Source organism: Acipenser ruthenus, chromosome 30 (genome assembly GCF_902713425.1).
Source record: "Acipenser ruthenus chromosome 30, fAciRut3.2 maternal haplotype, whole genome shotgun sequence".
Taxonomy (NCBI): Eukaryota; Metazoa; Chordata; class Actinopteri; order Acipenseriformes; family Acipenseridae; genus Acipenser; species Acipenser ruthenus.
Window position 1 is genome coordinate 264,139 of NC_081218.1, and position 72,089 is coordinate 336,227.

Below are 72,089 nucleotides of genomic sequence, written 5' to 3' on the forward strand. Positions count from 1 at the left end.
GGGATTAGACTGGTTTCTATTCATGGTACTCTAAGCCCCTTTTGATAATGTGGTGACCAGAATTGTGTTATACAATCTTATCATAACCATTCATGATTTGCATCCCACACTTTTCATTACACAATCAAGCATTCTGTTTGCATTTTGAATAACATGAAAGAAACAGTATGGTGAGAAGTCATTTGAAATGGATTTACAGTGGAAATGCATCTCTTTAATTGAACCCAATCAGAAGGTAAATGATTCAGCTGTCGTTGCTTTTCAGAGTAGCATCCTGAACCTCTTTTGGATTTCATTTTGAATAAAAGTCTTCCTCTGCGTATTATCATGTGACCTTTAAGGCTTTTCAACATATCGAGGGAAGACAGCCACAAGCCTAAAGGGTGTTCAATAACACTTTAAGATAGAAATCAGAATTTGGCTGCTCTATAACCCCATCTTCTGAAGCGTTTTCATTTGTGTTTCAACTATAGGCTAAATAAATGCAGCATGTTTGATGCACAATACAAAACCTTAACAGTTGAGTCATAATTATGTGGAATGAACATGTATTAATTGTTTCTGACTAGCCCACTATTTAGAACATCTGTTTTTTCATATTGCAGGATATGTGTGGGTGATGTACCATACATCAATAGCCAGCTCTTAAGTATAAAATCACTTCACTGTTTTTGTTGGCAAATTGAATCAAAACATTTTAACGTGTGTGGGGGAACCACAGAAGTTTAAGTAGGAAGTGTTTGGAAAGATATGTATTGATTTCCGTGTAGGATAAACAGAACACAAGGGTTCTGTGCAACAGGCGGTGTTGTGTGGTGCTTACACTTCAGGAGCATAACATGCGCACATTAAACTACTGTTATGTTACTGTAGCAGACTAAATTTTACTGGACATGTATGATTACTGTACAGCAGGATAGTACACTTTAAAAAGGCAATGCTGTCAGAACATCTGAAGTGTGACGTTTTGCAATGGTATAATAGTTTTTTATAATAGTTTGTTATAGACAATATTGCTGTATTAATCAAAGCTACCACATTTTCCACTGTATTGTCATAAGCTAATGGTTAATACATTAATTTCTAAGCACACTCTGTAATTACGCTCTACGACAGGACCTCATGTAATGTTGTATATTTTAGTATTGTTAATTCATATTGTAAATATTTGTTTTAGAGGGAACTGAATTTATGTAACCTAGAATAAAGAACAGTTATGGGGGACTTTTTCATTAGAGTCAATACTTCAAGTACAGCACAGGAAGCAGGACCAGAAGATACAGTTGGGAATGAAATTGATAAGAAATTCAGACAGAAGGTAGGAGACACACAGAGCGTGGTGAGGGGGGTGGAATGGGTTACCCTGCTGTGTTTTTAATGACGATGAGTCCTTTAAGTTCTTCAACAAAGTTTTGAGATCAATCAGCTACTAGGAACCAGATGAGCATTGATGGAAAAATCAACTTCCTCCATACCCTCAATATTACTATAGCAGAATTACATTCCTTTACAATTCCCAGCTGTGAGCTGAGAGAGAGGATCACTTGGGCCACTCTTTGTTTCCAATGGGTGTGTTGAGAAGGGTTAATCAGACCACTGAATTGTTGAAGTCTAGTAGTAAGTAGTCACTTATTTATATCCCATTCAATAGATTGATTACAATGAGATCGGGTTGGCAGGTAGTGAGATCGTAAGGAGTCTTATTTATAGATCTGTTTGAACAGGTGGACAGGCAAGGATGGCATTGTAGTGATGGCGGGCAAAACAATCACGTCAGTTAGCAGAGAGAAGGGAACACTCTGACTCAACTGCAGATGGGCCCAGCATCAAGTGAACAGTAAAAAGACATCTGTAGCCATGAGCTGCATTACACTTCAGATCATTTTCTTTCTACAGTTTTGAGAAGTGCTGCCAATTAGGCAATTTCTCTGATTAGATATACTTCTGGGGCCAGCGTTCCACGTTCTTTCTTCTAGATTTGAATTCCCTTATGGAATGAGCATATGTTCTTTTATGAAACTATTTCCTTGTCTCTGAAAAGCCTCATAAAAAAAACCAGCAAAAAAAAACCAAAACACAAACTTAAAAACATGACCAAATAAGACGCTCGCTTGCTGTGTACAGGGTCACCGGTTCAGGCCCAGCCTCTGCCCTGTTAGACTGACAGTGGGTGTTACCTGCTTAATTCAATTTCTGCTTGACTTTTAGTGATGGTTGTAAAGATTTACATGCTGATCAAAAGGCTTTTGAGGTCTTGAGAGCGAGTAATTTTATATCTGTTATTATGATGAACAGTATGAAATCTTGAAAGCTGTCAATCGAATGATCATCTCAAACTGCATTGCTTTACATTCAATTTGAATTTCTTGGTCGGTAGTACATATTACCAGAGGTTCTTGTGTGTTTTTTTTTTTTTATTCAAATCATTGTGCAAGTTTTCTAGCCAGTAACATTAACATGTATGGAAAATGGAATTTAAGAAAAAGAATATTTATTTTTAAAGAAAGGATGGTTTTTAAGTGATGTTGATTACAGATATGAGGGGAAGACTAACCATAACTGGAACAATCTAAAAGAAAAATGAAAAATTCATGAGCATTAATAATTACCGTATAGCCAGGCTGGTGTGTGATGCATAATGTAGTGTTTCTTAGAAGATGAATACGGCTGTCTTGTCTAGCTTTATTTTTCAAGGACATGAATTAGGAATTTATTCAAAAACACTGTGAAATGTACTGTGATCCTTAGAAAAGTGTATATGAATGTAAAGCACTATTGGCGTCGCATTATAATCCTGGTCCTCTTTAAGAGACTCCTTGCAGACCCATTAGCAGACCGCAGTATTAACAACAATGGCAACACAATGGTTTTGAAACAAATATAATATGGTCCCATTATACTAATCCATCAGTGGCTTAGCAATGTTAATTGACTCACAAGGTTTGTATTTAGTGGTACTGTATTTGAAAACATGTGGTGATATATAGTACCCAATTATTTTACTGCCTCGTTTAGAATGCCCAGTTATGCTCCCTCATCATAGCAATGACCCTCTGAAGGCCTTGGGGCGTACAGTCTAGCCAACTGCCTCTTCACACCCAGGAGCTAGAGTTAGGATGTCAACAAGCATCTGGCCTCTGCGTGTGTCCGCTTGAGCTTACTGCGCGCCTGGCCAGTAGGGTCTGCTGTAGCGCAATGAGGAGAAGCAGACCCTGTCAATTACTTCAACCTACAAAGGGGTTATAGTGAGATACACTACTGAGAGATTTATAAATATGTCATTGAATTTAACAATAAGAGGGTTGGTCAGTGTAAAGCTAGCTGCATCAGCGAAATATTTACAACTGTTTACATAAATTTAAATAAAATCTTAATATTGATATGGTCCCTGGTTGCTGATTGATCCCAATTTAATTTCAATCTTAAATTAACTGAATTCATAAATGATTGATTCGTAAAACAACAAAGGAGCACTGAATAATTCATACATCCTGTATGTTTAAATTGGGAGGGACTTTTTTTTCGTCCAGAACGGAAATGAAAACGTCCTCGAGTCGTGACTTTACAGATTGCTCACCACAGCTCTTGCGCGTACTTTAGTCCATTTCAGGGAATGACAAAATCACATCTTGATTGTTATCTACATTTTCAAGTGCAATTTCTTTTTCTTTCTTTCTTATTCGTACTTTTCGCATGAGTGTGAAGCGGCTAGTCTTGATTACAGGTCAAACCACTGTGATAACCCTCTCCGTATTGCAATCAGAATTTAAAGCACAGCCTGTACCAGTAACCAGTTACTGTACATGCCAACGACATTTCAGAAACAGAACCAGCTAATACTAGTTGAGATGAGCAGGACCACATCTCTCGAACTGCTGTTCAGTTAATCCACTACAGGGGTGTACATTTATTATGAATTTTACCACAGTTTTTCTACCCAATTTGAACTGGAGCAGACAACTTCACAACTGAAGAACAAGCAACTTCTGTTCTTGCTGTCACGCCAATTGTAATGCTCACCACAAAAATAATACGTTCTTGTAATAAAACCTTAAAACTGCCTTAGTCAACTGAACCACACATGTTATTCAACTGGATCAATTCCAGCTGTCAGCTCAGGGCATTGCAGCTCTGGCCACCATTACACTTAACCGAAAGTTTAGCATCACCTAGAATTTTAGGATTGAGATATCATTGTGCCCAGGAGGAGATGAATAACCTTGGGATCAAATGGAACATGGGCAGGGGGGCAGGACAAGCAGGTCCTGTTAGGAACAAAAAAAAAATGGAACATGGGCAGGGGGGCAGGACAAGCAGGTCCTGTTAGGAACAAATAACATTGAGTAGGGCAACCCCAACCCTTACTGTAAGCAAGGGTTGGGGTTGCCCTACTCCCAGTTGTGTGTCATTCTCTACTTCAAAGACACCCAGCCACCGTGCCAGAACTGTGTGTGAATAGGATTAACCTGAACAATGCATGTGTCATCACGATCCTCTGCCTCTCCAGCTGCATGAAGTACCAGCGACTGAATGGATCCCGCGAGACTCCATCCAGCATCTGCATGAAGTACCAGCGACTGAATGGATCCCGCAAAACTCCATCCAGCACCTGCATGAAGTACCAGCGACTGAATGGATCCCGGGAGACTCCATCCAGCACCTGCATGAAGTACCAGCAACTGAATGGATCCCGCGAGACTCCATCCAGCACCTGGAGGAGTTGATGCCACTTTGTGACAAGGCTGTGATAAAGACGAACAGGTCCTAATAAAGTGACCAGGCATGTGCATCAAGGAACACAAAGCATCTCCTGAATGCTAATTATCTCATTTGGAAGGGGAATGAAATAGTTCCACTTGGGACCAAAGCAGTTTCTTCAATGGCTGCTACGCCCATGGTCTAATTGAAAGGGATTAGATATCATTTGTACACAAGGACTTCCATATGAAAGTTAATTTCTCACATAAAAGAAATTAAGGAGCAGAGAGAGGCAGAGAGAGAGAGAGAGAGAGAGAGAGAGAGAGAGAGAGAGAGAGGGGGGGGGGGGGTACAGAATTGGGTACACTTCAGACAAGGGTTACAGTGCTGACAACAGAGAGTACAGATTTTATTTAACCAGCAACAAGTTTTCTGAATCAGCACAACCAGATGGAAACCAGCAACCCACTAATACTGACCAGCATGCTGACCAGTATTCATCATTGCTGGAATTTACATGAGGGAATGAGTTGTGAATTACAGCTTCAGGACCAGGTTCTTGAGTTTGAACCAGATTCATAGGGCCATGCCATAAATATGGTTTTTGATAACTGAACACTGATTGTCGGAAAGTATTGCGCCATTATTATTATTATTATTATTTGTTTATTTAGCAGACGCCTTTATCCAAGGCGACTTAGAGAGACTAGGCTGTGTGAACTATGCATCAGCTACAGAGTCACTTACAACAACGTCTGATATACAGTACTGTGCCTTTAAGAAACGTGCTTTCCTTTTGTAAGGTATGGTTAAGCTATTTTATAAACATTTTATAAATTACATTTGAAGGATTTGGATTGTTTCAAATTGTATGACCAATCCATTTTTTAAGTTTGTATTTTCTGTTATGTGCAAAAAAAAAAAGAAAATCCATATATTGGATCGTTTAAGCTTTACTTCACCACAGGATAAAAACGTACATTACAGTGTACTAAGGTAATAACCTGTCTTGAACAACTCAAATTGAAATAGGCATTGCTCTCTTGTTGTCTGATTTTGTTGGGATTTGAAGCCCCACCCTGTATGAAACGATAGGTGTTCCGCTCCTCCAACTCCTCAGAGATGTCAGAAACAGCAGTTGCATTGATGAACGTAACAGACAGTTCGGTGAGGATGCTTGTGTTTTCCCTCGCTCTGACGGCGCATTGAGGCCAATGGGGGAAATAACTCTTCAAAAGGGGTATGTCACAGCATTTTAATGCAAATAATAATAATAATAATAATAATAATAATAATAATAATAATAATAATAATAATAATAAAAGGTTTCTCCAGTAATAGGTATACAGTGTGTGTGCTTTGTATAACTTATTGTTATCTATTTCCAAAACTCGTTCAGCAAACATACATACATAAATGAATAAATAAATAAATAAAATTTGATTTAGCGTTTTATTTAACAATAGTCGAACAAGTCTGTCTTTTATTTTATTTTTTTTACCTTGTAATATGTATTTGTCAAACAGCTGTATGAAGAGTAACCAGTGTGACACCGCGTCTATCGCTACAGGTTCGCTGCTAACGGGAGAGCAGTTATTGCCTTATCTAGATGCAAGATGATTGATATGTATATGTATATATGTAGGTAAGATGCATATTCACAAGATAGAAGCAAACTTTACAATATTTTATTGGTGCCCCGTTTTGTTGAAACTCGACACATTACATTATTGCAACAGTATACTGTAAGTTAAAGTGTGAAAACATACAATGAACCAGTGTTGCGTTGAATACTTAACATTAATTCGACAAATAAATAACTTAACACAGTCCCTACCTAAGCCTACCTAAAGCGTTCTCTTAGCAACCGTCTAAATGTATTCAAATTCTAATTATGATCAAAATGCCCTTAGTGGACTGAAGACTTAACATATCTTTCAAATAAATATGCACAGGAAATCATAGCCCCTAGGTTCTACCATACATTACATTAATAATTTCTGAATGTGCAAAAAGACTTCTATATAAGCTTCTATAACCACTACTGCAAATAGCGCTGAATATTAAAGTAGAGGGATCTGTAACGCACAATGTTTGTCTTGAGCTGTCCTTGTTTATTATACTACTGCTAATAAAATAATAATAATAATAATAATAATAATAATAATAATAATAATAATAATAATAATAATAATAATAATAATAGTGGGTTCACAAAATGAAGGTAGGAAGTAAAACAACATGAATTCCTTTCAGCCATTTTAGCAAGTAAAAATGTATAATAATAATAATAATAATAATAATAATAACAATAATAATAATAATAATAATAATTCTAAAAGTGTACCTTTTTTATTCTGTCACCATTGGATTACTGAAGGATAAACATGCATTGCTTCAAACACAATTTCAATTCTAATCATAATAATTAAACTATGAGAACCATATTTCACTGCTGGAAGGCCACATTGTATTCCCATTTCTAGCAGCACAGTAAATATGTTTTCAATGTGAAGTGCTTATCAAACTGAGTTTTAACAACATTTTTTGTACATGATTCTTGCATTATATCAAGCAGGCAAGTGTTTCGGCTTGTGCCTTCATCAGGTTTGCAGCTTCTTCAGTAATATTAAACAGCAACATATCTTATGATTGTTTATAATCACATCTTTACAATGTAATTACATTGGAACTGACTCAGTACAATGGGCATACAAGTGACACGAATGTAGTCATGAATAAAATCCCTCATTGGCTCAATGACTTCTAAATCATGAACGAAACAGTTGAGTGATATCAGGGTCTCTTATAAGCTGTCAAGTGGTTTGTTTTTCAGTTTTGTAAAATTAGCGTGAAATTGTCTTCTTTAAAAAAAAAATGGGAGTTAATTAAAGACTGGAATTAACCCTTTCTTTTCTATGTTGAAACAGATTGAGGATGACATAGCCTAATACACATGCTGGTCTGTGTAGTAATTGAATTAATTGTTTTAGTCTTTAGATAGCTATATAGAGCTGTCTAATTAATAAATCAATACATTCAATTAATCCTGATGCTACTTAAGATCCAATTCATAAAGCTGTTCTGGACTGCTGTTAAAGAAAATATCATGCTCTAGAAAAGTTTCAGGAATCTCAGAATGTATTCATAGCACTAATGTGGTTCTAGATTTCCATTAGTTAATTGTATATTATGGCATGGAAGTTTAGCGTTTTGAAAGATACATGGTATTCTTAGCAATAGAATTGATTTGCATTGCAATATGTCACAATAAAAAAAATAAAACTTAACCGAAAGTTTAGCATCACCTAGAATTTTAGGATTGAGATATCACTGAAAAAAAAAAAACTATATGTACATAATTTAGATCTTTTATTGAACATCATGTAATCAAAGAAACTACCAAATGATATCGCAAAAGTCTACCGGAAGCCATAACAGTAGTACAGTATTATTAGATAGATTTCAAAATGTCACATTTTTTAATTTTGTCAGTTTTTCGTTAAGTATATGAAAAACTACAAAGTGGTATGCAATTCAATACTTCAATATGTTAACGTAACATTATTCAGCAGGTTTCTTTCGACTTTATGAAGCAAAACAAGTTCATTCTATAGGGTGATGAAAAGCTTTTGGCCGTAGCTGTGCACCACGTAGCATCAAGGCTGCGATCAGGGCAAACGGGTGTCCAACCCAATATTAGACAGGTCAAGTAGTGTGCAGACAGACAGACGTGTAGACAGATAATCAGGTGATACAAAATTGTATTCACAGACACTCATGTAAGCATGATAAATTCCAGGATTAGCTGCATCAAGGTTAATTACTGTCAAATTGTACTCTGGAGGATCACCGATGTAAGCAGGCACTTGTGCTTTTAATTTCTATGGAAACCATCAATGGTATTAATGATATGACTCGTTCACAGGTGCTCTTAACGTGAAGGACCCAGGGATGATGATCCTAGCTGACCAACAATATCTGTGTCTCTGTTCAGCAGATACAATACTAGGAACAGGGTGCTAATGGAACAATCCAGTACTGCAAGAACTGGAACAGAGGGCTTGGATAATCTCTTCATATCCCAGTTCCGAAGCTGGCCCAAGCATCTATCTGTAAGGACTGTACTGTCTAAAGAGCCCCGTGAACTGGATTTATTGCAGTTTAGATTTGCGTTGCACACGACAAAGGAATACCTCTCCAGCTGTATTATCAACTCCACATGGGAAAAGAAACAGCGTTCTTATATTGTATTAAAAAAAACACTAGAAAAGCTGAAACGAAACATCTCAAGATTCCTGGAGACACATAATCTTATAAAGGATTCAATGCAGTAACCAGTTAAGATAAATAATGTCTCCACTAGCAGAGCTGAATGGGATGCATGTTTTCATCTTTTGAAACATTTTATTTGCTTATATGTACATCTCTGTTTATTTATTTCCTCTTTCTCCTGCCAATAGCTTTCTGGATTTCAGTTTGGTTCATATATGTTACTCTCAATAGTGTTTTGCTAATGATTTGCAGAACTGTTTTCCAATGACTATAAACCCATAAACCACCTCTAATAGACTAGCATACAAATTGCTTTTCTTCTTTATTGTTTGAGATCCGCAGAGGTCTTTTGGCTCTTGCTCTTGGAGTTTACTGACACAACAGAAGCTGTTGAACATCACTGATCTTTCCACGTCAAATTACCAAAAGCACAAGAGGTATTACACGCTTCAGCTGAGAGCTGTCTGCCTCTGCTGTTTAACACTGGCAGATATCATGCTGGGGTCGCCCTTTTCTACACATTGTTGGATACAATACAAGCAGATGGGAATTGATGTGGCTTTCAAATAGATGTGGCATTACTTTGCAAGTCCATTCCTCTATTGACATTGCAACAAGAAGCCCAGCAGAATTGCACATTGAAAGTGAGATTTCCAAAAGCTATCACTTGCATATTAAAAGAGCAGCTGTGTTTGCATAGATTACAATATTGCCTTTTATAGTATAACCGTACAAGAAATAAGACTCCAGTCCTATTGTTATGTAGTAAAAATACCAGCAGTGATGGGTATTGATTAAATAGTTTTCTTGAAGGACGTTTGGACAGACTTGCAGGGAAGTACGCATTCTCTGCAACACTGGGGATAGCTTTCCTTGAAGCCTACCACCTGGGGGATACAATTAATAGTTGATTAATCAAATTTAGAAATGTTCTTCTACAGTACTACAGACTAGGGTTGGTGTTACTTTGTTCGTCTTGGTCCAGCAGCAGTTTTTTTTTAGCAGCAAGACTACTTCTCACATTGCAGTCCCTCCTGGAGCATGGCGCGAAGGGCGGATGAAGGCTGCTGCGCGGTCCTGCGTCTGAATGAAGACAACGCTCGCTTCGGCCTGCTGGCGACGCTCATCCTGCTGTACCTGCTGTGCGGGGCGGCTGTCTTTTCTGCAATTGAGCACCCAACAGAGCTGAGGGCAAAGAAGCTGTGGACCCAGCATCTGCACAACTTCACAGAGACTCACGGCATCAGCGGGGAGGACCTGAAGGCCTTTCTCAGGACCTACGAGGAGGCCAATGTGTATGGGATCCGCGTCGACGCGCTCAGACCACGCTGGGATTTCCCTGGGGCTTTCTACTTCGTGGGAACAGTGGTGTCCACTATAGGTAAGTTGTTTTTTTTTTTGCATTGTCCTCACCATCTGAAGAATATGTGCAAGATACAAATGCTCTTGGCCTTTGACCTAATATGGCTGCACTATTATAAAGACTAAATGCTTTGAGGTGTCCTCTAACCCTGCCTGGGCTTTGCAATGGTTACCTGTGCTTTACCAGGCTTTCACTATGTTTTTTTTTATATTATTACTTTATTATATATTACTTATTATTTTGCAATGGGTTTGCTATGGCAAACTGTTAAAAGTGGTAATGGGTTATTTGCTTATTTATTTTTGTTGGTGTGAAATTGTCATTGTAGTCCACTGAAAGAGTTTTGAGAGCAGGGCTGGAGAGTCTGTGTGAAACATTTCATCAGTAAGCTGTGGTTTTAAAGAACACATGCCTTTAATTAGTCTCATCTGTCAACCATGCTTCATGTGCTGTGCATTACTGAGTAATATAAGAACAGTTGACCTCCATAGAAAACATTGGTGTCAGGTTGTTGTATTTCTGGATAATGGAGTTCTATAAGTGTGTGTTGGTGTATATTCTCAAGTAAAAATGACTTCCTATCCACTGAGAATTCTCTGTTTTGCCTCAGAAAACACTAATATCTAGTTTTTTATCTGCTGTAAATATTAGTTGTTTTAGAATAAGGATGGCATCCCCAGGCTGTTCAATGCTGCAGCTCAGTAGGTAACTTTCTCAATTAGAAATACAGAAATCTATTTCTGTAGTCAACCATGCAGCAAACACCTGGTACAGAACAAAGCAGAGAGCTGTATTAAAAGACTGGGAACGCGGAGAGATTAGCTGGGCTAGGGAAGCTATTGTAGGGTATTTATAAGCCTTTTTAAATGGTTTCTATACCAAGAACACACCAGGACTTTTGTTAAGAAAGCACTGCATGAAGTAACGGGCAAGGGCATATCCACATATCCAGTTTACTCAAGGTGGATACAAGGAAGTACTAAGATGTAATCACCTAGTTATTTTTCTGTATGAAATTAAACAGGACACTGTAGTTAAATACATGTTTAAAATGATTCACGTGCACCTGTTAAAAACACAGCCATGTGGTGTGCAGTGTCCTGGCTGTGCAAATCCACCAGTCACTGTTGGGGATTCCAGAGGGACCATTGCTTTGGCTCTGGCGCTTTAGTGGACTGTACTGGCTGAGCTCAAGCAGACAGCTCCAGGACTGGTCCTTTTCCACCAGAGGCAAGCTCTACCGCTTGTGCTCTCAAGATCCTGGGTGGAAAGAGGCAATCGGCTTGGTCATCAGACCCGAGGACGCCCCCCGACACTGACCTGTTCTCCAGAGCTGTTGTGTGGAATTGCTTTGGTGAGGGAACGCAATTGGGCATTCCAAACGGGAGAAAACAGGAAAATGAAAACAAAAACAAAAATCATTCACATGTTTTGAGACATCATTTGTTGAATAATTATAAGGGAGGGAACTGGGTTACTAAGTGTAGAATGCATCATGAAGAGTATTCTGTAAACCTTGTGGTCACTCAATGTGCCTAAATACACAGAATAGAAACATAAATGTGATGCCACCTCCAGTCATGATAAAGAAAAACAATCAGTAAATGAACATGAAGGACCACAGCAGGACAAAGTGTGCCTTTTAGTTCAGACATCATTGGTTTCCTCATCATCTTTTTGATCCAGTCATTAATACATTCTATTATACAGTATGAACGAATATGAACATGATGCTCGTTTGAATGTTTCAATATTTGCTACAGCGATTGAATATTTACATATTTGCAATAAAAAGAAAAAGTCAAAAGTAATGACTGGAAAGTTTTGATAAATAGGTGATAATGCTCTGCAAAGCCTAACACAGTACTGTATACTAAGTAATTGAAGGAAAGGGTTAATGTCTATTATATTTTGATGGATTATATTAATCTATAAAATATAATATACACTAATCCTTTCTGTTAAACGCCCTGTCTCTCCCACCTGCGATAACGCCTGTTACCAGGATTGATCATTGTGGGAATTACTGCATCTGACCAACATTAATGATGGCAATAAACTCTAATTACTGTTTTATCAGACCTAGGCAAACACTTCACATCCTGTGATACTGTCTTCAGCCACATGTATCCTAATGAGCAAACACAAGCAAACATAATACAGTTAAATGTAATTCAGGCATTTTAAATATGAATTAACAATTTTGATCAGCACACCTTCCTTATCACATGCCCTAAAGTTGCCTTTTCGATGCAGCTGGTTTTCATAGCTGCAATCTGCCATATGATTGTTTTCTAATGAAGACTATACTGCAGAATCTGGTGTGGTGCGCTACTGATCGATCTCTGTATTTCATACCTTGATGCAAGACATTTATACAGCATACAAAGTCTTCCAAATGCATTTCTATTATTTTAATCCAACTAGGATGATGATACGGCACCCGTTTTACCAGTTTAGGTTTTTTAATTTCTTGTAATCCTGCATCTTTTAAAGAACAGAGACAGGTGCAAGGAACCTCAATGTCATGGGGTGTAAGTTAAAAAACAGAACTATCCTGGTGCTATTCGTATGACCATAAAATTAACAAATTTTGATTCATAAAGTCAAAAGAAACCTGCAGAATAATGTTACGTTAACATATTGAATTGCATACTGCTTTGTAGTTTTCCATATACTTAACGAAAAACTGACAAATTGAAAACTCATAAGGAAATACTGTACATCTATTGTGGCTTCCGGTAGACTTTTGTGATATCATTTTGTAGTTTCTTTGATTACATGATGTTGAATAAAAGATCTCAAAACAATTCATATAGTTTTTTTTGTAATTATGTCTCAATCCTAAAATTCTAGGTGATGCTAAACTTTTGGCCACAGCCGTAGAAGTTTTTTGCTTTTCTCCTGATGATTCCACTATTTGTCTTTCCAGGTTTTGGCATGACGACTCCGGCCACCATTGGGGGAAAGATCTTCCTCATCTTCTATGGGCTGATTGGCTGCGCGGCCACCATCCTCTTCTTCAACCTCTTCCTGGAGCGCATCATCACCATGCTGGCCTACATCATGAGATGGTTCCACGAGAGGCAGCTGAGACGCACTGGGGTCCTCATGCCCTCGGACCACCGGCGCGACTCGGGCACGTCAGGGGGGGAGTCGGACAGTCTGGAGGGCTGGAAGCCCTCGGTCTACTACGTCATGTTGATTCTGGGGGTGGCTGCCTTGTTGATAGCCTGCTGTGCCTCTGCCATGTACACTGTCATGGAGGAATGGGGTTACTTTGAATCGCTCTACTTCTGCTTCGTAGCATTCAGTACCATTGGCTTTGGGGACCTAGTCAGCGGGCAGAAAGAGTACTATGTGAATCAGGGAGCCTACCGCTTCGGCAACTGCCTGTTCATCCTGATGGGTGTCTGTTGCATCTACTCCCTCTTTAATGTGATTTCCATTATCATCAAGCAAACCCTGAACTGGATCCTGAAAAAGCTGGACTGCCGCTGTTGCCGTCACTGCAGGCGGAAGCACCTGCGTCACCACCGCAATGCGGTGAATCCGGTGCAGATCAAGAGCCGTCGGAATGACGTCTCCGTGGATACCGTCTGCGACAGTGAGACAGACGGTCGCCGCATGTCTGGGGAGATGATATCCGTCAAGGACTTTATAGCATCCAATAAGGTCTCCCTGGCTATCATGCAGAAGCAGCTTTATGAGACAGCCAATGGTGGCCCCCGGCAGAGTTACGCACGGCACAACGGCTTCTCCGGGGGAATTGGGGCCCTGGCAATCATGAATAACCGGTTGGCCGAGACCAGTGTGGATAGATAAGCCTGGAGATATCTGAGAAGTCATAGGATAGGCAACTGAGGTTCTTTTAAAAGTTCAGGAAGGTGAAAGAAAACCTGCCATGGAAACGGAGTAACAGCCTGCACAGTGGCTTGTCCAAAGGCCTTGGCTGTCATGAATAGCCAACTGGATGGGAATGACATGGATAGATAAGCTCAAAGACAAGGATAGGGAGATAAGAGTCAATGACAAGACTTATGGGACAGTCCATGAATGTGACAGAAAGTCTGCCAAAATAGTAGAGAGCCCCAGTTTCTCCAGATGCCCTGAATCCATGGCTATTGTGAATATCCAACCAACCAAAAGTAGCGCGGTTAAGACATAAGAAAATGAACGAATGAGAAGAGACCACTCAGTCCGTCACTTGATCTCAAAACGTTGTCAAGTCTTAAAGGATCCCAATGATTCAGTATTAATAACATAGCCAGGCAACCCATGGATAGATAACCCTAAAGATTAGAAAAGGATTGATGGGTTACTGCCAAGGGTTCAAACACTGTACAAACTCAAGGCTGTCATTGGAAGAGCAGTGATTGATGCACAATGGCTTCTCCAGAAGCGGCTGTCATGAATAACAAACTGTCCGAGACTAGCGAGGATAGATCAGGGAAGGGTTGATAACAGGCTGAGGTTGCAGATCTATGAGGTGAAGTGCTTCACTGGAGCCAGAGCAATTGTCTATCCTTGATTCCATTAAGAGAAAATAGTCTTAATTTATTTTTCTTGCACAGTGGTCCTGATATGGTAGCACAAAAGTACTGATGGTACCATGGTTCTAGAGTGGATTACATATGGAAATGTTACCACTGTACCATGCTACCAGTGGTATACACTTCTACCTACTCTAGTCTACTTCTGCCCGTAGTACAGAACTATTGCAATTGTGGTTCTTTGCCTTGCCATTGAAGACCATTGGGTAAATTAGTCTGATTTCAGGAGCTTTGAGCTACCTTCAGGCACCTGTGTTCAGTCGTAACTGCATTTCTCTCTTCCTTTCATGTAGACTTGCCATAGAGATCAGTAAGAGTCAAGGCCATCTTGCTCACCTGTCTTTCTGAATATGTATTTTGTGCTGAACCATTATTGCAATAATATAGAAGAAGATCAAATGTAATTAGATGCTATTGAGTCTGTAACATAGTCACTCTTCAAAATGTGCAAAGATTTATTATTTAAATATGGTTATACTAATTCCCAAGGTCACTGATATGCCAAGACAGATAGTGCCAAGCAACGATCAAGGCCAAAGAAAGACCCATTGATTTGAAACACTATTTTGAACAGTGAAAGCCATTGAAACAGGAGGCAACTTTTCAAGCAACTAGTAGGATGGTTCATTCGTAACTAAAAAGCACCAAAAAATTGTGGAAATTCTTTGACAAACATTTTAGACTACATGCATTCTCAGAGTTGGGGGGTAATGCAATACACAATAGAAAACATTTTAACAACGGGAACTGTTCAGCTGCATTTTGATGGTAAATCTTGGGAGGAAGTGTGAAAAATGTGCTATAATATTCATAGTCATCACCGTAGCTTTAAGAATGAGATTATGGAATCTTGAGTCTCCTTAAGGTTGCTAGGAGACAGAATGCCAATGGAGCCCTACCCCAATTACTGCTTCTGTTGGACCAGGGTAGGGGTCTGCTCGTGTGGAGGGCAGTGATTGTCTTTGTGAATTGAGATACGTGTCTACGGAGCCTGCATAATCTTTCTTATTCACGGTGTTAAGAAGCAAACAATTGCATTGGGCTAAAAAAAAAAAAAAGAGTTGTTTTTTTAGTGTTTCCAACCCAGCCCCGAACTAAAGCGCTGTCTCCTCAACAGCAATAAATCGAAATGATAAAAAGCACATGTTTGGGTTTGTCTGTCGCTGTTATTAAAGACTTTTAACTCTGAAACACACATTTTTTGACATTTTAGTACTGCTAGAAAATCAATCATGTTTTTAAAATCCTTTCATTATGACTGAGGCACTTTGTTTATATATATATATATATATATATATATATATATATATATATATATATATATATATTATAAATAATTTTCTTTGAAATTGTTTTTTTAAAAAAATTATAAGATGTACAAAAAAAAGCTTGTTAAATATCAGGGAGATTATAACAGAAAGACTGGATATTTTTTATTAAGTTCTCTGTCATTCTACTGGGTTCTGTTTCATAAATTACCAGGATAACTAATCTTAGTCAGCAACTAAAAACTCGGAAATTCTCAAGTGACGTAGTTCTAGAAATGACCAGTAGGGGTGTGCAACTTTGTTACAGCTCTGGCATTTGTAAGCTAGTAATTATTTTTTATACCACTCATGTTGATAAAAGTCAGTAACATGTTACTGCAGCACAGGTCAATTATATTACTAAGCAAAAAAAAAAGGTAACACTTTACATTGTGTCTCTAATTACTGTGTATTTACTTAGTAGTTACTTAGTAAGTACATGTGTATTTACATCATTACAATGTTATTATGCATCGTTACAACATATTTCGTGCAAAAAGAAATGACACATTGCATTTTGTAACTATGCATAATAACATTGTAATTAAGTTAGAAGTAAACTTTGATTTTCATTTTGACACTTTGAGAAGGATTTTTATCGAAGGTTGTGAAGAATGCTCTTCAGTACATCCAGCCCTCTGTCGAAAGGGACAAGCACTGTACTGCCTTGTGAAAGGTACCTTCTCATGAGATGGAGTAAGTGAACCATTTTCTTATTGCTATCTTATTTATAGCAAATGCAAACGCACACCCCCAGTGGTCAATTCTTAACCTGCTCTCTTCTGTAAGGAAGCCTTTAGAATAAATTAGTTAACCTGTTATTGAGAACGATAGAGGATGCACATAATACGATATTAAACAGTTAAGAAGAAATGAAATATTTTGTCTACAATATCATTTTCAAGCTATTTCAGACATGGAGACATTGTCATTCATGTCCCTTGGAAATGATATGGGGGCTAGAGGGATCCTATTTCCTGTAACACAGAAAGTGAAAATTCACCTCAAAGACAAACAGCAAAAACACTAAAGGAAAGGATGGGACACTGTTAACCAGTAAGGGAATTGAAGGGACACTGTTAAGCACTTCCTGGATCATTTTGCTTCAGCAGTGTCCTCTAGGTCAAAGCATGTTACTGGCTGGAAGCATGGCAGTCAACAGGGGAAGCAGCTGATTGGTTATTGACAGGGAAGAAGCCATCAAAGGGGTGGGGACATGTTCACCCTCCAGGTGAAATGACCAAGCAAGTGATACACTTACTGAAAGCATGGCTTGCAAACAGATTTATTTAACCAAGTGTAGTACCAGATACCAGGTTTTATAATAAAAATACATGTTTACTATAATAACGTGTTTTGTGTTTGTTTTTCAAAACTGGACACTTGAGACCTATATAACCAATGGGAGTGCACAACAGATAAGGTGTATGTATTTATTTAAGCTACTGGCTATTTATTTGAATGATCTAAACCATGGCAGATCTTAATACCACCACGTACACCGAGTTAAAGAGTGGCAGTATTTAGATCCATCACTGCATAAATCGTATGTGTCGTGGTCTTCAATTTATTATCAAGGTCTCAAATGTGAAGATTTGGAAGATGTCTATCTATCTATATTATTATTATTATTATTATTATTATTATTATTATTATTATTATTATTATTTACTTATATAACACTATTTAAATTACAGTATTAAATTGAAAAAGAAAATAGAAAAAAAGAAAAATCGGAGAGAAATGGCAGATGCAAAGACATAGTAGACATATAAAAGCAAATAAAGAATTAGAAATATTTAAATTACACAACTAACTAACTCATAAAATAACATAACATAACAACACCGAAACATCCCAGAACAGCCAATGTCCTTTCCCGATGTCCTTACACGATCGCCGCACACACCACAACTCACACCGGCAGGGAAGATGAATCCATAGCGATCCTGAATCGGAGGCAGCAGAAACAGCTGTGTGATGAATGCAGATGAAAACAACAAAGTCCAGTGATGCGCTGTGACGCACAGAGAACACTTGCAATTATGTTGTTATTGTTTGAATGAGAATTGAAACTAAACCAAACAAAAGAAAACAATAAACAAAAGAACAGCCCCTTTGCCACCTGTTACCAGAGCCCCAAACAGCCAGTTTTAGAAAATGTGTTTTCATTTGAAAAGAGGAAGTCAGTTAAAGAGGTTTGTAGGCCTTCCTTTCTGTTGGTCTTGCACTTTTATGGCCATTTCTCTCTTGTAAGTAACCAACCAGCTTCTTCTGCTAATGACTGACATGCTTTTCAGCCCTTATAAAAACTCCTCATAGTAAAAGAAAAGCACATTTTAATAAAGCACAGTGAAAGCATGGTGAAGCATAGGTAAGCATTGTAAAAAAAAGAGAGTTATGCTAAAGCAAACTGCAAAGTTACCATGGTGAACTTTTACAAGGAGATGCTTGACCCCCAGGAACTGCAAGTGTAACAGATTTCGAAGGGAGGCGATCTGAAAATGAAAATACATGTTGAGATATCATGTGTTTCTTTCAAAACTGCACACTTGAGACCAATATGAATGGAAGTAGCTAAAAAACTTGAAAAGCCTTGGTTACTGAGTTCATGCCAGAGAGTGTGTTTTCTGTTTATCGGATGTATTCAATATATTACAATCTTCCTCATCAAGTTAAACTGAGCTGGGGATATTTTGTTTTTTAAGAATGTCATTACCTATATTTGTCAAAGTGTGTGCATATTTCGGATCTTGAAAAAAACATTTTACATCTGTAAAAAAAAAAAAGTGTACATTACAAATGTTTATTATAAATAATAATGATAATAAAAAGATAATGTATCAACTGTTTTTGTATCTGATAAAATTGTTGCACTTTGTTGTAAAAGTAATCGCAGGGATTCAGAAAGCCTAACAGGATCCATTTCACATTGCAGCATCACAAGCAATGACAGCACAATGGCTATGGAGCAAATATTGTACACAGGAACTTATATAGTACCTGTAGCCAGCTTGTAGCAATGTGACATCACAATAGTGACATCACAATAGCTTCAGCAAGCTTCCAATTCAGAGTCACCCACGGCAATGGCCCTCTTCACGTGATTGTAGTCAACTACATTCGTCTCAAATGTACAGTTTTGAAAGAAACACATTATACTGTACATGTGCTTTCATTTCAGTGAAATGTACCCATTGCAGTGTAATACGTAGTTCCCCAGTGAAAATTCCTATATCTGAAAGAATAGTGTAAACGTCTCAAATGAAAAAACACAGCAGCTGCAGCAAAGATTGGAAATATTTCTGCTAAAGATCACTCTGTCCAGAACAAGAAGGGGACATTTCACGTGTCCGCTGTTGTTACATTTCTTTCTGTTTTTATTTTGTTTGATAATTCAGTGATGGTGAAAATAGAATGTCTTTAAAAGATGGACATAAAAAATGAAAAATTCTACAATTTAGCATTTACTGTTTTTCAGGTCAGCATTTCAATATTAAGGAACATTTGTTGTATAATAATTCTAGAGGAAATGATCATAACCCAAACCCTAATCCTAATTCTAACACTAACCCATTTTTGATACAATTGTGTACTTACAGGGCACATTGCAAGGTGCCTGCAAAGCTGTGAGGCACTGGCCACTGTCCCTCATCTAATTCTTTGTAGTACAATTTTCAAGTTAAACAGATTAGAATGAAGCACATCTGTCAATTATATATATATATATATATATATATATATATATATATATATATATATACACATTTAAGTTACGTTAGATACATCTTACTACGTGCATGTCTGTCACCTATTCTCAGAATGAATGAATGAATAAATAAATAAATAAATAAATAAACGATTATGCTGGTGGGCAAGCTTTCATCATCTCAGACCATTAACCACCGTTATCAATCAGCTCATGTAATGTTAGAGACCGATGCAAGAGACAAAGGTCATCCCAGTCTTTAGCTCCTTGGCTGCCATGCTGGAGGGGGAGGGGGTCCAAAAGAGCCCTCCAGAAATCAGCAGGCGCCCTCGGAGTGTTGAACAAGCGCTCCTCTGCAGATAGAAACCTGATTGCGTGATTTGTGATGAAATTACTCCAGCGATCCAGACCCCCAAATTGGCTTCAGATGAAAATATACAATGAACATTGTAATGGCTTTTCAATGGTCCTGAGATTAGAGGAACCCCCCGAGGGAGCAAATTGGTGTTTGTGCCTAAAATCCCTGATGTGCAGCCTAGCGCTTGACAAGAATATGTTATTGTGATGTTATAATGAAAACCAAAGTGGCTTCAAGGGAACTTTTAAACAAGCGATTTTGAGTATTGTATGCATTGGTAAAAACAATGAGCAGCCAAACGAATGCCATGGCAGGGAGGAGTTTTTGGGAACTGAATCTTTTTAGAATGAAGAATTAGGATAGACTTAATTGAAGCCTTTAAAATCTTAAAATGAGTTAACGCTAGCCTAAGCATAACATTTAAAACCAGGACCAGAGGACACAGATGGAAATTAAGTGGCCGATTTAGCACAGAGGGAAGGAGACGCCTCTTTACACAGAGAGTGAGCCATGTTGTTGATACTGAATCACTAGGATCTGAAAAAGCTTTGAGAGCAAGCAGCCACTAGGATCTGAAAGGCATGCTCCACTTACCACCGTGTTTAATAGAGCTCTAAGGACCGGTTAAAAGAATAAAATCCCTTCAGTCTAGAGATTGGGGTCTGTTCAGTTCATCTAATCAGTGACAGATATAAACATCGGTGTTGTTTAAATTATTAAGAGAAGGAGTCTTTGGAAAATCAGCATGTCTAATAATAAGTACATCGGTGTCTTCAACAGTTAGTAAAATAACCTGTATTGTCCTAATTAGATGTTCGAACCCTCATAGACCCCAATGGACTTTTCCTGATAAAAGTTTTCCATGGTAAATTTGCACGGCCATCTTCCTCTTGTTTTTTTCGCATAGTTATATTACGCATTTACCATAGTATACCATGGCTTTTAATATGCTTTAAAGGGCTTACCTGTGTATTGCATTGCTTTCCTTGTACTTTATTACACTTTGATGTGAATTAGCCTGATGTGCCAACTAGCTGCCTTCAGTTATGTAATTTTATCATGAAAAAGGAGGTTTATCATTTTTATGAGCACGTTCAGCTGTGATTTTATATTTCCAAACCCATTAGCGTTGATTTTCAAAGCGTTATACTCTCAAATGTAAATTACATTTTTAAAAAAATCCTTTTGAAATGAAAAACAAAAACACTAACTGATCTTAAAAAGGCAACATTTCCATACCTGTTGTGTTTTGAAACTCTGTGGGTGTATTTCCCTTACAAAAGTTTACCACAGCACGTTTGAACAGTATTTGTTGCAGTTATCCTGTGCTTTTCTAATATTTTATACTATACTATTTTACTATGGTTTGCTTTTTTAATATGCTTTACTAAACCTCTCTGGTCTGTACAATGCTTCACAATGCTTTCACTGTGCTTTATTACACTATGGGAAACTTTTATAAGGGATACAGTACACCTGTTTAAATAAACAGGGTGTATTAAACCATTTTCTTACCCATGTATCATTTGTGTTATTTGGTTTCCAATTCTAATATTCCAATTCTAATAAAAGTTTTACAATTTATGTATGCATGGTCCACTACTAAACCCTGTTAGGTAGTTCCTCAAAAGGCTTTTTTTCATCAATGTGAGACTCTAGGTATGAGATTGAGGCTTATTTGATTATCAGTCTCACGATTGCACTGTGATGGGCTGGTTAATGACTGCTGCTAAGGAGAAGCAATAAGCTTGTTTTTTTCCAAGACAGAAAAAGGGATAAAGGATAATAACACATTATTGGAGCAACTGGGCCATTCTCATATCAACTGAGAATATAAATCATTGCATGATAGCTCCATCTCCACTATGGTACATGTTTTTCATAAATGATTATGACCTTTCCTGCTAGCTGTGTTTGCTCACACAGAAACATCAATACTGCTGGTCATTTATGTTATACAGCTGGGTAACTGGAGAATTTTCCAGGCAATTCAAAATCAAAATCAATATTAAAAAAGTATCTTGGATACTGATGGATCACTTGCATCGCCGTTTACATGAAGCACAACAAAAAAAAACAATTGCAGCAGAATCTCAGCAAGTTGAATAGATCTTGCTTTTTAAATGTGCCCATCAAGGTGATAACAGACCCCTGCTTCTCTTCCTAGGTTATGTCAGTGTCATTGGGGAAATCTCACCAGCTGCAAAGCCTCAGTCATTTGGAGAAGCAGCTGGTTGGTTATCGACAGGAAAGAAGGCCCTGGAGCGGTCGGGATAATTTTACTCTCCAGGTGAAATGACCAAATCTCCAAACAAGGGCTGCAGACAGAGATATATTTAACCTAGGGTGAAGAAACCTCTGCTTGCAAGCCACACTTTCAGGTCGTGCTGCACTTCCTTGGTCGTTTGATCTGAAGATGTGAAATTGTCCCCACCCCTTTAAGTCCTTCTTTCCTGTCATTCGCCAGCTTCTCCTGCTGACTGACAGGCTTCCTGCCAGTTGTTACAAACAGATGGGTTGCATCAATCACCATGACAACTGACATCACAGTGAACAGAAGACCTCTCCTCTTCTCCTCGTCCAGGTTGACAGCGTCTCACAGAAGAGCTCTTCTGGAAGAGGTGGAGTGGACAATATGGAGTGATGGAGGAGGCAAAGGGAAACACTCTCTGTTAAATCGTGGTGCTTTCTGTTTTATATTAAATCACCTGATCAAATACATAACAAATTAGCAATGTTTGGCTCTTTCAAGTCACAGGGCCCAACTTGTTAAGGGATTTCCACACTGTTAGAGGCCTTAGTCATGTTATTTAAATTGTTTTGGGGTTTTTTTCAGCATTCCCCCTTGTATGACATGAAGTGTATGGTTTTTTTTTTTGTTTAAACTTTTCACTGCCCTAATCCCAGAATTCTTTACATCTCTGTGGTCAATCTCTACTATGTTGCCATGGCTCTCAGTGCTGCATTGAGGCTTGTCTCTTTCCCAGACAAACTCTTTCAACCAATAGGCACAAAACAATGAGCAGCTTGTGTTGTCATGTTTTTTTCCCCATTAGGTAATAGCCTTGTCTGGTGTCTGGATACTCTTTTTTTCCATGTGAATTACAAAGGATTAGGCCAGAGGCACTACAGCCTACAGTTTGTAAAGTAAATATAAAGATGTATATTGTAACAGCTGTTCAATAATATATAACTGGCTTCAAGACAAATGCATACTAAATGTGTTTTTTAAAGCTATTATCAGTAGCATAACACAATTCTTCCTCCTTTTGCAGTTAATCATTTTCCAGTTCTTCACTTTGACAAATAAATACTGTGGTCTCTGTCTAGCAGACTATTGTAAAATGAAACAAAGGTTTTGTCATGAAGTCTATGTCAACATCTCTTTCGTTCCTATGTTACACACACTGTGTCACAGGTTAAAGAGCCCTGCACAAAGCCCCTTTCTTTCCTCTTTTTTTCTGTTGAATATATATATATATATATATATATATATATATATATATATATATATATATATATATTTGCTTCTATTTTATACTTCAATTTGGGACATGAAGGTAAATACAACACTGCTGAGTTAAATGTTGCAGATATTTCCTGGTGCAAATTCACTTCCTGTGATGTTGTGATGCTGCTAAGTTATAATGAACAGGCTGGAATCAGATATCTATCTATCTATCTATCTATCTATCTATCTATCTATCTATCTATCTGTCTGTCTGTCAATAGAACTCATGCCCATTAAAGTACACTAGCTGGAATGATACATGCAAATAAAAGCCAACCACCTCCACACTGTAATCTTTGTGGTTAACAGTGTAGCCCAGTGGCTGAAATTAGAACTGCAGCTTCAGGACTTCCTTTTTTACGTTTTGTTAGTTTCTCAACGTGTCCGCACACCGGTCTGCTAGTAAATCCCTGACGGTCCGTGAAGAATCCCCCAAATTAGGCTCCTGTCAACCGAGTCATGTGATCCAAGCAGAGTACCCTAGCGTGTAATCTGACAGGTAGGTCTTCACAACTTCAATATGCTTGACATGAATATACATGAATATGAATATATCAAGGACCTTGTGCATCCTGTATCTTCAAGCAGTGTGATTGCAGTAGCAACTAATATGAGAATGGAAGAAGCATCGGTTCGTCGCAGCTCCCAGGTGCTAACATTTCGGGTTCGCTTGAGCTGTGCTTTTGTGCTTGAGATCATATTCAGCCATGTACTTGCTAAGTAGGCAAAGAACTTTATTGTATTAAAAGCCTTAACAGGGACCATTAACTTTGCTTCTGTTGTTTTGTTTTGTTGTGCATATGAAATCAAACCCTTGCTACTGAAAAACAAGATAGGGAAATTAGTGATTGACATAGGAAGCACTGTTACACATGCATGTTATAAATGCATGACATAGCCTGAAGCAGCAGCATCTAAAACCCTATTAAAATTTTAAAAAAAAAGCAGTTAGATCTTGTCCAATTAAATTGGATTCTGTTAGTAGGGCCAAATGGTCTTCTTCAAATCTGACTTGTGTTCTACTGCTTCCACTCCACTGTACAGACCTGTAGATATGGTCCTACTACAACCTGAAGATGTGTGTCTGGTTTTGCCTGATGGATCCTCCTCTGTTTTACCCCAAACGTGGTACATAGGATGGAACCCCCCCCCCCCCCACTATATATATATATATCTATATATATATATAGATAGATAGATAGATAGATAGATAGATAGATAGATAGATAGATAGATAGATAGATAGATTGTCAGCCTGATTGGATCAAGGGGTCAAATTTATTTTGGACTTATGGAATGCCCTGAGCCAAAGCAAAATATACAGGGGATGAACATAAAACGACCATCTTTAATAACTTCGGAGACGCATCAGCCAGCAAAGTGTGTGCTACATATGATAGGTGGCTCAAGTTTATTGTCTATCCCATTTACAGTTAGCTGGAAACAAGGTATTCAATTCATTAACATTTTGAGCAAACACAAAAACAGCTATTTACAGACCTGCTTAATAGACCTGTAGACCGCTGAGTGGAGAACTCCCCTCCTCATCTCCCTCACACATTGCATCAATTCAAGCGCTTGTGTTTTCATATAGTAGCCAGGTTTCCACCAGCTCATGAACAGATTGCTGCTATGGTAACGTGGAGGCTGGCTATGTTTGAGTAATTCAATACTGAACTACAACAGACGTAATACCAACCAGGTAAAATTGTTTTACATTACATACTAGTGAAACTACCATAAGCAACTGTACAGGCCTAGAGCACACATTCACTAGAATAAGTTGTTCTATATTAATATAAATTGTTAAAAAATTATACAACGTCCGTTTTAATCAGTATCTGCAGCATTTTTGACGCATCAATTTGCAAACGTAATGACGTCACTTAGTTACACATCTGGAACACTTCATGTATCTGCGTTGGTCAACAAGATTTGTATTATTATTGTATTTATTTTTTGGTTGTACGTTCTTTATATTTCCAACACAAAAATAAAGCCATTATAACAATAAAACTTTCAAATTGTTTCAACGCCCATCATAAACCCAATCTAATATTAACAACATTGTTAGGAATTCCCTTCGTCTCACTGCAATGGTTCAACCCAATTTTTTGACGCATTGCAGGTAAGAAACGGCCAATTAGGAAGCTTCTTTCTTTTTATCTGACACTTCTAAGCCAATAAGAACCAATCTTTCATGTCTGCAGCTTAGAACACAAATCTTTTCCGTGTAACCTTACGCCTAAAAAATAATGTCCACAAACTAAAGCGACTACTAACTTATGCGAACAGTTTAAAAATACCAAATATGTTTTTCTTAATAATATATATATATATATATATATATATATATATGCAGAATCAAGTCCCGAAATCTAAACCTCTCGATAAGCAACACTTTTTTAGCGCATAAATACAAACGTCACCATAGAAAAAGTGATAAAACCCTTTCCGTTAAGGCAAAGGGGGGGCTATGCACCGGGACTTCGCGCATCTTGCAATATCCATTCGCCCAACATCCAAATAGTGCGCTGTCAGGCATAATTTCTGACCGAGTAACTTGTTCCCTATAACAATTTAAATGCATTTTTTTTTTCTGTCGATAGACTGCAAAACATGTGATTTAATGTCATAGGCTACGGTCGTTGAATGGCTAGGTTTATGTCGGTGAGTGACGTCATCTGGTGGAGTGATACAGTACAAATGAGGCTACTGGGTTGTAACAAGTCAGTGAGTTTTCGGGGGAACTTTGTATCAGAACTAGGAAGAGACTGCATTGTTACAGCGCAGGAGACTGGTTTAAATATTTTGTAGTTTCGTTGATTATTTGCTACCAAAGCTTACACCACACAATACAATGGTGAGTATACATTTGATAAAGTCAAGGGAATTTTATTTAAAAATCTCCAAATGAGAAATAACTTCTCTTTTTGTTTAGGATCCAAAAAGCCGGGTTTGGGCCAAAATGAAAGACGTGTTTTTTTTTTTTTTTTTTTCCTAGTTGAGGGCGTGGGTCAGTAATTTAAAACGTGTGTATTTTCTTTTAATATTGATGCGTCATCGTAGTTTATATGTTAAACTAAGGCGACCTGACGTGTAATTATATTGAATTGGATTTTGGAAATATAAGAATTCATGCTGTCTACCACAAATGCCGATTTCTGTCATGTCGTCTGTAGGTAACATTGTAATATTTCACGCTGGCCAGCGAGTTTAAATCTCTTGTGTTGTCTTGCAACAAAACAAATGCGATGTTTTTGTTAAGGTAACGTTACTCCTAATGTAGGTTGGAGGGTTTGGTGTGGATTAGAGGGAGTGGCGCAAGGGACCTGCGGTTTTCTACACAAAGATGGTAGAAATAAGTGTCAAAGTCGAAAGTGCACACATAGCGCAAGCTCTTCTGTGCCATTAATAATATCAGCTGTGAATGTGTTGGTTTTCAGGCATGGCTTTATATATATATATATATATATATATATATATATATATATATATATATATATATTGCTGTACATGCAGACACTGAAATATCCGCATGTTTTGCTGGACTGTAGGCGAACGCAGTGTGTGTGTATGTGTGTGTATATATATATATATATATATATATATATATATATATATATATATATATATATATATATATATATATATGTATATATATATGTATATATATATGTATATATATATATGTATATATATATATGTATATATATATATATATGTATATATATATATATATGTATATATATATATATGTATATATATATATATATATGTATATATATATATATATATATATGTATATGTATATATATATATATAATAAATATATATATATATAATAAATAAATAATGCACATTTTGTATCATTGGGGAGTTGGGTTGGTTCAGGGGTTGTGTATTGAGGAGGGTGCGGGGTGATGGTAAAAATAGCAAACCCATGCATGCAAACTGGGTCAAGTGAATGGAATATGGTTGTAATCATAAAATATACAGTTCTTTTGTGGGGCACCAGTATGAGTAGTGATAAATTGTATTTTTTCGTAAAAGAGTTCGTGTATAATCAGATCAGAAGTTTGACCATTTTTTTCTTCCTCTTTTGCTGCAGTTTTTTTATATATACAATAAGCAGATTCGTCACACTGCATGGTTAATATGATACATTAGAGCTTTTGTAAAATAATTGAAAAAATATATTGATTTGCGACAGATACATATATATATATATATAATATATTATTTGTATCGTAAGCGTGGTTTATTTGTCGTTGACAAGTTGCAGTTTAGCTCTAGATTAGAAATGAGATGTGAGATGTGATATCTGTGCAGTTCTGCACCACAGATCAATCACACCATGCTGCAGCATGTTTGTTCCTGAATGATCCCCCTCCCCTCCCCTCCCCGCATTGAACCCAATCCTAGCTGCAGCACTCTCGAAACTGCAGTGCAAGCTCAACTCAGAAAAGGAGGTTCCTTTCTGCCAGGGTTTTTTATCAGATTCCATCCCATATGAGAACATGGGTTATATGCATTTCATAAATATAGAAATGCATGCTTTTATGCGCATCATACTGCAGCCAGCAACACTAGCTGCGAAATGCATTTGTTTTTTAATGATATTATGATCCTGTGTGATGTCTGGTGTACCAGTGTTATCGTTTTCAAACGTCTTTGATTTCTGAAGGATGTAAAACTCCTTTTCAGTTTGAACTTAAATGACACACTGAAGCATTTGATGGCAAAACTGTTAGCCGTGTTTGGAGACGATTAGCCATATGTTCTCATAATTCCAGTTAAAATAGATCCCATTTAGGAAGATCGATATGCTTTAATTTATTCAGATTTGTATCCATACCTCGTAGGCAGCACAAGCAGTGTTAATTTCACCTAGCCCTTTTCTTAAATTGCCTGGGTCAGTCATATCCCATTGGCAATACTGATTGAGAATTGAAAGCTTCTGCATATTAATGGTTTAAGTGAAGCTCTATGGTTTATTGATGCTCTGCTTAAATATAGCAGTTTTGTTTGGAAAGGTTTTAGAATTACATTATTTAAAAGGTGATTTACCATACTAAAGTAAAGCAGAAATATGTATGTGCAATGTGTGTAGCAACAACTGATATTTTTGTTTGTATGCTCTCTTAAAAGACTGCTTACCATACTCATGTCTGAGAAGCTAAAACAATGTTAGTGGTGGCCACTGGCAACTAGCAGTGTATTGTGACCTGAATGTACTTTGAATGCCTGTTAAGTCACGTTTCTATGATGCAAGTGCTGTTGTGTTGCAGTTCATCTGGCTTTTCCAGGCACTACCACTTGAGAGCAAGCCTCTGGACCCTTTAGAGTCTTGCCATAACACAGTTTTTACATCTCAGTGCCATTCTCTTTTGATCATTTTAATGCCAGCACTGCGTTCATATGTGTTTGTTCTACTGGATTCCCTTTACCTAAATAAACATTAATATTCCTAAAATCTTTATTTTTAATCAGTAGGTTTACTTTCATACCTAACACTATGCATACAATTACCAGTTTTATTAAGTCTTTAAACTTTCAGACATTCTAACTGAATTGTTGCATATAAGAAACAACTGCAACAACATAATGCATATTGGAAGTATATCGGGTGTATAATTTGTGAATGATTTGTATAAAATAAATACAAATGCATTCTGTAACTAAAGGTATATCTGTAATTGGCCCATTCTACGTTGTGTGTGTTAGATTAGAGTACAGTACACACTCCTGTATTAGGGTTTCTGTTTTTCCAGTTATTTTTCGGTACATATTTTGAGCTATTTGAGTTTTATATATCTTTCTTTTCTTCATTACTTTTTATGTACCGTATGAATTGCTTGGGCAAAGTCTTCTGTCAATGTATAGTAACTGGACAGTACCTGCACACTTAAGTTGTGTACAACAAAATCCTTATGGTCTTCAGGCACATTTCTTTTGGGGTTTATGTGTGTCTGTAATTTTTAATAAACTCAAGGCATGATTTCCAGAGTCCTTAATGTTGCTGTAACACACAGAACATGGGCCAATTAGAAATTCACCAGGTCAAACTAAAAAAGCAACCATTTCTATAAATGCGTACTTTAAATAAATGTAATCTCTTGATAACTTTACAACACTAATCTACATTATTTAGTTTGTCTAAGTGATGCAGAAGTATTGCAATGAGATCTGAGTTGAGCTTGCTGCTTGCCAATCCTTTATTCTTGTTTCTCCTAAAAGGCTGACCAACTCACTGAAGAACAGATCGCTGGTAAGATTTCAATGTCGTTTTTTTTTTTTTTTTAATTTATCTGCAGAACACTTTCTTTATTTCATGTGTCCTTGGAGGAAATTCCAGTCTCGATTTTTGGATCCCCCTGAGCAGTTCTTAAAAACTTCAACATGTAATTATGGACACTAAACTCCTGCAGTGGCTCTGCAGTCCCAGAGTTTCCTAACCCTGCCTTTGTAAGTTTGGGGCAGTTGTCTTTTGTGCAGTGCAGGTTTAGAGTTCCTTAGACATCATTTACTCACTTGTAATGAAGTTTGACATCGCTGTTACAAGGCCCCAGTTTATTAAACCCTGTTTATGCAGCCTTTCAGTTTCCCCGTTCAACTAGGCAGTAAAAGCTGACCTCATTCCATTATAAACAAGTTTATATTCACGTGCTCCATAGTTCTGGTAGCTGTTTGTTTTAAGATTCAGGCTCAATAGATTACTTTTACCAGGTTGCTATCTGTCTGGGGCTGACAAAGTCCCAGATCAAATGGATTCAACCCAGCAAAAGGAAATCCACTGCACTGATTTCAGACTTGGTCCCAGTGGCAGATTCAAAACATGATCTGTATTTTTAAAATATAATAACAATCTTGTCTTCAAGGTTGTAATACTGCCACATTGGATGGAATTGTTTGTGAAAGAAGTTGTTTTGTTATCCTGGTGACTACTGAGAAATTCACCCTTGTTTTGTAACAATATTGGGGACTATTTCCATTCCTGTTTATTTTCCAATTGTACCAGAGGGGACAATGTTATTGTGATGTTTTCCAGCAGCTAAGTTTAAGAATAACCTACTGATTAATTGGCAAAGGCAGGAGGAGTCCAGTTCAAGGAATTTGTCATTACTCCATTCTGGGACTGGATTTCCCTCAAATACACCCTCTAGGCATCGCTATTACCATGGTAGCACAGAGTAAAAGCTTGCCAGTGTATCCAGGGACGTGTTGATTGGTACATCATGACAAACAAAACTGCATACAGGCTTTGTGTTGTTTAGTAATGGAAGTATGTTCATGGGTTTCCAACCATACCATTATATAACCACTCCTTGAAAGCAGAAACCAGCCAAAAACAAGTATGTTAAAGCTGGAATCTTAACAAGATTCTGATCTGACATTCCTGTCAGTACAAAACAATGGCTTTAGACAAGTAGTTTTGTAGACTTGCAGAGGAGTGGTCTCGTGGAATCCAATATATAGCTAGTGTGGTGAAACCACAGAGCTCCATGCAAACAGGGCGCTTCAGCGAGGTTTCCAGTATCTTTGAGCATCACACATGTTCAGACTTGGTCTTTATCTTTTGATAACATGAATGGAGAAAAGCCCTTTTAATGTTACAAAATGTACAAGAAGCAGCTTAAGAATAGTAAAAAGGCTCAACCTTTTGAATGGCCTCTTTTGAACACGCTTTATACATGTTTAAAAGTAAAATGCATGTATCTTTTTCCTTTGCAGAGTTCAAAGAGGCTTTCTCCCTGTTTGATAAGGACGGCGATGGCACCATCACCACAAAAGAACTGGGCACCGTGATGAGGTCACTAGGACAGAACCCCACTGAGGCAGAGCTCCAGGATATGATCAATGAGGTGGATGCTGATGGTAAGTGGAAGACGTGGGTCATTATAACCAGGGTCCTTGTCATTTGGGATTTGAATGTGTTTTATTGGCTTCATATAGCCTAACATTCTGCATTATTTCTTGCTGCTGCCTCTTTCAACAGCCCCTATTTCAGATACAGAATTGAAATGTGCTGGTGACCTTGTATAATCTGGCCACCTTACTGTGAGTGAGATCAAATCCTTCTAAGATACTGGCTTCACATATGAAAAAAATAAATAAAAACTGTCACACTAGAGTTTTTTTTTTATATATTAAGTATTCACGTCAAATGGAGAGGAAGCATTTTGAAGTGCTGTCCGCCAGTACCTCCTGTCAGTATGTCACACTTGAATGTTGCATGTAGGTAAGAGTATCCAATAACTGCTGCAAAGACTTCAGAATTGGAATCTGGTGAAATATGTACTTGAATTAATGCAAACGGGTGGAAGAACTTAGAATTTAGAACAGTACTACCAGTTTGCAAAAGTATATCTGGTGGAATTGCCCACAGAAACACTGGAATGTTTATACAACTACATTTGCTGATGACGTGAGCGTTTTCAAATAGAAGCATATCCCTGGATTAGGCAGGAGTCCAAGACAACACACCCAAAATACATTTAAAAATAAATAAAATAATAATAATCATGTCTATGTAGGGGCACATTGTTAAAGGTTTTACACAGCAGACCAAGTCATTTAATAAGGTACTTGGGTCAGTTATTTATACAAGTTTGTTTTATTTTATTTATGTATGTATATATTATTTCTTCAGTATTGATATTTAAACTTTTCCCAATAACTGCCTCTTCCCTTCAGTGAGCATTGCAATGCTAACTAAGTGGGGGTTCAAGTCTGTTCAGTTTGTCAACTCTTTCAGCTGTTTGTGACATTTCAGTTTTTACTGACAAACCATTTTGGATCCTTTTGAACCAAAAAACTGAACTGCATTTGTGCAGCCAAGGGAACAGGACATACTGCTTCACTCATACCAATGTATTTATACAATTAGCTGGAAAAAAGCAAGTTACCTGGTAAAGTAGCACAGGGGTCCTTTCAGAGATCGTTACACAACCTGGTGTTTTACAGGGTGCTGGCAAGGAAAAAGAAATTGACTACTTCACCACAAACTAATTGAGGGTGTTTTGATTTGTGATGCAGGCAATGGTACAATAGACTTCCCAGAATTCCTCACTATGATGGCGCGGAAGATGAAAGATACGGACAGTGAGGAAGAGATCAGAGAAGCCTTCAGAGTATTTGATAAGGTATGAACCAGTCGCACACCCCAGTCTAAATAACAATGTTTTTATGTGGAATGTGATTTTTAAAATGTGTCCACAGGTTACTGCTACTGACCTCAGATTGATGAAATCACTCGACTCGTGTTCATGAAACAGAGATAAAACTCGGCCTATTAAATTACTTTTCTCCAAAAAGTTCAGATTGATTTTGTAAATGAAGAATATCTTGACTAGATTGTGTAGCTCCAGAAACCTATTTTATCAGCTATGGAAACTGTGCACAGAATGAGCTGTGTGTGTGTGTCATGCTCTTATGCCTCTAATTGTAAGATGTCCTATGCTGTACAGGATGGCAATGGTTACATCAGTGCTGCAGAGTTGCGCCACGTCATGACAAACCTGGGGGAGAAGCTGACGGATGAGGAGGTGGATGAGATGATCAGGGAGGCAGACATTGATGGTGACGGACAGGTCAATTACGAAGGTGAGCATTTCAAGGGGGTTGCACGACCGCTGTGGCGCACAGAGAGATACCCTACTTGAGGGTTTGGAATATATCAAATTTTGGTGCTGGTTCTAAGTCCTCCTGACTATTTTTATCTACAGTTCATAATTTTGGGGGTTCTTGAGTATTGTCAAAGTTTAGTCCCCTTTAGGTTAGGCCAGGGTGAACCCAATTGAGTCAATATTAGGGACAGCTAGGTTGTGCAAGGTTGCCATTATTTCACAAAGTAATGAGAATTGGCCTGTTTGCATACATTTATGATTGTTCGCAAGGAATAAAATATTGCATATTACAGAAATGTGATTCATAAATCTTGGATGACTTCACCAGCCCATTTTAATATGGTAAACAAAATAGGATGATAGAAAACCTTTAACCCTTTGCAGTCCATTTATTAAGTGCGCGTCAGGTCCTTTCACACGCGCAGTTAATTTTAGACGCGCTGTTTAAATTATTTTTTTCCAGTCAAACGGGTTTAAAAGGCCCTGCATATCAACAAAGCACTCACTAGGCATCTCCAGCCCCGCCCCACCCTTTCGTTCGCTATCGCTTTCACATATGCTAAGAAATAAATAATAATAATAATAAGTCGTACATACCGATCAATCATCTCCTGATCACTCGTTTTATCACCAAACTCCTCAATAATGCAATCCAAGTCATTATTTTATTACTATAACATCTCAAAAAAGCTCTGCAAATGTCTGTGATAGTCTGTGCGCTGATACAGTAACAGACAGCTTGTTTCCTTGTGACTGCCCATATGGGATGCCAGGAGCAAGTATGACTATTCATGAGATACGCCTTTTATTTATTTATTTTTTTTTAATTGGCTTGTCTCGGCTCCTGTTGCTCCCACTCGGCCATTGAATGGTTCTCTCGGCTTTTTCTGCATTTTTTTGATGATGTCGGACAGGGTCCGACAATGGACAGGATAGGAATAATTGCAATGTCGGACCAGGTCCGACATAGGACCGCAAAGGGTTAAAGGGATGTACAAGTGAACGTCTGTTTTCCCCACTCATGTTATAATAAATTTCTGCTTCTCCAATTGTGATGAAACTTCCCTGTTAGAATATTTGAATATAGATGTGTATAGCGGTATCCCACATGCTTGTCACTCTGCATGGTTTACATGAACTGCTGTGGTTAGAGGCAGTCCAAATCCTCAGAAATCGTGAAATACACGGCCTCCTGCAGAATTCACAGTCTTCCACAGATTCGCCATATTCTGCTGCTATGTCATCTTCATAATTACCATAAACAGACTGATCTAGTGACCTGAAATATAAAACTTCAGTAGTTCAGATCTAGTTTTGTTAAACTTAAGATGTTTTGTCTCCTTCAGAAAGTAGGAGTTCAAAATCTCTCTATTTGTATATGTCTGTCTCTCCCATCTCCTCTCCCGATCATAAAATTCTAGGGTGATGAAAAAGTTTAGCCATAGCTGTACATACAATGGATGTAGAAGTGAACTTTGATCCCAGTCATGTCTCTATACTTTAAGAATTAGCTGCTCATAATGAAATTAGGGTAGGTTGTAATGGCTTTTGTTTTCTTCTTGTCTTTCAGAGTTTGTGCAAATGATGACTGCAAAGTGAAGCACTTTTTTTTTTCTTTTTACATTGCCTGTTCTCCTTTTGATCACTCTGTCTATAAAAAGACATACCAAAAAAAAAACTTTACTCTTTTAAAATCTGTAATCTGGTTCTAATTAAAAAAAATCAACACATTTTAGTACAGAAAAAAGAAATCTGCATGAGCTCTCTCCAAGAAGCCTGATTCCCAAAGCAACCCTTTGAAAATGATTAAGTATTGACAGAACCAATGACTGAGACCGTTTTTTGTTCATTGAACCAAGGCCAGCTTAACATCCTGAGCATTTTCTGTTTTGTAACAATTAACCGTGCAGCTAGCAAGTCAACTATAACAGTTTAAAACCAATAAAAACAAACCCTTGCATGCTCTTCTTCAGACGGTTCTGTATTGTTACAGTGGAGGCCTTTTGCTGCGGCTTATGGAGTCCTGATTTGTGTACAGATGGTGGGGTTATAAATACATGCATAGTTATAAAATAACTAAGGAGTTGAGGTTTGAGATCATATGGATATTATGGCTGGGGGCTGCACTGAAATGTAAAGCAGGGTATGGAATTGGTATACAGCACTGTGGGGGGGGGGTCCTATTACTGCAGCATCAGTGTAGTTTTGCAATGCATTTATTAATTTAGGAATCAATTTTAATAAAGTGAATGCAGTACACATAGATGGCATTGCTGTATATACTTAATTTGCAAAATGTACATGTAATGCTTTCCCATGCATTATATATCAACACAAGATGTGTTGATGTAAACTTTTTGTGCAACAATAGTGTTTACCTAATATGGTATGGCCTGTGACGATTACTTTATTTTTTTTAATAAATGTGCCATTAAGCTCAAGATCCATTTAACTTATACAAGACAACTTTTAGAAAAAAAGTTATATATATTTACAAGAATCAAATCTTAACATCTAGTTAGTTGAAAACCAAATGGCTCTGTTGGTGCGTCTTTGCCCTGTTTCTTTTGCCCTAAAGCCGTAGTAGAAGTGCTACATAACTTATTCCATGCTCTGCTGTTGAATGACTGAACTAAAAGCTGGGAGTTGGAGGGGTTTGGCGAACGAGCTCTCCTACGGATGACGAGTGTTCAGAATGAGGGTTTGAACAGCTTTCGTCTTTTTTTTTTTTTATTTGCTGTAAAATGAAAAAAATAAAGTTCTTAAATCTTCCTTTCCCTGATCTCAGTGGTCTTAAAGGAGTTTACTCCTGTTTGAGATTACTGAAGAAAGTGCAAGAAGCTTGTCTCGCAATGGGGTAATAAAAGACTTAGGTATGGCTGTTTGAATCTGTTGAAGTTATGTCCAATCCAAGCTGTGAAATATCATTGTTTTCCAATAAAAAATAATTTACTACCTGATACAAGTTTGTTTGCTTTACTGTGCACCGTTGATGTTTCAGTAAATAACAATGATGCCAAAGTACATTTTTGCACAGGCTGCTGTATTATCCTGAGGACGACTGCTGCATACAGAGTCCAACAGTAGAGGGCGCAGATGTACCATTATAGAATTCCAAATAGTTAAATGGACTGGATGCATCCATCACTTTATAACTAGCCAGTGACTTTAATGTCAGATCAATATCCCTTCCCGAACAGAATCGGATTTGAGATATTACAAGTTGAATTTAAGTACTACTTGTTGGGTTCTATTCAATTTGAAATGACCACTTTGAATGCCATGTAACCACTGTAACCAACCAATCAAGCCAATACACTTATGTTCACCCCCCAAAACATTACAAGGAGTGTATCGAAGTTGCCAAACCCTAGTGGCTCGTCAGCACCTGATCTTGTTGGATACCTGACCAGCAGGGGTTGCTGAAGCAGGATGAGGGGAAATATCACCAACCTCATCCTTAACCTGCTGCCAATGCAGCGCTCCATGTGGACCCCCTGGGCAAAATCAGGAACTCAACCTGAATGAAATTTGATCCACGTAGGAATTTTACTAGGTCAGTCACCTTTGCATCTCCGTTTTATCAAATGTAAATTATGTAAGTGTGTTGTTTTTGTGGTGGTGGTAATTTATGTTTTTCTATAATCAGGTAAAATCATCAGCCTTACTTGAGTAACAAATCTCCTCTTAGCGGCTCATTCATACTGACATCAGCAGACTTGACTCTTGATGACAGAGCTTGCTCATTAGTTGAATGGTAAGATGTTTGTCTTTGAACAGTGAGGTTTGAGATTAGCGTCCAGCCCTTGCCTTTCGATTCAATTAGTTGAGCTGAGATGCCAAGTCATTACACCTGCTCTGACCAAATTCAAGCCTGTCCTGCCCATTGCTGAAGTTTCTAAGAAGGAACAGAGAAAATAAACCATGGCAATGGCATAACAGGGCAGCAGTGTGGAGTAGTGGTTAGGGCTCTTGACGAGGTGGGGGACACTGCTACTGTAACCTTGAGCAATGTACTTTACCTAGATTTCTCCAGTAAAAACCCAGCTGTATAAATGGGTAACTGTATGTAAAAATAATGTGATCTCTTGTAATAATTGTAAGTCGCCCTGGGTAAGGGCGTCTGCTAAGAAACTGAGTTTTAGACTTGCAGTGAAAAATGTATCGTTATCGTTTTCATAGCTATAGCTGATGATTTAGAGTTGAACACAATCATTCCTTAAATCCGTTATTTTGGTAGCCCAAAATTGCATACTTGCGCTGTTGGATTTAATTGAAACAGTTCATTCATATTTAGACCAAAACGAAAGTTTGAATGAACGGAAAATATAATGCTGTGGAAACTACTGAAGTAAATCGAGTGGAAACATGTTAATTGAAACGAAAGCAATGCCAACAAACTCGTGACTCGTGGTGGTTTTGTTTAAACCTGACATGTGGGAAGCATGTGTTATTAAAGTGACTGCAGCTCACAAAACAATTCTATAAATCTTACCTAGTTTTGCACTTCTATAGGTCATCCAGTTCCAGTAGGTCGAAAAATGTGCAGTTTTGAAAGCAATGCATGTTCTAACAAATCCGTATTTTCATTTTCAAACGTGATGTGTGGTACTACACTGGGTTCAAGACGTTCTCAGTTTCCATTCCTTTCTGAAATGAATAACAAATAAAATCTGAAAGCATGACTTGCAACTTAAATTTGTAGTGGGTTCAGAAATTACAGTGGCTCATCCCTGGTGATCATTTCCAAAAGCATAGCAACTAATGATCTAAGCAGAAACAACAACAGAGAATAACACAAAACACAAGTAACAGGATATTACGCAGGTGAGAGATGACATTTTAGTGAAATGTACATAGTCTAAAGCATTCCATGAAGGGATCAGCTTACACAGCTCGAGCAATAGTAGGTGTTCTGTGATATGCATCTTCATTGTTCTGATTTCAACTTCTGTGAAATTGAGTCTTGCCTTGTAAAAGCACAGTCGTGTCTCGTGCAGGGTGAGTCATACAGACAGGGGAGTCCAGGTTCCCGGTCTTCGCTGAGAATAATGGGGGAATCAATGCTATAATTTACTTCCTATGTATTTGAATGCACACAGGAAACTATGATGACAGTCAGGTGGGGCCCTATTACCTCTTACACAAGAAGGTAACTGGTGGAGCAACTTACAGTGTAAATAAATTAAAGACAGACCCACGTTCTTGTTAGCAAATTAAAAGCCTCGTGAATGCAATGACAAGATCTGTTTCAAACTGTTTTTGACATTTCAAGACACTGAAAATGGTAAATTCTTGATTACAAGATAAATTCAAACTACAACCCTAGGGCTATCCAGAAAAAAAAAAATAACAGAACGAACAGAAGCATCCATCACAGTTTAATCAGATGCTAAACTATTCCCTGTTGTTTTGTGTAGACTCTGTCGGTGGAATGCCATCCCTTGAAGGTGAAGTTGTATTTGCTTCCACTTGAGAATTATATCCAGATCATCACTCTCTCTAGTTTGTGGAGCTGTGAGGGTATGTGTCGTCTGCCAGCATTGTTTTCTAGCAGTGCCATTGTCCTCACCTTTAATCTGTACTAGAGGCTAACTTTAAATAAGTATTGGATTTGGCCCACAATGTCAGTTTACAGAACTACCAAAACCTGTGCATGCATTTCCATTGCTTAATGTTTGTCGCACTCAGTGTTGTTTTCAGTTCAGAAAATGGTGCAGTGTTTTAAAAATGCCTATCGTCCTGTACTAGCCCCGCATTAATTTTTAAATTGTGTTTAAAAGCTTTTCCAAGACCTTCTTTACATTAATGGTTGTGTTGAAATACAACCATGTTGTTAACCCTCCTCAGGGCTTATAAACTCGTAATGCTGTACTATTTCTATATATTAAGTGGCTCTGCTTTAAATAAAACATGACCCACTTACTATGCTTAATGTACAGAGCAAGGATGTTGACTTCAGTTGCCATTCAATTATATTTTGAATCAATTTCTGTGAAAACAATTCGCTTTCTGGATAAACAGCTTCTATTTATTTGAAACTACTATGGAAAAAATCTCTTTATAAATTTACAATTCACGGAAGGGATTGAAATGACAACTGTACACTTCAATCCCTGAAAGATTCACTGTGCCTGAAAGATACAACAAAACAAAGATTCTCTGGTAGCGTTTTCATCTACATTACAATATACAGGGATGCAAAATACTTTCAAAAATATTAATAAAACATTGTAAAGTTGCCATTTCACCATGGTGAGGCGCCATTCTATTTCACTTGGCAGAAAAAAAGGTTCATATTTAAAACCAGGAATTTGAGAATACCCCCAATTGATCTTGTTAATTGGCTTTCAATTATGCTTGTTTTTCCTAGAGAACGCATCAATACCTGGGACTGATTATCTAATTAGATTCCCCATTTGTTTCTGTCAAATACCAATATTTTAAAAAATAAAAAATATATAAATCACAAGGGAGAAGAATGTTATTTCCCGTTAAACCTCCTCGCTACGAACTGAAGAAAAAAACAAAAGGAAACGTTTTAATAATATCCCATGCTGTATTTATTATAGAAGTTATGTACACTACGTATGTTGAAGCATGATCATCCACAGAACAGAAGAGCTGTACAAGTTTTAACACTGACCGGATTCCTTGAGGTTTAGACAACTTAAGTAGCGTTCTTCACACCGGCAGGCAGAGAGGAAGCTGGGTTTATACGGAAATGCACACAGAAGCTCACTTAGCGGGGACGAAGCATCTACAGGCTATAAAGACATGAACCCACCTGCCATTGATTTTACTTTTTTAAATAAACCACTATTGAGTGTTTTTATAGTCATGGACAAGCAACCGGGATTAGATTGCTTCATGTGCTGGATTATTGGTTGTCGCTGTATCTCATGGACTTTTTGTTTGTATTGCGAATTTATTGAGTAATAAATATCTCTGTCGGCATAACACAATTTCCAAATCTCCAAAACTGCACAATTCTTTCAGATTTTGTTGCACGATGGTCCTTCATATAATGCCATGCTGCTTCAATACCGGAGATGATGAAAAGTGAGTTACTGGTAGAAATATCTGACTTTTTATTAGGCATGGTGAGTTCATAGCTTTGAACCCTGTTGTAAGTACACAGAGACTCAATGACACAGCACCTTAGCAGATAACATTGACACAGCTTGTGCTTCAATTACACTTTGACATGTTGACAGATTGAATCAGTGTTGAATTCACTCTAGTGCTTGTGTAAATGACCCTTTACAAATCAATAGGACTTGTTTTTAATGGTAAGATAAGATAAGAAGAAACACGGTCCTCCTAACTAGTACCGATGATAAATGCTGCACGATTGGGGTGGGGCATTACTACGGGCTGTCCCTGAAAACATCATTTTCTAGGTGTATGATATTTTGAGGAATACCTGTCACCAGTGATGTCGTACACCAAAATAGTATCCATATTCTACAATTGTAGAACTGGGAGCATTAATTGCCCATTTTATCCCAATTCCTTGCTTGCTGCTGTAAATATTGGTGTCCCTGAATAGATAAACGTACTATACTTACAAAAGAGTTTCATGAATCTCCAGTGAAGGGGGTAACTCAAATATTTTCCATTTACTTCTAATTCAGAACATCAGGGTTGGAGTTTTTTTTTTGTTGTTGTTGTTTTTAATCTTCCTTTTAAATTCCACGAGAAACGAATACATTCAACAAATGCATTGAGAAAGACTTCTAGTCAAAACGTCTGTCATTGAATGTATTTGTTTCTTTTAGTATTTCTAAATGTAGCACTAAATGTATTTTTCAAGCCTGCCTTGACAGTCACTGTTATAGAAAAGTGATTTCTGGTTTACAATGAAGGATGGAATTTCCATCTCTAAACTTGCTCATCTGTCCAATACATCCATGTCAGAAGATTGTGTATTTCTGTCATGACCGGACATTCCCATTTTTGTTTCTCAAATTTATTCCCTGAAGATCCCACTGCAATACCAGGTGTTGCACCAGCTTTTTTATGAATCATGTCAAACTGAGGTCTAGCAGAAGTAACGTTAACATCCTCATTTGAATCTCTTATAAATTGCTCAAGGCTTCAGTGCCCTGTCTTTGGGACAACACAGTAATGAACTGTGTGATGTGTTAAAATCTCACAGCACAGCTTAGAAAACCACAGCCTGCTAGCAAGAGGGTCCTGTGGTGGATCGCTGGCTTCCCCTCAAATGGAGTCTATATGTTTTTATCTAGTTTTATCCAGATTTTGTTTGTAAATGTGCCTGGTAGCTGTGTAGGTTATAGGAAGCATTTACAATAGATCACCATCATTCAGCACGCTTTTTTTAATGTTCTTTACCATATCTAGCTGGGCTTTTTCAAGGCTTGCCTTTGCTTTAACATGCTTTCACTAATTAAACTTGGCTAACTTTTCGGTAATATTTTTCAAAAAACATTTTTTTTTATATACATAACACTGTATCTCACCTACGTTTTTCATGTATAAAGCATTGGTGAAACGTCACTAATTCAACCAATTGCAACACTTTTCTCATGATTAAAAGTGACATCAACAGCCACTAAATAAATAATAATAATAATACAATCTCCTCTAAATCTTTTACTGCAACCATTCTATGTGTTTTTTTTTTTTTTTTTTTGCTTTTCCAAATTCCAAGTATTGACTTTTTATAAGGTTTGACACTTACAACACTTCCCTAAAATGGATGCAACACTGCAATTCAGGGAACAACATGTAACACAGCACAGTACAGAGAATAACACTGTCGGCAGAATTATACAGAATATATATATATATATATATATATATATATATATATATATATATATATATATATATATATATATATATATATATATATTGCCAGCTATTAGCGTTTTATACACTATGCCTGCAGTATTGCCTTTTGACAAACCTTTCCCATAGATGTTACAAAATTTGTAAAGGAAATTGATTTCTTTAGTTTGCAAATAACGAATGGTAAAAATACTTGTTTTAATACATTTAACTCAGACACCAGTAAAAGAACAATAATGAATGATCTATATTTTGTTTTCCAATTGGTTAACCTGCTAATTCAGCACTACATTCATCAAACTCATTTCCTGTTCTGCAGCTCTGGCCAAAAGTGTTGCATCACCCTATAGAATTAACTAATGTTGCTTCATAAAGTACTAATTAAACCCGCTGAATAATGTTACATTAACATTTTGAATTTCATACTGCTTTGTAGTTTTCCATACACTGAACGAAAAACGACATTTCGAAATCTAACGTGAAATGCTGTACTACTAGTATGACTTTTGCGGTATCATGTTGAAGTTTCTTTGATTACATGATGTTAAATAAAATATCTAAATTATGTTCCTATATATATTTTTTTTTAATTATGTCTCAATCCTAAAATTCTAGGTGATGCAAAACTTTTGGCCATAGTTGTATTTATTCGAAATTATAATTGTAAATATTAATCGATTGTGGGTCTGAATTCCAAATGAGCAAGACTATTTACTTTAATGTTTTTACAAAACTGTTAAAAAAAACAAACAAAAAAAAAAGTGATTGGGATTGCACAGCACTGTGCCTGAAAGATACAACAAAACAAAGATTCTCTGGTAGCGTTTTCATCTACATTACAATATACAGGGATGCAAAATACTTTCAAAAATATTAATAAAACATTGTAAAGTTGCCATTTCACCATGGTGAGGCGCCATTCTATTTCACTTGGCAGAAAAAAAGGTTCATATTTAAAATCAGGAATTTGAGAATACCCCCAATTGATCTTGTTAATTGGCTTTCAATTATACTTGTTTTTCCTAGAGAATGCATCAATACCTGGGACTGATTATCTAATTAGATTCCCCATTTGTTTCTGTTAAATACCAGAAGCACTCTGTTTCTCTTTAGTTTCAATTACTACAGTAATCTGGGACATGCACTCAAATTCTATTCTAGTCAATTGTGGGAGGGGGTGGTATTAAAACAACAGCTTGCTTCTGCATTAAAACAATCTAATATGTTTTCTGTAAATGCTAATCTGCCAGGTGTAGGGAAGAAGGTATGTAAAAGTATCTTGCAGGTAATAGGTCATTATTAGGGGAGCAACTGCACTATGACTCACCTGTAATTCACATCCATGTTAGACCCACTCATGCATACTGTACATAAGGAAACAATGAAAATAAACTGCCTTCCATCTAAAGTGGTCCTTGGAGGTAGGGAAAGATCTTGTTGCAGCACTGGCATTGGTATATTCAATCAGTTGACTCAGTAACAATCCAATAAGGTGTATTTAAGTACTCTTAGAAGTACCAGTCTTTCTTGTTACATTTCGAGTGCCACACTGGTTTACTCCTCATTTCTCTCAGAATGTCTGAGTCCGCTCCCTCACCGCAGCGATTCCCCACGCAGCTCATGAAAGCTGAAGGTCAGTGGGTGTCCTCCGACCCCATGACCAAGCCAATTAACACTTTAAACTCGGGAGAACCAGAGTGGATATGAATTGAAGACACTGAGAAAGATTTATTGTCTTTTGTCATTGAAGAGGTTTTTTTTTGGATTGCTCCTACGAAAAAGGTGAAGACAACCATTTGCGTAGGTTTACGTTTTTTTATATAAAAGGGCAACAATTACTGTTCCAATAGAAGTCAGCTTAGGGGCTTAAGAGAATTTAAAGGTGTGCTTGAAAAAAATACACCTCTGGTCAAAAGTTTTGCATCATCCCATAGAATTCACAAATTTTGCTTCATAAAGTCAAATGAAGCCTGCTGAATAATGTTACGTTAACACATTGAATTACACACCGCTTCGTAGTTTTCCATATACTTAACGAAAAACTGGCAAAAATTGAAAAATGTGACATTTAAAAATCTAAGATACTCTACTAACATTATGGCTTTTGGTAGACTTTTGCAATATCATTTTGCAGTTTCTTTGATTACATCGTGTTAAATAAAAGATAAAAATTATGTTCATATAGGTTTTTTATTTTTTTTAAATAACGTCTCAGTCCTAAAATTCTAGGTGATGCAAAACTGCTGTATATATTTATATTTACCACACGACAAAAGCCAATACTGCAGGGTGAATGATGACATGTCTAATCGACTAAAACAAGGTGGTAACAAACCAACCTGCATGCATCTCCACGGGCTGGTAGAATACAACGACTGATGGTGCTACATCTCTACACCAGGAAGCACTGCTTATTACAGTTTACAGATTAGAAGACTGGCACATGCTCACAAAAGCTTAAACATACAGAGATCCTATATTTCCTGACCGCTAATCTGGGTACACACACCTGTGGCAAAGCAGAATACCGATGACATGTCACCAAGGTTTAGCAGGAGCCAGATTACCTGGACTGCTGGTGCAGTCATGATCATTTTACTAACAAATGAGTATTGCATTTTCAACACTCCAGAAACAAATTAGTGATATTTCTGATTAGTAACTGGAAACGCAGCTGTATTTCTGAAAGGAGAAACTGCCCCCTAATCAAATACCTAATCATCGAACCATACACAGCCCCTCTTTCATCTACGACCCTTATCGTCCGTCATTTGTTTGGTCCCCCTCCTCCCCTGCCTCCACCTTGCAGCATGTCATGTCTAGGGGGAAGGTGGCCTCGGGTAACACTTGTCCTGCCCGCTGGCATTAGTTTGAATCTAATTTAAATATTTAATTTATTATAGTTTTTCCAAGGTGACCAAGGTGTTCATCAGTCTATAGACCTGGATGCAATTCTCATTGACTTCAGAAAAGTTAGAACTGAAATCATAAGTGCGACCTGTCCAGGGATAAGTGACTTGACCACTGCATTATTAGCTCTGGCAGGTTAACAGACTCATCTTGGTCAGTTCTGATAGATCTTCAGTATACTGTTCAGTATGCAGTCTAATCCAAAAAAAAAGGTCTAGACAGCAAATGAATCAGCAAAAGTTTACAATGCTACCGACACACCCAGTGATCCTAAACTTGATTGTATTAAAGCACATGCTCCTACATTAACAGATGAATCAGTGGAAGTTAAAACCAGGACTGCATTTTCTATAAATGGTTTGTTTTTAAATTTAGACCAATTCAGATGAGTTTAGTAGTGAGTCCTGCGGTAAAATATAACTAGAATTCAAAATGGAATTAACAGAAATAGTTCCCAGGACAGGCTACTAACAGGAATGTCATTAATAGATTCCTAGGCTTGGGTTTGTCTTAAAGGGTACAAGGCTACTGCACAGTTAGTTATGGCTTACAGTACTACAGTGCAAACATTATACATTCATTTGGATCCAGGCAATTTTTCAATTTAAAATACTCCTTTGGTCAGATTTAGATGAGGAGTGGAAAGTTGTGAAGGAGACGCCATTTTTTTTTTGGACCAATATTATTTCTTAGCAGACAATATTGGTCCAAAAAAAATATATATATATATATATATTTTACATTCCATGATATAATATTCTTAAATTAAATTGCCAGTAGACTAGCATGTCATAAACCAGCCCACTTGTCATATATAAACAATATAAACCAATACCTAAAACAGGCATTTGTCAGGTGTAATTTAACATTGAAAAGGTTAGCTGAAATGTTGGTCTACTTGACTTCCTATAATGTACTTCCTTGAGACCCTAAGCATCCCTCACACATCAGGGTAAATTGTGAGAATAGAGAGTTGCATGTGATATTTAGTGACGGAAGTTCATATCAAACACTGAGTTATGTCAGGTTTGGTAAGTGACCAATACCAGACATCTGACATAACACATGGTGGCTGAATCGATACCTTGTTTTCCATATACTGCAAGTTGTCCAGTAGGTCTACCATTAAAATGTGCATACACATGCCCCTATGACACTGAACATGTATTTGTTTTGTTATTTTCAAGTTTTATGCAGGAGTTTCTTCAGTCTGTTTTGCCTGGCAGCAGCCTCACTCAGTGTGGGGCTACTTGCAGGCTGCTGTAGTTCTGCTCGTTGCAGGGGATGGACTGCAGCTTGCTGGGATCCTGGTATGTGTTGCTTTTCAGCGGTGGTGTCGAGAAACGGCAGCACAGCAAGGAGCCAACATTGCGGAACACAGATTTCCGGAAAATGATGAAGATCCAGGGATCCACGATGGGATTCATGGCGGAGAAGCGGAATGCCAGCAGGTCCTCGTGATCGTTGCCATCCGGAGAAATCGCGCTGATAAACCCACGGATCTGCCAATGAAAAAGAATTTGGGATTGGGAAAGTGGCAAGAGTGAAGCAACATGCAGGGTTGGGTTGTCCCACAGTAGCAGAATACTGATAAGCTGGGTCTGGTGGATGTATTTCTAGTGTAATATTTCCCACAGCATGCATTGTGTTTTTTTATGTTTTGGTATTAAATATTGCATCTGTTGTATTTAAAATCTTAAGTTGCTATAAATGTCATTTTCATAGCTTTTCTTTTTCATATTTCCCATGCTCTTTACGGTCTTTGCAATCATTCTCAGTGGTTCTGGGGCTCTTTTGCTCCAATATTTACCATTACCATTTTTTTTCGATATCTGCCTTTACCTGGTTTTGAATGTGTCTTTTCTAATTCCATTCAAATTAATTTGTTCCATATGTTGCTATTTCCAGCTTCTCATTAGACAATCTAGACGTGTTAATTTAACAATATTGGGAAGGTGCGATTTAACAGAAGCTACAAATACATTTTGGGGATGTGAATTCATACTTTTGGTGCCAGTTTGAAATTCAGTCAGAAATATAATAAGGAAAATCAGAGCTTTCAACTGGAAATGTGAACATAAACATACTGGTTATATAATCAATCAATCAATCAATCAATCAACCCTTAATTTAACCAGGTAAGAAAGAAACAATCGTCACTTACAACAGTGAACAAAGCAAAAATCACAAGCACTCTACAAAAACTAAATTAAACCAACACATGGAGGAAATCAACAGAGTACGACATCAGCAGGTACAAATATCAATTAATAATGAAAAAGGCTGAGACCTCCTGAGGTTAATTTAAGCCTCTTCTTCCAATCCTTTGCAGCTGTAACCATGGAAACAATCAGCTAAAAAAACACACTTGATCTGATACATTGAAGAGGAAACGGTCAATCGATTACAAAGGTAACTAGACGTTTTAGCAATTAAAGTAGGTGAAGATTTGGATCAGTAAACTCTCGCGAAAGGTAAAACAATATTTATTATGGTACAAATAAAGTCAATGGGTGATTCTCAAAGCTATTTACTCGAGTCATCATTAAATTATCAAACCAGAAATGAACTGCAATTTTGGTTCTTGTAAGCAGTGTTACGTTTTGTTTTTCATACATTTTTGAATTGTATAACAGTTAACCCTAGACCTAGGACAGAGGGAAGGAGACACTTCTTCACACAGAGAGTGGTAAGGGTGTGGAACAAGGTTACCTGTCATGTTGTTGAGACAAAAACAGTTGGATCCTTTAAGACCCAACTTGACAAAATTCTGAGATCAATAAGTTACTAGGAACTGGATGAGCTTAATTCACACATTTTCTTATGTTCTTCTAATTGCATTCAATATTTTTTTTTCCTTTCTGGAAGAAATTGCACTCAAGATCATTTGGATTAATAACTTTAAGAATGTAGCCCAGTCCTGTATGTGTTTGGTAAGCTCAAATCACAAATATTTAGGGATTTGTTACTTGTTCCAACACCACCTGATTTCATGCTTTAATTTAAAACTCTTTGATAATAATTTATAATTTAATACAACTTCATTTCCTCCATCCCCTGGGTCTTGAGAGACAGTTGGCTTGATTTTGGATTTGGAGGAAGCCTCTAACCTTTAAGTTCTCCTGATTGTGGGAAGTGTCTGTGGTGAGGGAGTGTAATTGGACATTTTAAGCCAAATATAGTTAAATAAAAGAGGTCTTGTTTTTGAGGGTTTTATGTACTTTTTAATACAATTTAAATGAACTGTTTGACTCACAGCACAGATGTGTGTCGGAAATGGTCTGTGGAAAATAAATATGCTTTTGGCAATGCATGGCTTTATACAACCGCACAACTCATTCTGAAAAGTAAACTTTATGAAGTAATCTCTTCTTTATTATACCTTACTGTATACTCAAAACTGCAATTTACCATCAGGGAGAAAAAGTACTAAATGTTATCTCAAATGATTAAATGCAAGTAAGGTAAAGATTTTTTTTAAGAGAAAAACAATTCTAACAGTAAAAATATTTCAGTGGGAAGACAGTTAAACTGCAATTCTTCGTTTCCAGTTTCCAGTTTCACTAAAGACACTTCTGTTAGGATTTTTTCTACCTGTACTACAGAATAGTACAAAATGTTAAATTACTTCTGGAGTAATGTTACCCGGTGTTACTGCGTGTAAACAAACTAATCTACATTGAAACAAAAAATGACTTACTTTTGTATTGCCCATGTCCTGCCCGTAAAGATGAGCTTTACACATGCACAGATCAGAGGACTGCACTGCAGAGACAACTGCAGCTTCTGAAGAGAAACTAAACAGCATCAAATCTGGGATTAGTTTCCAGTGTGAACAGAACAAGGCGCAATGCCCCATTAACTACCCACGGATTTGACGAGCAGATTTAGCTCCTGGATTCATTTTGCTCAAGTGTGAAACCAGTATGTATGCCACTTAATAATCTCAATGCTTTTACCAATAACCAAGTACCAAAGCACCAAGAAACATGGAACTGATTGACAAAATATCTTGAGAACTATAACACCATCCACAGCAGCACAACTATAAAGACACACAGCCGAATCTTACTTGCAATGCCTTCCACGGTAGCCTAGATTTGATCAATAAAATACTACTACTACTACTACTACTACTACTACTACTACTACTACTAATAATAATAATAATAATAATAATAATAATAATAATAATAATAATAATAATAATAATAATAATAATATTAATAATTCCAACTGGCAGCATTACCTTGTTTCAAATGGAGGCCGAGAAGGCTTCAATAATTACTTACTTATTCCTGTAGAGTTTAAAAAGATTCTTTTTTATTCTGTTTATTTTATTAGGGTTGGGAGTTTATGTATCTGTTTATTTGATTTGATTTGCAATTATAAACATTTGAAGATTGGTTAAACAAGGTCCTGTTTATAATTAGGGACTCCAAATATTTTGTTAGCTGAAAAGGCATTGTCTGAGGTTTATAAATATAAGCCAACATGCAGATTGTGGACAGAAGGAGAGAAAACTGCACTACTACTTGATCATTTAGGCCATCTTAACTTAGGGTTCTCCTTATTTCCATGTCTGGCCTTTATGCTCCAGGAAAGTCTGCACAGAAACCTAATCCTAATCTTACAAAATCACAATTTTACCCCAAACCTTTAACTCTGTATGGTTCTGAAATATCATTTATCTTAATGAATGTATTTGTATTGTTTAGCTTCACTTTCTACAACATATCATTTTCTGTTTCAGTCTTCACGCTAAAGTGTATGCACCCCTTAGTTCAGCAAGAACACCAGAGTGTAACCTTCAAACAACCTGCCTGCAACACCCTGCTTTACAAAGACCAGTGGTGATACTCTAGACTGAGGTCAATGTCAAGAATATAAGACAAAGTTAAACATGTGATTCTGTTAATTAGGGTAAGCGTTTGTTAAATGTGTAAAATTGTAAACTCTCCACTGGAAAAGGATCCGAAAAAAAGATAATGTAGACACTTAATTCATTTAGAGTTGAATTAATATAGAGTTGAATACATTTAGCAAATGAAATGGGATATTTATTTATGAAAACAAACCCATTTTACAATGACGCTTGAAAAATTATACCATCACCAGTTTAATGCACCTCGATTTTCTCAGACCTCAAGTCTGCATAGATATGACAGCATCGCATAGCCTTGGAGGATCACTATGTTTGAGACAGCTGCTTTCTTGTCTTCCCATGGTAACTGTGTCTATGGCAAGAGAACGTGTCAAAATCTGACATTAGGGTCCCAATGAGGGTAAATTCATATTTTTCTACTGACAGGTATTTCCTGTATCAATTTCCTTGCCCTTTTGTTTAAGTGACATTCCATCTCCCAGTCGCTATATTTAGAGCTTTATTTATTAACTAGGTTTATCATTAGATTTGATCAGTCTGGGTTTGAATTGTATTTCCAGCTTTGATTTACTCTTCAATCAATGCTGTGTCATTTCAGGAAGCACAGTCTGGCAGAATCTGTTTTCAGATTGATCCAGTGCATTCACCTTCCAGTAGGACCTTCAGAATTAAACAGCCAGTATTTTCTTTCTTCCATCACTCAGATCGTCTTCTGAATGATCTGGTATAAAACTACATTTCCATCTTAATACTATACTGCCCTGTAGTAAATGGTGTACTAGTAAAGGGACAAACCACAATATATATATATATATATATATATATATATATATATATATATATATATATATAGAGAGAGAGAGAGAGAGAGAGAGAGAGAGAGAGAGAGAGAGAGAGAGAGAGAGAGAGAGAGAGATGGCCAAATGTTTTGCATCACCTAGAATTCTAGGATTTAGAATACAAAAAAACTATATGAACATAATTTAGATATTTTATTTAACATCATGTAATCAAAGAAACTACAAAATTATATATCTAGACAATTAAAATAGATCCTAGTATTTTCACATGGGAATGCTTAATAATTGAAAGCCCGTGAAAAGCCCTAACATTCTGAAGTCATAGATCACAAGCACAAAAGCATTTATAAGAAACATTTAAATAGAAAACATATGGCTGTTTATGGCAAGAGTACTGCCAGGCAACCTTTTTGTATTCGTCTTTATAGGAGATCTGCTTGTTTTTGGGACCCTTATAAAATATTTGTACAGTGACTGGGAGGGCTTTTGAAATGCTGATAAAGGCAGGCATTCGCTGCAGCCCCATTATTCAATGCTATTGAATCTCTGCCATGGAGCTCCATGTGTGCAATGGTGCACAAGACTTTCTATTACAATTGCCATTTATTTCTAAGACAAATGTCCTGGGGAACATAAAACCCTTTATGGAGTCATGGCATTGAGTTCAGAGATTTTGTAGTCATTTTGAATTACATATATTACACCATATTGATACTTTTAACCTTTTAATAATTGGTGCAGATCTTAACACAATTTCTCATAGTCATAAATGCAATAGTATGTTATTTCCATGCAATTTGGAAAGGCAGACCAGATACTTACAATAGTTCTCTCTATCCACAGAGCATAAAGCTACAAGCAGTGGCAGGTTTATCAGGCCTCAAGCCTGCCCTGGACTGAGGGAGCACCCTTTCCCATAGTGGGTGAGAGAGGGAGTAGTTCAGTCTCCATGCATCAAGCCTCCCCATGACAGGAGGGACTGTGAAATGTACCCATTACTGTGTAGTATGTAGTTCCCCATGAAAATTCCCATTTCTGAAATAATAGTGTAAATATACATATTTGCTATCACTTAAAAATAAATACATTTAGGAACCTTAGTTTGCTTCCGGTGAATGATTGAACACACTGTATAGAGCTGCACGATTTCTTTAAAATGTCTTCAACAATAAAGGCACCAGCTGCATCAAAGATCGGAAATACTTTTGTTAAAGATCGCTCTCCAAAGGGGATATTTCAAGTGAGAATAATCAATTTTGAATGTGATGTTTTTCTTTCTTCTGCTTTAATAAATATTATGTTTAATCATGGAATATCTTGAAATACCTAGACCATGAAATTCAGCCCTACTAATAATTTATAGAGTGCTGTTTTAATGTGGTACACATCCGTATTCAATTTCATTTTTCATAGTTTTTTCTTGAATTTCAATACATTGGTTCTTTCTACTCATAAATCAAAATCATTTCTGGACATTATTTACCAATTAGTTATTCTGAGGCAGTGACGACATCTTGAAATACCTAGACCGTGAAATGCCATGAAATAAGCCAATTTTTACTGTGAAAAAAATACAGCCCTAGTTATTTAAAGAGTATGAAGCATTTTTTCATTAATAAAACCATGACTTTAAATAACTCATCTGTTTGAGCTTTGTGAACAGGGCATATCAGTACACAGCGGGCCCTGGTTTAATGATTAGTTTGGAGGTTAGATTTAATCTTCCACTGTTAAGATCAGTTAAATGGACCCACCTGTATCCAGATCACTTCAACTAATTGTTGGTAGACTTCAGAAGTGAGCTGGAGGCTGGAGTCTATTCCTGTTCACCTGCTCAGTTTTTACTTTTTAATCTAGTTTTAGAGACGGACCTCCACGAGCTTGCAATGCCAACATCACAGGGTCAAGAGGACTCCAACAGAACCATCTACCATCTACAAAATACAGCTTTTACAAGCAATAACCACACTTTTACACAGTTCCCTCAATGTTCTGTGTTGTAAGGTGTGACATTCCTAGTTAATTACTGGCATGGCGTAATAAAACTGTTATGTTTAACCCAACACAGAGAGTGGGTAGAAAGGAAAGGCTACAGATGCACATTTCTGTGGCTCTGTGCCAATGAGAAGAGAGTATGAGCGCATTCACCCCCAGTTTAAGTTCTTCCAGTAGATGGATTACTGTATACAGAACTAAAGTTAAGAAAGAACATTTTTAAAACTCTGAAGTTTAAAGCACCCCTGTGTCTGCAATGGGACTCTTCATTTTAATTTAGTTGAAGTCCCATTGACTCGTCACCGGGTAATCCAAATCTCACACCTTTAGTCTATTTTATCAGTGGAGGTTTTTAAAGTCAGTTGGGCTAGTTTTATTTCCTAATAGTTCCTAGTCTCCACTCTCTGTGCACTTTCCGCCTGGAGTAATGCCACAGAAACTCAAATGAAAAGCACACTTCATATCTTCACAGACACCTGTAACAAGTTAGTTTGTAATTGAGGAAAAACCCAAGGTTCAACTTTCTTTCACATGTGAGTAGAAGGTACAGAAAGCACATTTCATTAATACATACTCAACTCAACTTACCATGTCGATTGTAGGTCAAGACTAGAATGTATTTTTACAAATCTTTTTGTCCTTTTTTAATTACAATTGTGTAATGTGTTACAATTAAAAACATTTTGTTTTAATCTCTTCATTTCAATTTTGTTGAATTTTGTATTTAACTTTTTTTTTTTTGTGAAGCACTTTGGCATCCTTCTGATGAAAGTCGCTATAGAAATGTGAATTTCGATATTTGTAGTGTATTGTAATTACATTGGGTCTTAAAGGGGGGCAGTTAGGGTGCTAACATGGTAGACCGAAACATGGAAAGCAGTGCAATGACTTTGTACTGTGACATATTCAGTAAGTCAATCCTATCAGCAATGCTGCAGCGTCTCTTAACTACATCCCTGATTCAGTTACACACAATAAAATAAAGTGTCTGCAGAGCAGTGTGATTGCTCCTAGGCTTCCAGTAAATTGATGCACTTACATAAATCCAGACAGTATTTCAAAATAATTGCAGCTCCAAACAACAGCTGGAAGAATGACTATACTGAAGCATGCAGGGATCTGTGAATCGAATCCAACCTATCGGACAATGTTATATCATGGCTTACTTTTGATTGGCCAAAACAAGTTGGTTATGCAGTTTAATAAACAGTGCAGAGACAGGCTGTTGGCTCAATTGAAAAGGCAATGTGATTGGATGCTAAAGCCATGCAGTTTGGGATTCCAACCCTTGCCCAGTTTCAGTAAGAACAGCGATGCTAGTTCCGTGGCATGTTAACCTTAAATTATGGCTAGGGCTGTATTTTTTTCACGGTAAAAATTGTTCATTATAGATCATTTCATGTAAAAATAAAAACATATATAAATGTCAAAAATAACAACCGACATGCGAAATGTTTTATTCAGGGGGGACATAGACTGACTCTGAGAAAAAATGTTGGAGTGACTGGGGCAGAGTACTTGAGGTTCATTGCAGATAATAAATAAAATCCCAATTTTATCCCTGTTCTTAATCCCAAACTGACTGGACCATATTTCTACCTGAGATTATATATACAGTGAAATAGGGTGGGGGCAGATTGGTTTCGCTCCATGGAGGCCCATTGAAAGAACTGGACTGTTGACCACACCTAGAAAGGCCCTTTGCTCAGAAGAATCCTTCATCAAATGAATTCTTCCCAGCTTTCTGTGGGAGATTCAAATGAGCATGTTTATTCAGTTTCAAAGTGATTTCTTTCTAGATGTATTTTCAGTGGGAGTTCACAGTTAACGGCTCCACAGCCCTGCAGTATCAACATGCAGTGTAGTGATGATGACCAAAATAATACCCAGATAAAGTCTCAGCAGCCCACATGGGGCCAAGTATATAAAGACATGAGTTATCTCTAAAAGTGCACTGACCAGCAAATACATCAATTACAAATGACAGCATTGGAAATGGTTGATTATATCCAGCATGGGAAATGTTTCTTCGAAGTAGGAGGCTGACATTAGGGGCTTGGTTCTTGAGATAAAAACATTTACTAACGAGAGGAGGCCCATCAATGCTCCTTCGGTTCCTAGTAACTGATCTCAAAACTCAAGTTGGATCTTAAAGACCCCAAAGATTCAGCATTAACAACATTGCTAAGTAACCTGTTCCAAAAAAAAAAACGTCAATCTATTGCTGTACCAGTACAGGGTGTATCGTAATCAGGACCACTGTTTGTGCAAGATTTCTATCATATCCATTGTGTTTGCTTGGTTTCCTCAGGGTTATGCAGTGATATAACAAAAAAAAGGATCCCAAAGAGATTTTTAAAACTATTTATTATAATGCGACTGTAAGAGCTGGAATGCTATTTAAAACATCATTGTGTTACAGCTAGAGGTTATATTTAAATGATTAAGCAAGGGGCAGATGTTATAATAATTAGAAATGACATTTGTTGTTAGAAACTTAAAGGGAAACTAAATACAATATTTGAAAGTAAACCAATCAAAGTTTGTGAGATAGTGTTTCCTGGAGGGAATGTTTTGGAAGCAGAGCAGTCCCTTCCTCGGTAGGACAGTGAGTGTCTTGTTGTGGTGTGTGCTGACGTTATGCTGCAAGAGAATAGTCCGTGAGTTCAGCGGTGTAAATTTGGTTAGAAAAGTGGTGGTGGTGGTGGTGGGGAGGGGAGATAGTTTCTGTAGCTGATGCATGCATAAAAATGATTCTATCTGAAATCATGAGTGAGGGGGACATGTCCCTCGTGTCCCCCTGTGTAAATTACGCCTACGAGTGAGTTCATGTTGAATGCTTGAAGATAATATCTGGAACAGTCTTTATTTTATAAACCCACATGAAGACACATAAAACAAAGAATAATGCTATCTTATATAAGACACTTGTTCTGTTTTGCACAGTTGAATGTCTGTTTTTACATTTAAATCTCATTATAAAAAATGAGAACATTGATTTTTAACTTTGGCACTGAAGATAAACTTAATTCATTTTCATGACTGTTCCATAATTTTTTTTTTTTTAAAAGGACTCTTTATGAAGCATTGGTTTGGCTCTTAGATCAAATAAGGGTTAATTGGTTCCTGTAAATTTGAAAGAATCTCTGGATAAAGTTCTCTCCCAAGAGGCCTTTGGAATAAAATTGGATATGGACAGCGAGCCACTACAACTCACAAGCAATTTCTTCCAGAAAACTTTGCTGCAGAAAATGAGCATCTGTTTAAAGTTACAGCACCAGTTTTTAATTTTGTTTTTTATCAACTGGAAAACATATTAGAATAATACCCTGCGGTATTGCTGATAGAAAAAAACAAGAACGGGTGTAACAATTCTGCAGCTTGATTTGGAAACTGTCCAGCAAGGGAGAAGAAAAGCACAGGCCTGCACAGTAATCAGGGCTGCTGTGAGGACCCAAAGTCTTCAGCCCATAAAGGTATAAGGGTCTATTCTATTGATCTAAACAGTGGCATATCTAAATACCTCCACCGTTTACACTCAAATCAGACTAAACTTGCAAACTTTTTAAAGACGAGAATACACTTAAGACGCTCACATGCACAGACTGTTTGAGAGTTTTATATAATTTCAACGGTGCAATTTAGACCTGCTTCCAGGTTTTGCAGGAATTGTGCAGCCTGTTATTTACTCTATCTTGTGCAATACTGTATTATTATGTAAAAAAAAAAAAAAAACGTGCAAGAAAAATCTTGACAAAACTTGAATGACTATTTTTACAGTATTGAGCAGCATATGATAAGTTGATCATTTTCTTATGAATTTAGTATGTCATTCGAACACGCTTGCAGACATATAAAGGGCGCCAGGTATATGAGAGAGGTTTCATTTATTACCCTTAACCATTAGGAACATAAGAACATGAGAAAATCTACAAACAAGTGGAGGTCATTCCAGCAATCAATACTTGTCCAGTTCCAAGTAGCTGATTGATCTCAAAACTTTGTCAAGTTGTGTCTTGAAGGATCCCAGTGATTCTGCATCAACAACATGACTAGGTAGCCCATTCCACCCCCTCAGCACTCTCTGTGTGCAGAACAGATTCTGTACCGCAGTCAAGCTGGAACTCGCATAATAGGCAAGCTAAGTCACATGATTCATATCTCATGCAGAACTGCAGTTGTCTTGCAGTGAAAAGGGCATCAGGAGCTTCTATTACAAACTATTTCTTAAGAAGGCTAAAAATGCTGACGAAGACGCCCATGGACACAAACGAAGCCACTGACACACACGCATACACACACACAGACACGTAAATTAAAGCATTGTGACAAGATGGCTACTAAAAGTTCAATGTACAAATAAAATGTGAATTCGTATAATAATTCCTGTTTAAGAAAATGTATATTGTGGTGGTGTGCCGGTCTCTTCAGATTTGCCTAGCCTCTGTCCTTAGACTATCGTCTATCTTCCTGGTTTCTTGACGTATTGGTTAGGGTTGACTTTGTTAACACTGCGTTACCAATGACCTCAAACATTCTACTTCACTTTAAACAATTAGTGCTACGGTAGTTAGTTAATGATTGTTTGTTTAATTTTAAAATACCTGCCTTGTCTCTGTTTTGTTTAGCTTTTCAAGACTTCTGTTTATACAGCATTGGAAATACTTTTGGAAACACCCAAACAAACAGCATTCCAGCTTCTGCCATCCTACTGAAGTCGTCTGTTACCATATACAGTAAGTGCTTTTAGGGTCATTGCCATGTGCTGAGTGAAGTACAGCATTCACAAGAAAGAGAGAAAGAGAGAGGGTACATTGCTTATGTACAACTATTGATGAGACACCACTCTTCTGAAAATATATTTCTGAAAGTCTCATATAAAAATTAAAATAAAACATGTATATATATATATATATATATATATATATATATATATATATATATATATATATATATATATATATATATATATATTGGGGTATTTACAGTATGGCATAGATATGTGTTCAAAAAATGTTTGATGAATATATCGTAGAAGTATCATTTTGTTTTTTTACCATTCAACTCAAGAGAAATCTCAATGGTACTGAAATGGTTGTGCGGCAGTCAGAGGTTGTGAGCTTTGGGAACCAGGTCCCTCTTCGTTAAGACATTTTGATAAAGTGTCATGACAGATTTTCATTGTTATTTCCAGTTCTGTACTGCATGTAGCTCCTCTTAAATTCTTTGCGCCACAGGCCTGTTTGTGACATTCCCAAAGCACATTGTATAGGTGTATAGGTAGATTTATCCTGACCTAAATTAATTATCCATGTTACTGATGTTGGTGGAGATGGTTATTGTAATCTGACCTCATTATTTCTAGCTACAGCTGTGCTCTCTATTTCATAAGACAGGGTAGGTCAAAAATTGGTGTCTGCTTTGTGGATAAACATAGCTCTCTGCTTTCCAATGCTGTCAATACAGGACCATTTCCAGAGATAAAGAGATAAAGATTTCCTTGGAAGGAAGGGGAGTATTTAAAAATAACTTTATTCTTATGAACATAAACATTTATATCCCAGAGTAAGATAGTTCAGAACAGATCAATGAGTTCTTTCGTCTCTCCTCTACAGGAAAGACAAGCAATAGGATTAGTACATCCTTCTCAAAGCTCTTCATTTCGAGTTGTGCAAAGGAAACCCTAATAAAGTTCAAGAAATACAAAGCAAAACTTTTCTTTTTCATGAAACTACGATAGCAATACCAAATGTACAGAAAACCTAGAACATATGACACCAATTCATTGCATTGTCAACACCACAGCATTAAGTACATTATTATCCATCATTACTACCCAGCCTCTCTTATAACTTAATATTTCCTCTGCGCCACAATTCAGACAAGGCACTGTTTATTTTCCCTTATAAAAGTTTACCATGGTCAAGGTAGTAAAGTATAGTGATTGCATGGTGAAAAGAAAGGTATGGTAAAGCATATTAGAAAACACATCAAATAATTGTAAACTATAGTAAATGCACAGTATAACCTTGCAGATTTACCCCGGTAAACTTGTATAAGGGTCATCAGAGGTGACTCTATTTAAAAGAAGACCACAAATTCATTCTGGAAAAGAAGTGTCTTACACCTTACAAGTCTTACTGGTGTTTCTGCTAAATGAACTGCTATGGCAATGAACCTTTTAAATCTCTGTCTCATGTACTCATTAGAGTCATTTTCCATCAACACCTGCTCCTTCCTGTCTCTTGGGATTAACCCACATTATTATTATTATTATTATTATTTATTTCTTAGCAGACGCCCTTATCCAGGACGACTTACAATTGTTACAAGATATCACATTATACATTATTTCACATTATACAGATATCACATTATTTTACATACAATTACCCATTTATACAGTTGGGTTTTTACTGGAGCAATCTAGGTAAAGTACCTTGCTCAAGGGTACAACAGCAGTGTCCCCCACTGGGGATTGAACCCACAACCCTCCGGTCAAGAGTCCAGAGCCCTAACCACTACTCCACACTGCTGCGTTAATGTTGAAATTTCATCATCATGCTGCCTATACCTGGCATCTGGAGTGTTCACATTTCTTATTTTGATTTATGAGAATAAAAATTATATCCTAATTCAAGAAAAAGCTCCGGCAATGAAAGCACTTTGAAAACCCTAGACAGAATTACAGCGTTACTATGCACAGCTGGGTGTACATTATTATTATTATTATTATTAGTAGTAGTAGTAGTAGTAGTAGTAGTAGTAGTATTAATTCATAATAATAATAATAATAATAATAATAATAATAATAATAATAATAATAATAAAAAGCCGATTTTGGCCACAAATGAGTGTTTTGCACGTATCCTTGCATCAGCCCCTCTGTGTGAAGAAGTGTCTCCTTCCCACTGTTCTAAGTCTATCTCCACTTCATTTCCAACTGTGTCCAGAGGTCCTGATTTCTAGTGCTGGTTTTGGTACCTAAACAAATACATATTTTTTAAAAGTCTAATCCACATAAAAGGGTATTTTAGAATCAGTAAATGCATGTCTCTGAGTTTGTACTCTGTACTACATTAAAGCACAGACTATGAATTGAATTGTAAACAAATACAGTAACTGTGTTCAATGCAGGTACAATATTTTGCAGGACTAATTATGCATTTTGTAAATTGCATTAGTAAAAACACTGTTTCCTCAGAAGAAAACGACCATTCAGAGGCAATGCTGTTTTGCATGTACTAAATAACTCATACGTAGGTATTTGAGTTGCATTGACAGCTGGGTGCCTAAGGACCAGCAATGTCATTTGTCTTTGCACGGACACCACTCTAGGAATTTGCTGCGCTGCTCCGCCTGTGCAATTACAGAAAAGCTGTCTCATATGCAGAGAGCACAATGTTGTTTAATGCTGTAACTCTGACAGTCTAATGGGAAGAGTGTGGTGTGATATTGCACAATAATTGGCACATTCTTGACCTTGTGGAGCTGGAATACATTAGGAGGAGTGCTTTCCTTAACCTGGGACGTAAAAGGAGACGTTGTTTAGTTTTTCAAATTACAGGCTGCAATAAACCAGTGGCACCATGAGTCTTCCTTCTTAACTATTAGGCCTTTTCTTTCGTTAGAACATCCAATTACATTTCCTCAAGCTAGCCATTCCCTGCAACAGCTCAGGAGAACTGAAGGCCAGTGGGTGTCCTCTGATCACACGACAAACCTGCTCTTTACACCCAGAAACTCTGTGGTGGATCAGTGTTGTTTCGACGTGGATGTCCGCTGGGAGCTAACTTGAGTCTACCATACTCGTTTCACAAGTGGCCTGAGCTTCATTGTTGATATGTATAAGAGGTTATTGAATAAGCTCATTGACCGCTAAGCCTCTTTCAAACAGACAATAATTGAAAGTGGCAAAATTCCAAGATCTAGGCAACTCAAGCGACTAACTAACATACAGGGATTGTGTGATTGAACTCATAAAATACTGCCATTCAAGTCAACCCTCTATGTTTCCATTGTATTGCCCTTAGGAAAGGGCAGGGTAGTTATACTAACAATTAGTAGCATTAGGAGATATTTCAAAGAAAGATATTCCATTCCAGTGCATTAGTTACCATAGTGCTTTAGCGGAAGACAGCCGCACACCCTGAGGAAGCAGGGGTCAGTTTTTGCACAGAAGTGTTGAAGATGTGTTCGGTTTATCTGCAGATGCTACTGATGCTGTGGATGTCCTTAGTGCCTGTTTCAGTGGACACCTTGGTATCCTGCTTCTAATTTTGTATCCAAGCCCAGCATGCTGTGAAGGAACAAGCTGTACAGCAAGCAGACGGTTTCCTGTGCACCGCTCAAATGTACAGTACTGGTCCTTTGCAATAACAGCCCCTGCTGGGTTGTAGAACTGGGATAACAAGCTCAAAGTGTTTTGAGAACACAGCTGCTGGTAGCTTCATTGTAGCCTAGCTGTCATGACCAAGAAACAAATCCAAATCTATTGGTAGAATGTAACATTTACAAAAGACAATATATGATGTGAACCCCTGTTTCTAGAGGGGATTATAGTTTAGAGGAGTCTGGACATGTTTTAACTAATAAAATGAAGAAAATATTTTTTAAAAGACTACAGTAAATCGTGTCCTGATTTGTGTGACCAATTGGTCCCTGGGACTTCAATCTATAAATCAAGGTTGGTGGATCGATTTGAGAAGTGAACGTAAACCCAAACAGACTTTCTTTTGTTTTAATATACAATTGCCTACATTGTCGCCGTTGTGGTTAAGCATTGCAGTGCACAGATGTTCTTTTTTCTAAATATATATATTTAAGTTTTGTAAAATTAAAAGGTGTTTTACCTGTACAGGTGTTAAATAAAGACTGGAATAAACGCTTTGACAATATGGCCCATAATATCTTAATAAGTGCCACAGGCTTTTCATGTTGTGGGTCTAAGAAGAAGAAGAAGAAGAAGAAGAAGAAGAAGAAGAAGAAGAAGAAGAAGAAGAACCACTCATGATATCATGCAAATGTAATCAAACATTAAAAGAACGTGTCATTTGAATCTTACTAATTAAGCTTTCTGGTAAGATAATTACATTATATATTCATTTTTGTATTATCCGAATTTGTTACATTTGAGACAAATTCAATGTCAGTGCATAAGACTTCTTTCTTTTAGCTCTGAGGTTAAATAAGGCTAAAGAAACAAAAAAAAAAACAAATGAACCAGCAGTGTTTTAAACCTAAGAAGCATTTGTTGACAACTGTTACAGCAGTTGAGTCCCTTAACCAGATGAGAAAATAGTTTTGACGTTTTCTTTTAATTTTGAGTGCTTAGCCTTTGAAGAACAGTGGAACAGTTGCGCAGGGTTCTAAAAAACTTTTCCAGGAAGATGTCATGTGATCTCATTATAATTAAAACATGTCCAAGAACAATATGCTATACAATCACCCACACACACAATATTATTTGCAGTCTTGCTCTCTGTAAACCAGGGAGGCTAGAACAGGCAGCTTTCCAACCCCCCTCTGGTTTGAAAGATTGTAAAGACCCCAGGCGCGTCATAAAAGCAATGGCATCAGGACTATTGATTTTAAAGCAGATCTCTGTCTCGGGGCAGGGTGATTAATGGATTATTGGTTGACTGGAGTAAACAATTAGCTTGTTGAAATGCAGAGCTTAGCAGAAGTGAAGGAAATAAAAATCGGAACTAGGTTTTACCAGGGAGAGTGTATGTTGAGCCACACAAGCGATGAAGAGAAAGGGCTGTGCTAGTTCAGGTGCCAGGTAGGCATGTTAAAGCCTACCAATTTATTAATTGTGTGACTGTGTGACGGTTTCGTGATGTGGATTCATGTCAAATTGAGACGCACAGTAATTTAACATCGTGTTTATAATATGCATTTGCTGTGCTTTAGCAGGGTTAACAGTTAAGGGTTAATCAACCAATATTATGATAAGGGGTTACAGGAAAGAGCATACACTCAGATAAGTGATGCACACGTTTAAACAAGTAGCCAGCAAATGTCTTACAATAATAAAACCAAAACAACAAATCACCATGCTTCCATAGTTTGAAATGCTCTCTGTTTGTTTTGATTACACCGTGTAACAATTATTATTTTTTTTTTTGGTTCCTGGGTAGTAAATGTTATTTCCTAATTGCTTATGGCTCAAAAGTATAGAAAATGGCTATTATTCCCCACAAACTTTGCTTTTATGACCAGGACAGTGATATTTTGAAATTTACCTATTTTCCAGAACATTCCAGATAGATTCAGTGCTGAATAAACTTCGGAGTAACTTCTAGAACTTTCTAGAACTTTCCAGTAATATAAATAGTAGTATAAATACAGGGGCCTTAAGCCCAACAGTTCAGTTTAGTTCCAGCTGCCTAAGTGGATACATATCTGCATTTTTCTGAGATGTCATCAAGAGGCTGCAAGCATCCGGCTGACGCATTTTGCTATGTCTGCGGCCAATTTATCAAGACAAGAGCGAAAAAGTACTCCGTGGAAGCATCTGCTAAGATGTGTGAGGCCTACAAGGCATATTTCGGCATGCCTGTCGGGGATCAAGACAAACCTTGGGCACCTCATTTCACCTGCGAGCACTGCAAAAAAACTCTGGAAGGTAAGATGGACAGTTGCTCGGAATTTTATGTTATAAAATTTGTTAATTTTTAAAATTGTAAAAGTTTTTAATTTTAAAATGTTTTACAATTTTCAATGTTACTGAAAATATATATCATATATGAAAAATGTTGCAAGAATCTCTTACACATTAGTCATGGGTGAAATAAATGTATTTTTGTAGGATGGTACAGAGGGGAAAAGAGAGCCATGAAGTTCGCTATCCCAAGAATTTGGCGGGAACCCACTGACCACTCAAGCAACTGCTACTTCTGCATGGTGGACCCTTCCAAGCGGACCGAGTTCTCTGTGGGGAGGAACAACGTCAAGTGGGAGCCACTGGTGGACCCCCGGAAGGTGCTGATGCCACCACTGCACATCAAATTGGGCCTTATGAAACAATTTGTTAGAGCTCTAGATAAGGAGTCGGCAGCCTTCAAGTACCTTCAAGACTTCTTCCCTAAGCTGTCTGATGCAAAGGTCAAAGCCGGTGTCTTCGTCGGACCACAGATAAAGAAGATCCTGGAGTGCAATGAATTCCCCAAGAAGCTCACTAGTAAGGAGAAAGTGGCTTGGAACAGCTTTGTCGCAGTTGTTCGGGGCTTCCTGGGCAATCACAAGGCCGAAAACTATGTGGAGCTGGTTGAGACTCTGGTGAAGAACTACGGCACAATGGGCTGTAGGATGTCCCTCAAAGTCCATATCCTTGATGCTCATCTTGATAAATTCAAGGAGAACATGGGAGCGTACTCGGAGGAGCAAGGCGAGTGCTTCCACCAGGATATACTGGACTTTGAACGCCGCTACCAAGGACAGTATAACGAGAACATGATGGGAGACTACATTTGGGGGCTGATTCGTGAAAGTGATTTACAGTATAATCGTAAATCTCGAAAAACTACTCACTTCTAAATCTTTTGTAGTCATTTTTGTATTACTTTAGTATAAATACATGTTAATTTGGATTCATATGTTGTTTTTTTCTGACTTTATGTGAACAAAAAGACACATTCGCCCGTTTTCTCATTGGAAATAGGTACATTTCAAAATATCACTGTCCTGGTCACAAAAGCAAAGTTTGTGGGGAATAATAGCCATTTTCTATACTTTTGAGGCATAAGCAATTAGGAAATAACACTTACTACCCAGGAACAAAAATTGTGTTACATAGTGTTATATAATAACAGCTTCAGAACACACAGCTAAAACATACAGTTATTCTGCGGAGAAAGAAATTTAACAGCCAAAATGTGAAATAAATACAGCCCTTCTAATAATTTATAGTGTTGTTTTAATGTGGTACACATCCGTATTAAATTTCATTTTTCATTGTTATATATCATTGTTTTTTCTTGAATTTCAACATTTGTTTCTTCCTCCTCATAAATCAAAATAATTTCTGGACATCATTTACCAGTTGGTTTGTATAGCTGTGCTGTGACAACATTTATGGCACATTATTATCTTACAGGGGTCGCCAACAACTCTAAATAATAAGGATGAAGGTTCTACAGATGTAATTGTTTACTATTAATTATAAAAAGAATAATGTGATGCCTAAGAATTTCCGCAGTCTTTAGGAGATCTAAGTTGTTTTGATTGGGTAGGAAGATGGGTGTATCTACAAACAGCTTGTTCACATGTTGAAAATGAAGTGGTGACAGAAATGGGAGAGTAGGCGATGCATTTTTAAAGGGGAGAGGGTATGGAATGGGCAACCGATTCAATGATGAATCATTGGGATCCTTTAAGACCCAATGAAGAACCGGCAGAGCAATGGCCTCCTCTTGTTTGTAAATTGTCTTATGTTCATGTCAGAGAGTTGGGGGATGGCGCCGAAAAGGAGCATGTCTGTCTGCACTACACTTTTCTAGAGTCATTTCTCAGCTTTACACTGCTGACGATACCCAGAACAACTGCAAATATGTTGACCTTTCACGCTTCGCCTCTTAATCCAGGGAACAATGACATTTGAAAATGACAGCGTCTTCCCTCTGCCATCTCTGATTCATTACTTGAACACTGACACACTAAATGTATATTTAACATAATGTGAAGGGCCTAACCAAATGGTAAAGCTCTCTTATGAGGGTTCTATTGCTATTAGAAAACGACATTTAAGTGTATCTGTATTTTTTGTTTTGTTTTGTTTTTTTCATGATTTTATGCAGCACTAGCTTTTGTTGCTAATGAATACATTAATATCCTCAATATTCCAACAGTAATGCGGTTTGCTCAGAATTGCATCTGTGGTCATGTCATGGGCCTATGATAATAGCTAAATACTTAAAAATACTTACATGGAGCTGTTCTTAAGAAATAAACTGAAAAAGACTTTTTTTTTTTTAGTGTTCCTAAATACAAAACTAACTCGCAAAACTTCACCCTTTCTAAAGATTCAAGTACATACAGACATCTAATATTCAGCACAGAAGGCACTGCTAAACTTGCATAAGCGCACACACACACACACACACACACACACACACACAGCAGTGTAGCTAGTAGTTGGTAAAATATAAACTGTACCACAGAACTGAGAAACAGTAGTTCACCGGGTTTAAGCTAACGAGATACTGTTGACGCTGTCAGACCTCGCTACACAGCATGTGATCCATCTTTATAAAGATTCCTCAATCAGGCTGGCAAGACGCATTAAAACGTCAAGTAGTGGATTCAGGCACAAGGCAGCCAGTCTTGGAGTGCAGTCTCTACTGCACTTTGGAAATGTAATGAATGTGCCAGTCTGACAGAGACCAGAAGCAAAATAGTTTTTTTATTTCCTAACCCCCTGTCGATCCCTTTCAGAACGTGATGAATTACAGATCCCTGGCGTCACTGAAACATGACGTGCAGTCGAAGGGAGAACATGAATCATTTAAAAATTGATTACGTTTAAAAAAAATAAAACTTTCTTTGAGTGAAATATTAAAATACCTGGAATACTATTTCTTTCAATGTTTTTTTTTTTTTTTTTAATGAATGTGTTTTATAGTTGTCGCTTCTAATAATAACCTAACTCTGTCCTTATAAGGAACTGGAATCTAGTAACACAGCCCTGCAGCGTGCCAGCTACTGCTCCACACGAAAACATGCTTGTCTGTAATCTTTCTGGGGAAATTACAGTACATGAAGAGGGTGATTATGAAAAGTAAGTAGGCCACCTTGCAATGTTTTTTTTAAGCGCAACCTGTCACATGACTGACACCAGGAACTGAAGGCTAGCTTGGGAACTCACGTAAAAGTAGCTGACAAAATAAGATGATGTTACACTGAAGTCTAATATTTAAAAACACAAAATTCTGCCTCCCCGTCACCCTTAAGCTTTATTACGTCGATATAAGCAATAAAATAAAGACATTTTAAACCAGAAACTAGCAATAAGACCCGCCCACCAGCTTTAGTTGTTTGCTTCCAGTTTGGTAAAATAAGACATTTCTATTATTTTTTAATGTAAAAGTACAGAATTTATAAGTTCATCTTCCACTTGTAATGATCTTCTAAGGTAATCCTCCCCAATCAGCCAATCAAACTAAATGGCCTCTCCTGGCACATGCCCATTGGTTGCCAGCTGAGCTTCCATAAACCATTGTAGGCCAAATCCAATACTTATTGGAAGTCCCTGAAACTTTCAATCTAACTTCTTCTCAATACTGCGGTTCTATCTGACGTTCTATCGATCCTCAGGTTGTTTTGTCAAAATTAAAGTTGTCAGTGGTAAGGGACCGATAAAAAATAGTAGACCAATTAAAAAATATATTTTGATACAAAAGGGCTAGGAGTTCATTTGGATGGGAACCCTGCCTCACCTAACCTCGATCCTCCTCACAAATCCTCTGTCTACACAACAAACGCACTGTGCTAATAGATTGAGCTAAACATTGCTTACATTAGACGTGCATTCATTTACCTCAGTCTGCCTGCAGGTGGTCTGGCCATGCTCCATCCACAGTGTCACCACTTTATATGGGCTCAGCTCTGATGTATAGCAGCTGCTTTAGAAGCTTCACTCATGAGTTACACATCAAAGTGAAAGCATTCAAAACCTCAGAATAGTTTAACCCTTTCAATAAAGGAATGGCTCTTCAAAATCCTGATGGGGGCAAACAGAGACAAAAAGCAGCTTTGATTGAAAAATGCTGTTGCTGCTTTTAACATTTTCGGGAATTAGGCTGGGAAGGGAGGGTTGACAAGAGCTGTAATTATATTAAGACACTGAGGTTGGTTTGCCATATTTATTAATATGTTTCACTATGCCGCTATGGGCTTTACAATGCATACCTATGCTTTAATCTGCTTTCACTGTGCTTTATTACACTATGCTTTTACTATGGTAAACTTTTATAAGGGAAATTGCATTTCTTAACCATCCAAGAACCATTTGGTGTTGCTATGTATAGTGCTTTTAGTCAGGTATCACAATACACATAATACAATCCTCATTAAGAGGCAACATTTGGATAAGCTGTGCTCCACATAGCTATATACAGATACAGCCCAGACTAATGCAATTGAAGCCTATGTACTGACTTTAAACACCCACTAATGTCTCTTAAATCCCCAGTCACCTGAATAAATGAGCCGCTAGCATCTATCGTCAGTAAAGCATTTGTGTTAGCAGTTTGTTAATGGTCATTGTGACCTTTTATCAGCCTGTGTTTCTGCGTTCCTGTGCCAGGTTTAGTGATCTATAATGGCAGCAGTCAGTGAAAAAACTGCCTTGAATTTTCAAGAGTGAAGCAGCCCCAATTACACAAACACAGAGCAACCGACAGCTGGTAAACCTGGCACACTGTCCTCAAAGAATTGGTGTTAAAAAGATTTACCGAATTAAACCCCTGTGGGACGATTCCATTTTGTGTACATAAATGCCCCACCCTCCTTCAAATCTCACCAGATCTATTTGGATTATACAGTAGCCGTGGCATCTGTAAGAGGAAATAGTTGGTTTTATTATCCAAGACCATATGTATGCTGCCATCTGGAAAGGAAAATGATATGTGAGATACTGACAAGGATAATACGTTCCTTATGTCTTGTCAATTAGCAGGACACAGTTGGAAATTAAGTGGAGCCAAATTTAGGACAGAGGGAATGAGACACTTCTTCATACAGAGAGTGGTGAGAGTATGGAATGGGGTACCTAGTCTTGTTGTTGATGCTGAATCACTGGGCTCCTTTAAACCCAACTTGACAAAGTTCTGAGATCAATCAGCTACTATGAACCGGATGACCTTGTTCGTACATTTTCGTCCTGATATTCAAATGTGCAAATGTAATATCGAAACACACAAGTTTCTGATGTCATCTTTTAACCATAGGCTTTTTTTCTTTCATTATTCTGTTTTCATTGATGCCTATGTCTGTTTAATAATAACCATGATAGATAATACAGATTTATAAAAAATAAAAAGAGCCATAACTCTTCCTACCCCAGATTAGAACATTAGACTTTAAAATAATTGAGAACAAAAGTCTTTCGGAACATGGGATACAGCGACGGTAAAGTAATGTGTTTCTTGAAAACACCTCGGGGGTTCTGGGACACATTCAAGGCGATTGTGAAAAGGCAGCATCGCGGTAAGCTGCCATTTTAGCAAATAAATAACAGAACAGAATAAATCTTTTAAATAAACACAACTCAGTGTTCAGGCTGGGCAGTCACCTCCATTGAACCATACCGCTCTCTAAACTAGCCCACAAACAAAGGGTCTGGATCCTTTTATATACCAAGTGGCTGGGGCTTCATTGATCATCAATGAATCCATCAAGACACAGCCACATTCCACACATCCTGGCCAAACTTAAATGCAACATTTTAAAACTGTATTTCAACAAAACGAAAACACACTATTTACATGTGCATGGCTTCCACCCTGATATAGGTTTGTTATATCATCTGCATTGTGAAAAGTATAACTGAATTTAAGAAGCAGAGATGGTGTCCTCTTGTTGTTTTCAGCGCTGTGTTTAAAGTATTCTGTCTGGGTTGATACAATTTTACTAGCACTGCCTTTTTTTTCTTAAGCACTTAAAAAATGTATGGGCTGTTACATATTAAAGAAAAGGGTTCCAGCTTACCATACATCTTCAGGATTCATGAATGTTGTATCCTATTTCTCACCCTCTCTTGTGAGTCTGTATGCTGATCCGAGTTTCCCTAATGGAGCGTGAAATGTCAAGCCAACAAATTACTGCTGCTATAGCTATGCCTGGGGTACCATTGTTATAAAGGTTATCCTGGATACATATTAGACCATTTTTTAAAAATCTTTTGTCAAAATGTAATTGTCAAGGGGCTCCTGAGTGGCGCATCCAGTAAAGGCGCTCTGCGTGGAGTGCAGGATTCACCCTATAGCCTGGAGGTCACCAGTTCAAGTCCAGGCTAATCCACTGCCCACCGTGGATGGGAGCTCCCAGGGGGCGGTGCACAATTGGCCAAGCGTGGCCCAGAGGAGGGAGAGCTTAGGTCAGCCAGGGTGTACTCGGCCCACTGCGCACTAACGACCCCTGTAGACTGGCCGGGCACCTGCGGGCTTGCCTGTAAGCTGCCCAGAGCTGCGTTGTCCTCCGACACTGTAGCTCTGGTTTGGCTGCATGGTGGGCTTGCAGCGTGTAAAGAAGCGGTTGGCTGATGGCACATGCTTCAGGGGACAGCATATGTTCGTCTTCGCCGCTTCCAAGTCAGTGCAGGGGTGGTAGCGGTGAGCCTAAAAATACAATTGGACATTTCAAATTGGGAGAAAACATGAGGTGAAATCAATTGCCGACTACTAAATTTTAAAGAAAAATGTAATTGTCATGAAACTAAATGTTACTAACCAGCTCTTTGAAAATCCATTTTCTTCTTCTTATAAACATTCAGAACATTTCTATGTATCCCTTTCTAAGTTCCTAATAGTGCCTGTATAAATATTCAAATATTCAAACAAACAAACATGTGTTCAATGCTGTCCTTCCGAGTGTCACAAATCACAGAAATCTGCTGTGTCAAATACAATGTACAATATAATTCACATTTCTACAGCACCTTTCATCACAAAGGTCACAAAACACTGCACACACACACGCACGCACACACACGCACGCACACACACTGCGACACACATACACACACACACACACACACACAAGAACATCTAAACCATTACATTACAAAACAGTCCAATAAAAAAAATGTATAAAGCAGAAATTAAAGAAGAGACAACACACTGGGTTTTATGTTGTTCGGTATATTTTAAGAATAACCAATAAAGTTGAATGTAAATCTACTGCGGCCGGTAAAGAATAGTTGTTTCTTTTTCAACGACAAAACTTTATCAGAAAAATCTCTTTAAATATTTCAGGAAGTCTTTAGTTAAAACTCCCATGATCTGGTTTCAATAAGTATTGGATGCATGTTTGTCGCAACCGACCCCAGTATCTAAACTCACGACATACTATTGACAGACAGCAATGCTCTCTGTGCTGGTATAATTGGAACTAATGAAAAACATCATTGCAGAACTGGAAAAAACAAAACTATATAAACACTCGCCATGTGTAGCACATACTTTAGTATAAACGGACTGTCACTTATGTGATTAATTAGTTTGTTATGCAAAATGTACTGCACAAAGTTCAAAACAAGAGAGCTCATTGTAGAATACACTTCAGCTACAACCAATTATATAAAAGCGCATTCGAAAAAGGATGTTTTCAGTTTCGACTTCCAGTGTTTCAACCTGCCTGATATCCACCACAGTAGTATCTAAAACACTATCCCCTAAGAAGGGACGCTCATTGATATTGGCCTTTCCAATGTAGGCAAAGTTAATCACAGCAGGTTGTCAAAGGCAATTGCGTGTCTCTGCGTCAAATGTGGTACCTATAAATGCCAGCAGCCCTGATTGCATTTTAGCTCCAAATGTTTCCATCCTTTTTTTATGAGACAGATGGAACACATTTAGGTAATGGTGCAGTCTGTCTACCTGCTCTGCAGTGCGCAGCTACGCGGTACCTATTTTTAACAGCTATGTTCTTTTTCATGAGCTCATTTCCAGACTCTTGTAGCTTTGAAATAGATTAATGAATAGAGCTGCCTTAAGGCAATTCTAATCACAAAGTTCCAGTAACACGCTCTAAAGGCATTATGTATTGTGTGATGTACGCCACTACTGTCAGTGAGATGAGATTAACAGCTCTACAACTATGGTCAAATGCTTCCGCATCGTTTCTTATGGGATACTGCTTTAAAAAAAAAAGAAGGGATGACCATTGTGTGTTAGGAGTAGCGTGACTAGATATTCACAGGGACAGCTCTTAAAACTTGATCTACACAAAAATCTCAGATTTTGACAGGTGACAGGTTTTAAATAAAGATGATGTAGTAGCAGTCATGGAGATTTTTAAACTACCTTGTTGAGAAAGGTTACTAGACTGATCCAATTTCAACCATCTGCTCTGAGCTGGTTAAGATCTACTGTTGTCAGCTCCATGGGTATTTAACCAGCAAACTCACATTAGGGTTATTAATACTGTTGTGCTGTGTTTCCATCCGCTCTCCAGTTTTCAGGTCTGATAAATTCATAAACTGAGCGCTATTCACAAAGCTTAACTTTATTTAGTCATTCAAAGAAAGTTGCAGTAAAAGCTACAATGTAGATGTTGT

At 37.4% G+C, this 72,089-nt stretch overlaps 2 protein-coding genes across 2 annotated transcripts; both read left to right on the forward strand.

Moving 5' to 3' along the window:
* Window positions 1–5,860: 5,860 nt before the first annotated feature.
* On the forward strand, window positions 5,861–16,107 carry LOC117435508 (potassium channel subfamily K member 13-like). The gene is made up of 3 exons (XM_034058762.2): window positions 5,861–5,938; window positions 8,627–10,354; window positions 13,269–16,107. Exons 2-3 carry the CDS (start codon window positions 10,015–10,017, stop codon window positions 14,159–14,161), a joined length of 1,233 nt encoding a protein of 410 aa, XP_033914653.1. The 5' UTR covers window positions 5,861–5,938; window positions 8,627–10,014; the 3' UTR covers window positions 14,162–16,107.
* Window positions 16,108–26,481: 10,374 nt separating this feature from the next.
* LOC117396941 (calmodulin-1) lies at window positions 26,482–35,816 on the forward strand. Its single transcript, XM_033995328.3, has 6 exons — window positions 26,482–26,637; window positions 30,015–30,045; window positions 31,509–31,652; window positions 32,814–32,920; window positions 33,245–33,380; window positions 34,974–35,816. Exons 1-6 carry the CDS (start codon window positions 26,635–26,637, stop codon window positions 35,000–35,002), a joined length of 450 nt encoding a protein of 149 aa, XP_033851219.1. The 5' UTR covers window positions 26,482–26,634; the 3' UTR covers window positions 35,003–35,816.
* Window positions 35,817–72,089: the final 36,273 nt, after the last annotated feature.

What these genes read in the sequence shown, in the direction of transcription:
- LOC117435508 (XM_034058762.2), top strand. Translation starts at nt 10,015, where the DNA reads ATGGCGCGAAGGGCGGATGAAGGCTGCTGCGCGGTCCTGCGTCTGAAT. An exon ending in AACAGTGGTGTCCACTATAG is followed by an intron (nt 10,355 to 13,268) that starts GTAAGTTGTTTT and finishes TTGTCTTTCCAG; the next exon opens with GTTTTGGCATGACGACTCCG.
- LOC117396941 (XM_033995328.3), top strand. An exon ending in CACTGAAGAACAGATCGCTG is followed by an intron (nt 30,046 to 31,508) that starts GTAAGATTTCAA and finishes TTTCCTTTGCAG; the next exon opens with AGTTCAAAGAGGCTTTCTCC. An exon ending in CAATGAGGTGGATGCTGATG is followed by an intron (nt 31,653 to 32,813) that starts GTAAGTGGAAGA and finishes TTTGTGATGCAG; the next exon opens with GCAATGGTACAATAGACTTC.